This window comes from Haemaphysalis longicornis, unplaced genomic scaffold, assembly GCF_048455015.1.
Source record: "Haemaphysalis longicornis isolate Haplotype H1 unplaced genomic scaffold, Haemaphysalis longicornis Haplotype H1 scaffold_106, whole genome shotgun sequence".
Classification (NCBI taxonomy): Eukaryota; Metazoa; Arthropoda; class Arachnida; order Ixodida; family Ixodidae; genus Haemaphysalis; species Haemaphysalis longicornis.
Window position 1 is genome coordinate 93569 of NW_027526211.1, and position 72089 is coordinate 165657.

The following is a 72089-nucleotide window of genomic DNA, read 5'->3' on the forward strand; positions in this document are numbered from 1 at the left end:
CCATGTTTTTATTCCGGAGGTGTGTCAGCAAAAGTAAAAATTTCGTATTGGCTTATTCCCGTATATACAAAACGTTTCACGAGGATGCCTCCCAGAGTACACGTAAAGATTTCGAATTCTCAACGAATAAAGTCTACTCATCATAATCACCACCATCATCATCACGATCATCATTTCGAGCAAGGAGTAGCAAAGAGGAGCTGTGTTAGTTATAGTACCTCAGCGAAATCTAAGAAACATTCTAGGAACACCAAAGGAAAACTTGTCTTGCTTTTTAAACCATTTCTGAGTGCGTCAAGTATTTACAGCCGGGCCACACAACGACTGACAGATTACAAATTAAGATGTACGATTTCCTGACACCTGTCATCGCTTTCTTCAACGTGGGTACTTGCACAGACTTCCAAGACGTTTTGTTTCAGCCGAAAAATTGTTTTCGTCCCTATGCAGAGCAGAAGAGACGCTCTAAGTTAGTTCTTTTCGCGTTATATAATTGTGCATGAATTAAAAACAAGTATTCATAGCGCTGAAAAATTGTATTGCGATAAACCTACTGGGTTTGTATAGTATATCAGTCTCCTGAACTTAGAGAGTTTCTTCGCCCATCAGGATACATAATATCAAAACAAATTATGACCACAACGTCATTTCTTGTAACTTGACTTTTTAAAGACGACCGTTTTCCTTAAGTCTCGTAAACTCTTAAATTTTGATCTGCCTGTCACTTCACTCAATCGCCTGGCAAAAAATGCTTGAAAGAAAAAGGCATACAGGGTGTCCCAGCAATCATGCAACAACGCTATAAAAAACAGCAATGGCGTTACTCGAACAAAACCTAGCGCATAATGTTTCCACTGGAGTAGCGGCCAGTAATTGTTTCGTTAAAGAGATATAATTTATTAATTAGAATTAATTTTCTAACTCGCAAAGTACAGCCTTAATCATTGCAGTGTCAATGAGACACTTGTAGATGCCCACGAGAGGAATCTAACTGCAATATTTTCAGCGATGAACTAATTGCGTGCTGATAATAATCTGATTGGTAAAGAAACCCCGTGAAATGCGAAAAACACCACGTAACGGCGCTCTCACGCACATCAAAAGAAAAGGCAAAATTTAGGGATAGTTAGCAAGAATGTTGCAATTCTGAACTTTTTTTTTTTTTTTTTTTTTGAAGGCGAAAAACCTTGTTTCCATCTAGTGCATTATGCATTTTTGCACGCCCGCACTGCTGCAGACTGAACCAAAAGCGAGTGCCGGCTGTACGCATTTTCGGTGATTTTACAAATTGCGGACGCTCGAGTGTACCGCTGCAAATTAATATTCAAATTGTGTTAACATGGCCGGAATTATTTTTTTTTTGTAAACATTCATCTCCGGTAATACAAATCGTCAAACTTTTTGTGCGGTATTGCGGCTTCGATAGGTGTGATGTGATTTAGATTCTGAACAACGTAGGTGTGCGTTTGTATGTATGCGTTTGAATAAGGCAGTTGACATTAAACAGTTTGTTCGATTCATATATAAAAGCGAAGCTTTTATCTAATAATATTCATATAAAAGCGAAGCGAAGCTTCTCACTCATGCCATTGTAAGCCAATACGCCCTGCAGTAGAGCCAACTTTCTGTGATGATGATGATTAATCATCGTGGGTGAAGTGAAAGAAAAATATAAAGCCGCTCTACTCAACGTCAAAGCTGCCGGAAGTGCAGAGCAGTGATTCGCCATAAGGGGCTATGGCGCCGTTACCCACTCACTGTTACCACCCATCACGCTTTTCGCCTCCCTGTCTCACTCCTCTCTCGAAGAATTGAGAGAAGTTTGTCCAATGCAATTCAAATTTCCCGCCTTCTCAGCGTTCGCGCGCTTCCTGAATGGAACAGCGCGAGGGGGACTTCTGTTTTTTTAAGGCTTGCTTTCTTGTCGCACGTTTCGGCACCTTACTGCGCAGTTTGGAATGCGTAGTTCTTGGCAGCCACTTTTTTCGCTAACTATTGTAAGAACCAACCCAACGGGCATTCCTAACTAAACGACGCGGGGGCTGCCGATTATTTACACAGCTTTTGCATCAAATGTACAGAGGGCAACACCCTTGTCTATAAAACAGGCTTCGTACTTATAGCCCTATCTTGCCTCGCCAGAAAAACATTTGAAGAAAACTATTGTGTCATTCTGAAGTCTTGACCATATATTTTGACCTAAACGTTTTTTGTGACAAGTTTGAGTGCAGTTTTGAGAGGTAACCAGTTCAAGTTGAACTCAGTGTTATAGACAAGGGTGTTGCGCACTGTACATGCAGTTTTCTGTGTGCTAACGAACGCGCAGATGTAAGTGCCAGCGGTCCAGGAGTTTCGAATGACCATGACTATATAAACCGCTCGTTTTTCGAAGCCCCTGGTTACGCCGTTATACGGTACGAGTCGCTGCACCGCCTGATTACGGAATTTCCTTGACATCGAACTGCGTGACATCGAACGAGCCACGACGACAAGACCAGCCCCTAAAATGCTCTCCACTTAAGAAGACCACAACTCCCGCTCGCTCTGTTCCAGGATGGGGGCTCGTAAGCACTGTGAAATCGTGAAATTGTAATTGCATTGGACAAGCCTCTGTTCAATTCACCAAGAGAGGATAGAGACAGCGAGGTAAAGAGCGTGATGTGTGGTAGCAGTGAGAGGATAATGGCGCCACAGCCCATAATGGCGAATCACTGCTATGCACATGCGAAAGTTTTCGCGTTGAGGAGAAAGGCTTTTATTTTTTTTCTTTATAACCGTTTGTCTCAAACGAAAAGCCAGGTGACAATCATTTTATAGGGATAGAAAGTTCGCCACATTTGCGACGACAGAAGTTTGAAATCTCTTCATCTGAACAAGGTCATCAAGCATTGACGATTATTCAGGTGGTTCGCTTAGCGCGCTGTATACCTTATGTATGTTGACCATACTCTCAATAACACACTCTCTGGAGGGCCCTGCACCGAGATTGGCATGCCTGTCAGGCATCCTTGTGCGCCAAAAGCTGTGCATGCTGATCAGTATAAACATATCGAATCGCACGCCTCCTGTATCACCAACAGAAAGAAAACGGGTACGGAAAGGGTGTGCGGGCATGTCCTTTTTAACAGTATGCTTTAGGATGTCCCAGTGAAATTTTGGCATTTGAGAATTTCAGAAAAATGTGGTCACTGGTTTCCGGCTTTTAGCATATACGACAATTATTGTTCAAAGGCATGCCTAATTCTTTCTCTTGGAGCCATGGCTTTACAGGTAGCGCGCCAGTGTGGAGGTGAAAAAAGCAGCCTTTAATGGACGCCCGCACAAGCATTCTCTTTACCGTTTTAAGCACATCCCCTTCCTTCCCCACGACATACATAGACTTCTATAGGGGAATGGATAACATAACATCAACGAGGTTCTTATACAACTTTGTGCGTGTTACATTCCTGAAGTACTATGTCGGAAAGCGCACTCAATAATTCAAACGCCCGTATAATTTCGTGCGTAAAACCACACAGACTCGTTCGCTCACCACCATAAGAGGACAATAAAAATTAGGCATTTAATCACGAAGGCGTACTTGAACGGCAGTCCGTAGAAAGGAATTGTTTTGTACCCTTAAGAAAGAAAACGGTGGCACAATCTATTAAGAAATAGGTGGTAGAGCCTAAGCCTCCTGTTCGAACCGGGCGGAAAATGGTCTAGCAGCTGGTCCGCTCTCGCGTTGATCCCCAAACAAGAAAATCAAACACTCTGTGTTGCTTCTGAACAGAAACTCAGGTCATCAAACACACCTGAAGGACATAGAAAACCTTGGCTACACCACATAAATTCCACAAAGTATCCCGCGCCAACATCAACAAGTCCCTCCCACCCCACCTAGCTGTCTGCACTTTTGCGTGCTCTGTTTCTACTGCGTAAAATTCAGTAGGCTGCCTATAGTTCTTGAGTGGCCGGCCCAAGTATTTGGGCGGAGTTACCATCCACTGCTTATTTTCAAACACCTCAGGGGTGTCTTCGCACTCCCCGTTCAATAAACCTATACTTTGTCTAGCTTGTACCACTACCCTTATGTTTACAAAGCTTTCCACCTTCTTTTACTGCCTCTCGAACGCTTTCTTCGTCGTTGCAGATTATGGTTGCTCTATTTCGACATGGTCGAAGCAAATACCAAGCAGCAGGTACCGATTCGCGCCGTACACCCCAAACCCAAACGTTAGGCCTACGGAGTGCACAACCGATGGTTGCTGTGGGTATTCTAGAAAAGTGGTGCGTACCTCCAGGGTAAAGCATCCTCGCAGTGTGCGATTGGTCGACCAAATAATCCATGACGAGAAAGTTTCGCGCTCAAACATCGTCGTCGTGAGACGGACGGGTGCATGATCTTTCTCATTTCCATCTCATCATTTTTTAATGAATTATTTCAACTTCAAGCACAATTGACACCAAGCTTTAGCACATCCACCACATGGGTGTACCATAGAGTTTCTTAGTAAGTATACTTGAGAGGAAACTGCGCCTTGTAAGCCATGTCATCATGGGGGTTCATGGCAAGACCCCCTTTTTGGCTTGGGCTTGGCATGACAATTGGATTCTTAAGCGGTTTTGGGGATTTGCTTTCTTCACTATGCATTAACACGTTTACGAGCTACAAGGAAGCTGAAATCCTCCCTGTTCTGTGGTAGCCGTGTTTGGTGAAACAGCTGGCAGTGCGTGATCGCACCTGACGTTGCTCATGCCGCAGTCGAAGGATGCATGACTGAGCGGGTAATATGCCGCCGCGAAAGTTGTAGCCTACGAAGGGAAGAAACAAAACGTACTTCGACGCAGACACGATACGACCACGGGGATACGACAGATACGGGCGCTTGTATGCGTCCTATCTTGTCATCGTGTACGACTCTTTATAGCCACGTTTTCTTTTTTCTTGTTAAACTAGTCGGCGGTTGGTGCACCGGTTCACCATGAAGGCAACGGGCACGCTCAAAAAACTTTCCAAACTCTTCAAGCAACTTATTATTTGAAATAATGGTAAAATTAATAAAATCAGAGTCTCTAATGAGTCCCCCCCCCCCTTAAATATTAACCTTGTTCGTAACTACAACCTTGGCCGGCGGAATAGCAGGCACAACCGTTCCAGAAAAATACGCTTTACTTCCTTTTTCCTTAGTTTTAAAACAGCCTGTTTTTATTTTACACTTGTATAATTGCACACTATTCTTCGCGTTTTTGTGGCACTTTGCTTAACTTTGCGGTCACTAAAACGTTTCAATCCAAGCCAATGATGAAACTAAGGCGAGCGCGATGTATAATGGCGGTCCATGACGACACAGACGGCTTTGATGTGAGCCGCATAGACGCTAGCGCCAGATTCCTCTCTAGTGTATATTGTAAGAAACTCTATGGGGTGTACAAATAAAAGCCACATCATCGTTATAATCCCAACAATCATCATCCTCATCATCACCGTCGTCGTCGTCGTCGTCGTATCATTATTACCCGCCATAGTCGTCATTACAATCATCGTAATCAACCATAGATGACGAAGAAGTTGACTCGTTGTGAATCGCAAAGGTAACCACGGCCGACGCGGTGCCTGAGTTCCTGGAATATTTCGTCAACCTTGCGGATATGTGAGTCCTCCCGGCAAAAAACCACTTTACTTTGTTATTTGGGCTCAATAGACCACATTCATTGTTATGGGGTGGTAGCGACCGGACAAGTTAATTATGACTACTACATTCCATGCCGCGGAAAGGCCATCCCTTTAGGGTTGCATGTATGGTACCGAGGAGAGAGAGAGAATAAACGCTTTATCTATAGTGACAAAAGGCATCCGGAGGTGTGCTCATTATAGCCCTTCCGAAGAGGCGTAGCTGATTTATGAGGTCGGAGCTGGTCAGGTCTTTTTATCGCCCAAAGCTGGGAAGGTGGAGGCCGAAGTGCCATTTAGAGATAATTTGCGGCGACCGCCGCGTTAAACTTTCTTGGGTCCACCACTTCAAATGGCCAAGCGGTTAAAATTTCGTAGAGTTAGAGGTACATTCCGGCGGGTTGAGGGAAGGAATAAATCCGCAGGGTGCGGAATATGCTTGCTTGGTCGCTGGGTAGCGATCTATGGACGGTATGATCTGTTCTGCGGGAGAGGTTAAGGTGATTATCCAACGGGAGAGCCAAGTAGTTTTCTCTACCAGGTCCTGAAAAGTGATTGATTTGATTGATTGATTGTGGGGTTTAACGCGCCGACGCAACGCAGGCGATGAGGCGCGCCGTAGTGGAGGGCTCCGGATTAATTTTGACCACCTGGGGATCTTTATCGTGCGCCGAAATCTCGTACACACGGGCGTTTTTGCTTTTCGCCTCCATCAGAAAAGCGGCCGCCGCGGCCGGGAATCGAACCCGCGACCTCGTACTCAGCAGCGCAACGCCTTAGCCACTGAGCCACCGCGGCGGGTTCCTGAAAAGTGCCGATAATTAGGAAAATGCCGTGGTGGCCAGTAGGGGTACCCGTATTCTGCAGCAACGCTGCACGTGTAGGCACAGTGGCTAGTGTGTGATGGCATTTTCTCAATTTTTGTGACTATTATATAACATTTAGTAGTGATTGAATGTCCATTTTTGAGAAATAATTTAAGAAATAATAATTTATGTTATACTTAATATCAAATATTAATAATAATTAATTTGTGGTACTTAGCAGGCACATAGAAAAACATTGAGCACGTCGCTTGTCGCGCCACGACAGATGTGCCTTCCTTCCGTTCGGAATGCTGTCAGAACAGCGGCACTTTACGGTATATATTGGAGGTGTCTGCGAACCTCGCAATGGTAGCTTCTCGATGTAGAAATGGGGATTTCGGCCTTTTCGGTGAGGTGGACTATGAGCTATCTTTACGGAACAAAACGGCGCAAAGTGAGTACACGCACCGACTTTCCCGTCGACATTTGTTTCGCGAGAGCGAGCAGTTAGTCGCGCATTGTGAAACATAAATCGTGTTTATGGCATACGGGGAAAGTAGCGCCATGAAATTACCGCATCGGAACGACGTGGAAGATGCGAGAGGAGCGGTTCTTCCGCCACAAAAAGAAGCAGCCATTTCAAGTAGGCGGTTGGAAGGCGATGAAATCTGTGCTGCAAACACTGATGCCTGCTTCAGCATCTGCAAAAAAATTTAGCCGATTTTAACGAATTTTGTTCTTAAATGGGCAGAAATGTTGAGATACTCCCTGAGCCTACTTTTTAACACGTCGAATCAAATGTTAAGGCAGCCACAAGTACAGCTGAGCGCCACGTAAAGCGAGGAATTCTCGGTTTTCTATTAGCATTATACAGCGAATCAATGATCGGGCAGACGTATTAGAAGAAACCGAGCCTGTCGCAGACGCTTCACGAGGTGGTGAACAGGTTTCCCCGAAGGCTTTGTTTTGTAATTGACGGTCCTTAGCCAGGCGCACTGAAATAATTTAAACCCTTAAAGGGAACTATTCACTGTCTATACCTTCACCCTTACGCCCTAGAAAAACATGACAAAACATCCTTGCTTTTCTTGTGAGCAAAACAATTCCTTACCGAAACCTTCATTACGCAATTCATTACCGCAATTCGAGTTAGAAAGGAAGTTACATACAACAAAACCCTTGTTTTTGTTGTAACACACTTCGTAACCGAAATGTGCGGTGCACTTCGAGTTAGAAAGGATGTTACATACTAGAAAACACCCTTTAAATTGTTATTTCCTAATATTTTGCTGTGGTGTAATTTTGCTAGTTATGAGCACTGAATATTTCAGTTAACGCTCTAAATCATCTTGCAGCGAAGGAGTTCGCAGCCGGTAGGGCCACTCGATCCTGGTCGATGATAACTGGAAACTGCTACAGGACGGCGTTTTATATTTGCGGCGTCCGGTCTTCTCTTCTTCGGCCTATGTTGTTCGCTCTTGTGTGCCGCTCTTCTATGCCGTTCGCCCACGTATCTTCCGTTCTTCTATGGCAAAGTGAGGGACATGCGTCTTGGCACTGTAATGAAGTCGGCCAGCAACAGCGTGCTTACGTTTGCTTTTCTAAGTCTTAGTTTGCTTGAGCAGCGTCTTCGCGCTCGGAATTGTGGCCGAAGTGAAGCTCCTATGATACTTGAGGCCGATTTAAGCTGTTGAAGTGAATTCACTTATTCCACCACACCTGTCCTTTCCCTCCGCCATCTTCTGGTTAAAACACCAACTGCACCTCACATTCCTCATTCCCCTCTTTCCCTCAAAAGTCCCTCCCACCACCGTCTTCAACGTGAGGGTAAAAATGTGTGTTTCGAGACTCCTTCCTTGTCTGGATCGCGAAAACGATTAGAAACACCATTATACTGGGGTCGATTTGTGAAGAATCCCCCGCAAAATTACTGCGTTTGGAGCGAGCAATCACGCTTTTACGTGGGTTTCTCTGGCCCACCCGCCGCGGTGGCTCAGTGGCTAAGGCGCTGTGCAACTGAGCACGAGGACGCGGGTTCGATTCCCGGCCACGGCGTCCGCTTTTCCGATTTAGGCGAAAACAAAACGCCCATGTGTACGAGATTTCGGTAAACGTTAAAGATTCTCAGGTGGTTAAAATTAATCCAGACCCCTCCACTACGGCTCGCCTCATCGCCTGCGTTGCGTCGGCGCGTTATACCCTACAATCAATCAATAAATCCATAAAGTAATAAACAAATAAACGAATCTATCAATAAATGAGTGATTCAATCAATCAATCATTTTTTCTCTGACCCACCAACATGCTTGCTGCATGATAGCGGGTCACTCGCGCCTTCCCACCACGTCATCAACGGAGTCCTCGTTCTACAGGCGGTCGCTTCTTGTATCATCATCATCATCATCATCATCATCATCACCACCACCACCACCACCACCACCAACCTTATCTACGCCCACAGCATGGAAAAGGCGTCTCCAATTAATATCCGATAATCCCTGTCCTGCGCTAACTGCGACCAATTTATCCCCTCAAACTTCTTGATCTCATCTGTCCATCAAGCTTTCTGCCGCCCCCTGCCACGCTTGCCTTCTCTAGGAATCCACTCTTGTACCCTTAATCACCAACAATTACCTTGCCTTCACATGACATGCCCCGCCTACGTGCATTTCTTCTTCTTAATTTCTATTAATATGTCCTTAACACGCGTTTGTTCCCTGACCCACTCCGCTTTTTCTTGTTCCCTAATGTTACACCTATTATCTTCCGTTCCGTTGCTCGCTGAGTCATCCTCAATATAAGTTGAAGGCTCTTAGTGAGCCTCCAAGTTTCTGCCCCGTAGGTGAGTACCCGTAAGATGCAGCTGTCATACACTTTCTCCTTCACGGACAATGATTGATTGATTGATTCTGGGTTTTAATGCGCCGACGCAACGCAGGCGATGAGGCGCGCCGTAGGGGAGGGCTCCGGATTAATTTTGACCACCTGGGGATCTTTATCGTGGGCCGAAATCTCGTACACACGGGCGTTTTTGCTTATCGCCTCCATCAGAAAAGCGGCCGCCGCGGCCGGGAATCGAACCCGCGACCTCGTGCTCAGCAGCGCAACGCCTTAGCCACTGAGCCACCGCGGCGGGTTCTTCACGGTCAATGGTAGGCTGCCATTCATTATCTGAGAATGCCTGCCGAATGCACTTCACCCCACTCTTATTTCTGAACGGTTTGGATCCGGGGTCGCAACATCCAGCATGCCTCAAATCAGCCAATGGGAGCGTAACCATGAGGGAAATTGTTTCATGGGTCGGTTGGCATCAAGTTTTACTCAACGGAGCTGATGACATGACTTAAGTACATAAACGATCTTCAGGGCAGGTTTGTGGTGGGTGTAGCAAGTGAGAACGCATGCGCCCTAGTCGTGCTGTCATTGCATCCTCCGATCATTTCATTTCCCGGCTTGCTACGTGTGTACAATTCTTTTGTAGCGTGAGCTACACTGGACGAGGTTGAGCACTTCCGCGTGGGCCGTGAAGGGCCATTGTGTGCATGCGCGTGTAGCATTGGATTGGTTTGGATCGGATCAGATTCGATTGGCTTGGCTTGGCTTGGCTTGGCTTGGCTTGTATTGGATTGGATTAAATTGGATTTTTCACTTCTCTCAGCTCAACTGCGGTGTTGTAACATATATTTTTTCGTGTCCTTTTTGCAGTAATAACCAGCCATGTGCATATGTGAGACGACCTTTGAGCTGACAATGCTTGGTCTAAGCTGTCTGGTAAGATTGTCTATCAACTTTATAGAGATTTGACTACAGCCTTAGAAATATTGGTGTACTGAAGCTAAAGGAGCCGTCGTTCAATCAGCCAGAAAAAATTACTACCCGATAAAAAAGGAGAAAGAATAAAAAAATATTCCGAGTCGAAAAAACACGATTTTTTTTTTAGTTTTGAAATTCCTTAGTTTTTGTTACCGCCCTGCTAGTCTGAGCTGAGCCCATCACGCTTATTCTTCAATTGCCTACGCGCTCGAACGTTGTCCGTTTGCTGAAATCCACAGCTAGCTTAGGAATTTCTCGCATGGGTATGACAGCCAAACGTTTCATTTGAAAACTTTGCTCGTGTACATTACATAATTAATATTACCTACTTTATTATCTTAGTCAAAGAGTAGGATAAAAAGAAAACTCGAGATAATATGCATGAATGTATATATGTGTGTAAGTACGCACGCACGTATGTATGTATGTATGTATGTATGTATGTATGTATGTATGTATGTATGTATGTATGTATGTATGTATGTATGTATGTATGTATGTATGTATGTATGTATGTATGTATGTATGTATGTATGTATGTATGTATGTGTGTGTGTATGTATGTATGTATGTATGTATGTATGTATGTATGTATGTATGTATACATGCATGCATGCATGTATGTATGTATGTATGTATGTATGTATGTATTGAAAGGGGGTTTATTGGTAGCGAAGCGCAGTCACAGAAACGGGCAGTCCAGGCTATGTCGGGCAGACTAGTCTTCTGCTTCTTCTGTCTCGCGGCCGCTGCTGGCGATCATTCGTGAACCAGCCATACGGGCGGGTTGGCCAGTGGTTGCACCAATTTCTCATTACAATTACCCCCCCGGAGAAGAGAGGGCCATCCTGGCTGTTGCGTCATGGCGCCGAAGAAACGATCGGTTCGTGGTAAGGCTTCAAACGCTGCACGTGCACGGTTTCACGACCACGCCTTCGGAGGTCCGCAGAAGGGGTCGTAGGCTCTACAACGTAATTGACTGGGGAAACGCGTTCAATGACGCGGTAAGGCCCGTGATATTTCGACAGTAGCTTGCTGGATAGTCCCGGTATAGTAGAGGGCACCCAAAGCCACACCAGGGAGCCAGGTAAATAGGTGGGGTCTGCAGCAACGTTATCATGACGATATTTTTGCCTCCACTGTTCTTCGGCAGTGAAACGTCGCGCCAGTTGTCGGCAGTCTTCCGCGCGTTTCGTGGCATCACAAAGGCGCGTACCCTCTGAAGGATCGGGTCGGTAGGGTAGGATGGTGTCCAGAGTGCACGAGGGCTCACGTCCGTAGAGCAGAAAATAGGGAGAGAAACCCGTTGTAGCTTGGGTGGCGGTATTATATGCGTAGGTGACATAGGGTAGTACGAGGTCCCAGTTCTGGTGATCGTCGGCGACGTACTTGGCGAGCATATCCCCTAGTGTGCGATTGAAGCGTTCTGTCAAGCCGTTTGTTTGTGGGTGATAGGCAGTAGTTGTGCGATGCACGACGCGGCATGCCTTGAGCAGTGCTTCAACAACTTGGGACAAGAACACGCGTCCGCGATCACTAAGGAGCTCGCGAGGCGCTCCATGTCGCAAAATGAAGTGACTGAGAATAAAAGAAGCGACGTCTCCTGCTGCAGCCGTTGGCAATGCAGCAGTCTCGGCATAGCGCGTCAGGTGGTCGATACCGACAATAATCCACCGGTTACCAGCGGGCGTACAGGGCAGAGGTCCATAGAGGTCAATGCCAACACGGTCGAAGGGTTTCGCTGGACATGGTAACGGTTGTAAGGGACCGACTGAAGTAGCGGGAGGAGACTTGCGGCGCTGGCACGTGGCACATGACTGGACGTACTTCCTAACGAAGTTGTACATGCCACGCCAGTAATAGCGCAAACGGACCCGATGGTACGTCTTCAAGACACCCGCGTGACCGCAGGTTGGGTCGGCGTGAAGGGAAGCACAAATGTCGGCACGGCGATGGCGCGGTATAACAAGAAGCCATTTGCGTCCTTCATCGAGGTAGTTACGGCGGTAAAGAAGGCCGTCGCGCAGTGCGAAGTGGGAAGCTTGTCTGCGAAGGGCACGGGATCCTTGGTGTGGGAACGGTCCAGAGAGGACGGAAATAATGGAAGAGATCCATGGATCCTTGCGTTGCTCAGTGCATAAATCTTCCAAGGAAAGAGCAGAAAGAATGCTGTCCTCAGGCCCGTACTCGTAAACGCTGTTCTGCTTGAAGCTTGCGCACTTCGGGTCGCCCGAAAGCTTTCATAAACCTTTCCTTGAACTCGGCCCAGGTACTCATCTCTCGACGATGGTTATTGAACCAAAGTTCGGCGAGATGCGTAAAAGAGAAGCCCACGTTGTTTAATTTCATGGCGTCGTCCCACTTGTTGTGCGTGCTGATGCGCTCAAAGGTAGAAAGCCAGTCTTCCACGTCACGATCGTCTAGCCCGCTGAACGAAGCGGGGTCCCGCGGGCGTATGGTTCCAGGGCAGACAATCGGTGGCACCTGGCCCGCCGGAGTAGGCTGATGGACTGGTTCGTGGGACATTGTGGTGGGCAGCCGCCGGTTGCGAAGCTCCAGGTTTTACGATGGACCCGCACACTCCACCAATTGAAAGGGGGTTTATTGGTAGCGAAGCGCAGTCACAGAAACGGGCAGTCCAGGCTATGTCGGGCAGACTAGTCTTCTGCTTCTTCTGTCTCGCGGCCGCTGCTGGCGATCATTCGTGAACCAGCCATACGGGCGGGTTGGCCAGTGGTTGCACCAATTTCTCATTACAGTATGTATACATGCATGCATGTATGTATGTATATATGTATGTATGTGCATGCATGTGTGTATGTATGTATGTATGTATGTATGTATGTATGTATGCATGCATACATGTATGTATGTATGCATGTATGCATGTATGCATGTATGCATGTATGTATGTATGTATGTATGTATGTATGTATGTATGTATGTATGTATGTATGTATGTATGTGCATGCATGTCTGTATGTATGTGTACAGAAAAATAAGGGTGGACAGTGAAGAAAGCCAAGGAAAGCACAGGGGATGATTTGGTAGGTCATTTTATGATAATCGAAACAGATAAATTTTGGAAAGAAAGAAAGCGGAGAAAAACATGCCCCTAAACAAGCTTCTGAAAGCTGGCACCCCTTTCACGTGGTCTCATACGCGCAGAGAGGCGTTTGGACGTCTCAAAGCCCCAAGCACTCCCGAACCATTTCACACTCATCTCGACGAGCGGAAACATTGCATTCTGCATTCTGCATACCGACATTAGTGGGCACGGGACATGTAGGTGCTGGGTTGGGGAAACCCGACGATCCACGTTGAGAGGAACTTGTTGCGGATTCCATTCGCTCCATGAATTCTGCTGAGAAAAAAATATTCTATCGCTGAGCAGGAGTGCCCTGCCGTTACTTGTTCTATACAGAAATTTCGCCCGTACCTATACTGCCCGCCTTTCAGCGGGAGTAGCAGATTACACGGCGAGGAGATGCTTCTCGAAAGCGTGATTTCTACCGCTATTAATTTATGTACAAACAAAATGGTGCAACATGTTTTTCAGCAGTATTGTTCACGCTCTTGAGGGGTCTCTTTTGCCCAATTTCGAAAAAAATCGAGACATTTTTTTGTTTTGAGTTTTAAAGTTATGCATTTTTAGAAAAAGCACAGAGGTCAACTCTTTTTCTGTATATTTACGTTTTTTCTAGAACAGGGATATTTATGGGATATGTTTACCAATATCTCGTTGACATCACTTTTCGCTGAGAAGTTGGACACAATTAAGTACAGATACGAAGAAAGGGGGTGTCAAAGTTACCAACAAGCTCGCGCAAGGCAGATACGGAGAAAGGGGGTGTCAAATTACCAACAAGCTCGCGCAAGGCACCATTTCACAATTTTTTCTTGTGTTTTTGTTCACTGCAAGACGCAAAGTTTGTTTTGACATGTTTTCATTTTGGTGTAGTGTTTGTTACAAAGCAAATTTTACTCAGAACGGTCAAACCTTGATGTAGGCAAAGCCCCAAAGTAGGAATAAACTGCAGCCGGCGGGAATGGCGCGTCAGAAGCGCGACATGTGCTATTTTTTGCCGCGAAGTACAAGCGCTAGACGAAAGCGGATTGAAGTTTTAAACTATTCTCTGGCTTGCGCATAATATAGGGAAAACAAAACATGCCCGTGTACGCGCATATTCGGTCTCTTTTAATCACCCACGAGGGGTTGCGACAAGGCAATACTTTCGAACAACCTCCAGCGCTGTTGATGATGATGTTTAGAGTTTAATGGCGCAAGGCCGACTAAGGGCAAAGAGCGCCAAACAAAAGTGATTACATGAAAGTGACATGGAAGTAAAAGAACACTTTAGTAAAATAAACAAAGTAAAACACAACATAATGAAGATGACTGGTGTAAAGGGCCAGGTTGTCAACATGCATGATAAGAAATGAGATGTAAAAATTTTACGTCGGTGAGAAACTCGAAAACGCGTTGGATTGAAAACAGGGCTTCGTCTCCTAAGAAGTGTGACGGGTGTGGTGGAATATGTCGTGTGTGTAGTTGAGGGAAGTGTTTGCGTCGTGTAGTGTCGAGTGCCTTACATTGTACGAGGATGTGCATCACGGATAGGGCCTCTCCGCACCTACTGCACAGAGGTCTTGGAGACCCAGTGAGAAGGTGCGAGTGTGTTGCATGAGTATGCCCTATCCGTAATCTGGCCAAGGCGACTTCAGTGTATCTATTGCGTGTGTCGGTGGTGTATGGTCCCAAGTGTGGTTTTATTACGTGTAACTTGTTGTCTGTCTGTTCACTCCAGTGTGTTTGCCATGTTTTGCGAAGTTGTTGTCTGATGTGTGGTTTCACGTCAGTGTAGGGTAATGTGGTTATGTCTACTGCATTCGAGAGTGTAGCAGCAGCAGCCATTCGATCCGCTGCTTCGTTCCCGGCTATACCACTGTGGCCAGGGACCCAGCAAAGGACTAGTTCAAATTTGTGGACATACACCGACATAATATCCTTGATGATCAGATTGATAACGTGGTTTTTCGAAGGCACTGTTGACGACAGTGCCCGCACAACACTGAGGGAATCTGTATAGATAATGGATTGTGGGATGTGGCTTTGAAGTATATGATTGACAACAAGAAGTACACCGTAAGCCTCTGCCGTAAAGATACTAGTATGACTATTCAGAGTTCTAGTGACACTAAGGCCGGGCCCATGCGCCGCGCAGGACACAGAGGTGGAAGTCTTAGAGGCATCGGTATAAAATTCAGAATAATGATACTTCTCCTGCAAATACAAGAAGTGCTGCTGAATTGCACATGTGGGAGCTCGGTTTTTATCAACATGTGTGAAAGATGTGTCGCATGACACAGGGCGGAGATGCCATGGTGCTATGAAATCTGTTACAGAACTTTGGATGGTGTCTAAAAAGGAGACAGCAAGCTCTGACGCTTCCTCTCTAACTCTGTAAGAGAAGGGCGCAGAGAACGATGGTCGATTTAAAAGGAGTACAGTCATGGATGTATCATGAAAAACTGATTTAAAAGGATGGTGTGGCATGGATGAAATTTTAAAGGCATAAAGGAGGTCTGTGTATGCTCGTTGACGTTGAAGGTTCCATGTGTTGCACTCTACATACAGGCTTTCGACCGGACTAGTTCGGAAGGCGCCACACGCCAAGCGGAGCCCTAGATGAAGGACAGGGTCCAGCATTCTGAGGGATGTTTTAGTGGCTGACCCATAGACAACGCTACCATAGTCCAGTCGTGAACCTATTAGGCTGGTAAAAACACGTAAAAGAAGTTGTTTGTCAGCACCAAAAGAGATGTGCGACAGAACCTTCAGGATATTCATTGTTTTTAAGCATTTATGTTTTAGTTGTTTTATGTGTGGGATGAATGTGAGCTTTTCGTCAAAGATTATACCTAAAAACTTGTGTTCCTTTTTGACAGGAATAGAGGCACCGTGGAGTCGAATGTCTGGATCCGGCCGCATGCCACGCCTCTTAGAAAACAGAACACAAGTGCACTTTCCTGGATTAAATTTAAAACCGTTGCGATCTGCCCAGACGGCTAGCTTGTTCACACCAAGCTGCACTTGGCGCTCGCAGATAGACAATTTACACGATTTGAAGGACAGTTGAATATCGTCTACATAGATTGAACAGGAGATCGATGGTGGCAGTGCCTTCTGAAGAGAATTCATTTTTACAATAAACAAAGTCAAACTCAAAACACCACCCTGCGGCACGCCGTTTTCCTGCACATGAACCCTAGAGAGTGCAGCTCCAACTCGCACGCGAAACGTTCTTTCAGACAGGTAACTAACAAGCGTATTCATCATGTTACCCGACATGCCAAAGGACTTCAAATCGCTGAGGATGCCGTACCGCCAAGCAGTGTCGTACGCCTTTTCTAGATCAAAGAATACTGTCATACAGTACTGCTTATGCAGGAAAGCATCTTTAATATACGACTCTAACGCAACGAGTTGATCGTTCGTAGATCGCCCCACCCTAAAGCCCGCCTGGCAGCTCTCGAGAAGACCGTTTTACTCGAGTCTCCTGTTTATCATCTTCTCGAGGAGCTTGCACAGGCAGCTTGTGAGGGCGATGGGCCGGTAGCTAGCGGGAGAGGAAGGGTCCTTTCCTTCCTTCAGGAAAGCCACTACTATGGCCTCCCTCCAAGAGCGAGGAATGTGCCCCGAAAGGCATATGTTGTTGTATAGATGTAGGAGTGTTTCAAGAGTGTCTGGGTGTAGGTGTTGTATCATGGTGTATGTGATTTTGTCTGCACCTGGAGCTGAAGGCTTACATGTGCTCAGAGCAACCTTTAGCTCATGAAGTGAAAAAGGAGAATTGTAAGAAGTGTGCGACTTGTTGTTATCACGCAGGGACTTCTTTTCTACAGATGTTTTGTGTTTCATGAAAGTGTTTGTGTAGTGTGCTGAACTGGACACGTGTTCGAAGTGTTGTGCAAGTGTGTTAGCCTGGTCTTCCAGTGTGTCCCCTGTTGTACTAACCAGGGGCAGGCTGTGTGTTTGTTGTCCTTTTAGTTTTCGTATTCGTGTCCAGACTTTATGTGTGTCAGTGTATGAGTTGATGGAAGTGAGGAAGGTGCGCCAACTCTCCCTTTTCGCCTCACGACGCACTCGCTTTCCAAAAGCCTTTGCCCGTTTAAAAGAAATGAGGTTATCTGACGTGGGGTACCGGCGAAGGACACCCCACGCCTTGTTCTGGGCCTCTCGCGCCCGCCTGCAGTCCTCGTTCCACCACGGCCTCCTTGGGCTGCGGGACCCACTGGAGGCCTGGGGAATGGACTTTTCGGCGGCGTCGAGGATGTGCGCCGTGACGAGTTGGGCGGCTTCCTCCACGTGTAGGTGTTTTATGGTTGTGTGGTGTAGTTTAGATGTTTCTGTGAATGTACTCCAGTTTGCTTTGGATTCATTAAACCTGTTATGGGAAGATGGACTGCTCGGGCCTATACCTATATACGTTAATGAAGTGGGGAAATGGTCACTACCATATGGGTCCGTGCCCACACCCCACTCAAGACATGGAAAGAGAACTGCGGAACCAATAGCCAAGTCAAGATGAGAGTATGTATTGTGTCCTAAGTTATGATATGTAGGCTGTTTTTTGTTGAAAAGGCATGCTCCGGAGGATGTAAGAAACTTCTCCAACAGGCGACCTCGGGCATCCGTTCTGGAGGAGCCCCAAAGAGAGTTGTGCGCGTTAAGGTCGCCTGTTAGTATGTATGGTTCGGGCAGCTGGTCAACCAGTGCCTCGAAATCAGAGCTCAGAAGTGCAAAATCAGGAGGAATTTAAATGGAGCATACCGTTATCAACCTATTAAATATTATCGTACGGATTGCTACAGCCTCGAGGACAGTGTTCAGAGTGACAGGGTGGCAGGCTAAGGATTTCCGGGCAATTATGGCCACACCGCCAGAAGAGTGTGTGCAGCCATCCCTGTCCTTTCTGAAGACCATGTAACTATTCAAGAAATTTGTGTGCTTGAAATTCAAATGTGTTTCCTGAACACACATTACACTTGGCTGATTAGCATGCAGTAGTTCGTATACATCGTCAAGATTTTTAAGAAGACCTCTACAGTTCCATTGAATTATGTTTTCTCTTCCCATTATTTAGTGTGAGAGCTACTGGAGTGTGTGTGTTTGTTTGTTTATGTGTCGTCTTTCGGGGCTGTGACTCTCGCCTTTTTTGGCTTGTCGGGAGGCTTTGGCGTCGGGACGCGTTCCTTGCGCTGCGTTGCAGGCAGGAACGGCCCGACATCCATGTCGTCGTCGGATGTCCGAGGGGTGCCCGACGGACCGGGCCCCCCGGACTTGGCCCCCCCTCGGGAGCCCTTCGTTTGAGCCGCCACCGCCGAGGGCGTCCGGGGCGCCAGAGGTGGCACGGGCGGTGCGGTGGCGGTGGGAACCGGTGCGGGGCCCATGGTGTCCATCACCTCGGTACCCTCCAACGCACTGGAGGACGGGGAGACAGAGGCGGGAGCGGCACCGGTTCCGACGGAAGAGGTTGCCACCACAACCGCTGCTGCCTCAGCAAGCGGCGTGGTGGCGGGTTGGGCTGCCAGAGGCAACCCAGAGGGGGGCGGCGGAGGGACCAGGTCAGACTCGCTGAACTGGGTCCCTGTGGAAACCAGACGCCGCTCCGCCCCCCGGCGAGCTGCGTCGGCGTACCTCCCCAGAGGGAAAGAGGCGAACCTCTTCCGCGCCTCTGGGAAGGTGATGTTCTCAGTTACCTTCACATTAATGATCGCCTTCTCCTGCTTAAACTTCTCGCACGTTCGAGAGTAGGCGGCATGGGGTCCCTGGCAGTTGGCGCAGGTGAGGGTTGACGATGGACAATTATCAGAAGGATGATCATGCTGAGCGCACTTTGCGCAGGTCAGACGACCACGGCAGGAGTTGGTTCCGTGCCCGAACCGCTGGCACTTAAAGCAGCGGCGCGGGTTTGGAATGTAAGGACGAATGGAGCATCGGATGAACCCTGCGTTGATATGGTCAGGAAGTGAGGAGCAGTTGAAGGTCAGGATAATATGTTTCGTGGGGATTATCTTATTATCTCTACGCATCGTGATGCGGCGCACGGCTGTGACACCCTGATCCTTTAGACCTTCAAGAATGTCGGCATCTGTCTCGTTAAGAAGATCTGCCTCAGAGATCACACCCTGCGAGCTATTCAGGCTGCGGTGGGGTGTGACCCTGATGTCCAGATCGACCATTTTCGTCTGACCAAGAAGTGTGGTTGCCTGCTGTTGGTTTTTTACTTCAACAAGGACTTCACCTGTGCGTTGTTTTTTGGCATTGTAGGTTTTGCCAATTATTCCATCAAGGTATTTTGTAATCAAAAATACTGATTGTGAAGCAAGAGGGCGGGCTGAGTCAAGAGATTCGATAACAAGGAAACGAGAGTATTTGTCTGGCTTTGGGAAGCTACTGCTTGAAAGTGGAGGGAAAGATACTTCGGTGCGGCCCCTTTTCAGGGACCGATCACGTTTGGAGGGGGGTTTTGAATTTTCCATACAGCATAGAAAAAAGCAGGGGACGGGGGTACTTTCTTCTCAAACCTTACCCTGATAGCCTGAGAGGTCCCGGAGCTCCCTGCCTGGTAAACAGACAGGGAGCCCATCCGCCGGAGCTTGACCTGGGCTCCGACGGCCACCGTTTGAGGCTTCTACCATTCACCTTTAAACACATCACCACGGTAGGTTACAGTTTATGTTGGGGGCTCGGGGTCCGCGGTGTCGCCAACACCGTCACCATGAATACTCAAGGTGCCCCGTGCGGGGACATCCAGCGGTGTTGTCACGCCTATACTAACATCTACGGGTCGGTGCAGAGCATCGCGCTATCCAGGTGCTCTGAATTGAATCCAGGTGCTCTGAATCGCTAGAAACGAGGGGGGGGGGGTCCTGGGGGCAGCCTTATCAAACGTGGGCATAATTTACTCCTTCGGTGTTACATCAGCAGCTTTCTGGTGGGAAAGCTTCTGGATAGAACAATGATTTTTTTTGTGCGGAGGTTAGGATGTATTAGTCCGGAGCTTTCTCCAGGTGACTCGTTGAATTTTCATGAATAATCTGTGGAGTAGAGACTCTTTCAGTCTCCAAAGGCAACACTGCATAGTGATCTCATGCTACGTTTTTATGCGCTCCCTCGCATATATGAGTTAGGAGTCATTCACTACACGGTTGACGATAAAACCCGTGTAGTAAACAAAAATGTGGATGGTCAGGTGGGCCACCAGATTTCTGCACAACACAACAGCGATCCACACCATAAAGTAGCGAACTGTTGCAGTAGATAATTCGTGGAGTGCAGAGGGATACTATGTGCAATCATACTGTGACATAAAGGTACTCGCATTACTCTTGGTAAAGTATCTCTGCACCGATTCATTTCTCTGTAGCGGTCAAGCCGACTATCTAGAGTCTCGTGACATAAGAAAGCGGTTGGAAAGAATGTTTACGCATTAGTAGGCAACTGTCAGGATTTTTTAGGGCGCAGCTCCTTGGCGGCCGTCTCTGGGCTGAGCCGCGTTGTCGAGTGAACAAACATCGCATTGGGGGTATCGTAATCGCAAGGTAGTTTTTTTTTTTTTTTCAACCACATTTCTGTAGGTTGTTAGTGGTATAAAAAGCAGATAGAATACTTTTTTTTCTGATCGTGAAAGGCAGTTCTATATCGAAGTCACCTAAGTTCGTGGGCGGCGCTATTCCCCTGTTGCGTCCCACTACTCCCTCAGCACGGGACGTCTAAGCAACAATGAAAGCAAAATAAACTGCGATATTGTTTTATTTCAAGGAAACAGCACTTGTCCACTCACTCTGCGTTATTCCGGCACCGCGGGACGTTGTTCTCACCAAAAAAGACGTATTGTGGAAAACGTGTTTTATAAATGCGTTAATTGCATGTTAGAAATGAAGAGGTACGGTGAAACAAAACTGGAGGCACCACTAAATCTCACAGACTTGATTTGTAGTGGCGGCTCTTGTCGATGGCTCTCAATCACATAAATGGGTCCCGGTGACGTCATAAGGGCTGATGAAAATGTGCCTGGTGAATAGCACCAATTTGATTAATTTACCATATTATCTAACCGTATCGTTTAAACCTTTCACTAAGATCTACATCTTTGCTATTGGTACATCTTTTTGAATAAACCGAACTTGCGCTTCTTGGTTAAGGTACGTTTTAAGTACACAGTAAAATTTTTCTCAGTTCGTAATTGTTCCGAACTGGCTCGAGAACTGATTCAGGTTTGCAAGCCGTTTCGCGAACCTGTACGGTGTATAATTTCATCAAACGGGAACTGAACTGGAACAAAATGATTTTACCTGAACTAACTGGAACAGTAACCGAACGGGAATTTTTTTCGATTCGACACACTGATATATATATATATATATATATATATATATATATAGTAAGGCGAAAGCAGACTGGCACAAGATAACGATAACTCCAAGACACGCCTCTTTACTCGGCTGGCAGAAAACTCGGTGACTCCGCAGAATTAGCCCCGAAGACGATGCAATAATGCACAAATGATGATTATAAAGGGTATGCACAGGTGAGAGAGTGGTCTCACAAGCGAATAGTAATTATTTCAATGCATGAGTCCTCTGATGTAACCAACACATCCATAAGCACGCACATAATATATATGCGTGCTTGCGTGTGTGCATGCGATAACGCCCTACTAGGTGTAAAGACTTCCCTGGACTCAAGAGTACCACCCTCAAGGATGAGAATATTCAGGCTTAATAACAAGATTTCTGCAACCGCTACTATTCAAAATGAAGTGAACACGTGTTCTACTCATGCGCAGCCGGGCTTTCCTTGGACTCGCTTGACGCAAGCGCCGCGGGATTTAGTGTAACTTGTTACGCCGCTGGCAAGAGGCTGAATTTGCCTGGTGGAAACTCAGTGGGCTCCTTCTCGAGTTCCAGTTTGAGCTCCCATGCGAATAAAAAAATTGCTGCGGCTTGGCTCAGCTAACCTTGGATAAGCAAAGCAAAAACTTGGCCTAGTCTCCTTGAGTCTTGGTTTCCCTTGGTTAACCTTTGATGTAGCTGTATTGCCGACCACGGCTGAAAGCCGTTCGGTCCCGTGCAACGCTCCCAGTAGGAGGCCCGGCGAACGCGGCGTTCGCTGGAGCGGACGTGCCATGCGTTCACTGCGAACGCGGAGTTCCTCTTCGCCGGGCGCGAGACCAGCGACGTAAACCGAAACGACCCAGCGACGCACGCGGGGGAGGCTTCGGGGTTGGTCGGATGCCGACCAGCTGATCGGCCCCAACCGCGGTGACCGCCGCCGCTCATGCTAAGCAGAACGGCTGAAAACGGGGCCTTGTGCGCAGCGCAGAAAGCGGGCCTGGCGAATCACGTGATGCGCTTCGAGGAGTTTCTCGCAGGGGGTGTGTCTCCGGTCAAAAGGTGAACTTGCGCATCCACCGCAAAACCGCTGGATGATATTAGTAGAGTTTTGCTTAAAAATCATATTTTGCTATTCACAGCCATCGCCTGTTTCTGTTCTAGACAGCAACACAGATTGTTTTCGTCTTAATAAGGGAGGCGGATCTTTCATCGGTAGCGCAGCCCCGAAACACTTTTAAGTGCGAATGCACTTTATCAGCGACCCCAAACCATCCACCGCCGGCGTCGGCGGCGGCGGCGGCGTCGGCGTCCGCAGTGCTCCTCTATATTTAAAAAGCAACAGCATCCGGCGCCAGGTTTCGATCGGAGGACTTTGCGGCCGCAGCGCGACGCTCTACCGACCAAGCCACGGACGCGACGGTGATATCAGTGTTAGTGACGCGCTTTATATCTTTAACGCATTCAAACTACGTCGTCAGCGGCGTGCGTTGGCGACTCAGCGGCGTTATAGCGGCTTGATAACTGCGTGGTGTACACGTGATACTACAAACCCGATGGAAGAGATGGAAGAGAAGGCGGCGAGGCGGTGGGCTGCGGGGGCCGAGCGCAAGCGCCGCAAGCGGGCCGACAACCGTGCATTCGCACTTTCACATTCTCCCCCTCGGGGAAATGCGGGGGAATTTTTCTTTCTTCCAGACATTCGAGCTGTTTGGTTTCTGCATCTCCGCTCTGGTGACGGTGCAAGGCATAATTGACGGTGAGTGCTACATCTAACTTTTACACACCAGCAGGAAATTACTGATGACAGTTAGAGATAGTGACAAACAAGCTCACACTATTTTCTGCACCAACGTGACCTTTTTGTGTATGAAACAATGATGCGACATTTATGCATCTTAATGCCCAGAAAGGCGGTGGAGTAACACATATTTCTGTGCAACGTACATGAGATAATATACGAATGTCAGATGCCAAAACCGATTTGATTCAGGGATAGTTTGTGGACCACCGTTGTCGCGCAACCGGTATTATTGGAATATTTTGCCCCTTTATTGTCAAACGCTTCTTCATGGGCCAGGTGTCTACGCTTTATGTTGCAGGTAACTACTGTTACACCAAGCAGCATTGCAGTCCTTCATCTGATGTAGTGGTTTGACCATCAAGCGTGTAACCAGAATAGTTGATAGGGCGAACACTGTGAACGCGTTTGCTGTAAATTTTTGGATTGACATTAAAGTTGCTTAAAAGTACGACAGCTCCCTTATTCCTCTTTAATTACACCAGCTACAGCCGAACAAGCTTGCGTAGAACTCGAAGATCTAGAAATTGTTTGTTTCGCGCAGCTTGGACATCCCTTCGAAACGGTCTAAAAGTGTTTTCTTTATTCTATGCATGGATCGACTTATTGAGGAAATCGGTCTGTTTTTCAAAACACTTGGATTAAGCTAGCTTATAATTCAAGCATGCGAATTTACGCTACGCTACCATTACAACAGATGCATATGGTTTCAACGTTCGAGACTTCTGCTTTATGTTTAGCCTATAAAGACAACTGTGTTGCCGGAGATATGAGTAATTTCACCCCGAATTACACCATTGCGCTGCTAGAATTTCAAAAGAATTCATATGAGTTTTCATTTCTTTTTCTCTTGCAAGGAAACGTCTATCTTGTTGCTCTCACCGACGCCGTTTACTACCTAGGCGGTACAATTCTAGCTGCACTTTTGCTATGGAGTGTACATAAGGTAAGAGCCTATGAGCCTAATGTGTTATTCATTCGGTATTTTGCCAAACTGCTCATATGGAAAATTGGAAGTGTTTCAAAGTGATTTGAAGATAGACGCCTTTTCAGGCGTCGTTCTTTGTAGTCGTTGAATGTTTTCTGTGAGTGAGCCTTTGACAGATTGTTCGGCTCATCCGCTCAAAACGTTTGCTTCATAAAGGGAGGTTTTGGAATTCAAATATCTAGAATAGTTTCAGTGGTCGTTGCAGTGGAAGCCCAACTAAGCGCGCAGAAGAGTTAGATAAAAAGCTCATCATGGCTTGGTTGTCCTGACGTGGGTTTCGACAGCCGGTGTTACCTAATTGTAGTGGCAACAAAACTTGCTTGCCATAAAGCAAAACAAAACCTATTGCTGAGGTAGATGGTTCACGATTTGAAGAAAAAATTGGTCGCGTAGCTCCTTGCTTCACTGGAATTTTGGAGAAAGACGACAGTCGTCTTCCTTCCCTTGCATGTAACTCCTTTTCCACTCAGCGCTTGCATCCCTCGCCGTCCTCCGGGAAGAAATGTATTGCTCGGTTTTTAAATGCAATTCCATTTTCCCGCCTTCGCATCGCTCACGCGCAATCTGTTGGGACAGCGAGCAACTTTTTCTTTTTTCTTAACTCGTTGTTTCTTGTTGCGCCTGGAACAGCGCGAGCGGGAGAGCTGTTCCTCTAGTGCTCTCTTTCATTTTGCACTTGCTGGATCCTTTTTGCGCCATTTTTAACACCTGCATTTTCCTTTTCCATTGTAAAAACGACCCCCACTTGTATACTTAACTAAAAGAGGAGTGTATTTACCGGTTAAGTAATCACATTGCACCTCAAACATTCGTGTTTTCTTTGCGCATAATAATACGGACATGTACAAGCAATGCCAGGAGTGAATGGAGTTTCGAAATGATCTGCGTATATATACTTCATGTTGGCGGGTTGTTTGAACTTGCCGTCGCAAGGCCGAATCGAGAAACATAAACACAGACAGACAGACAGACAGACAGACAGACAGACAGACAGACAGACAGACAGACAGACAGACAGACAGACAGACAGACAGACAGACAGACAGACAGACAGACAGACAGACAGACAGACAGACAGACAGACAGACAGACAGACAGCGACAGAATGAGCGAAATAAAAACATACTAAAATTTCCGCGTTTTAGTAGCGCAAAAAGGATGGTCGTCTTTAAGACGATGCGGTGTTAAACAGACCGAGGCGAGGAAAGCCAAAGAACAACACGCGCATTTGAAGCCCCGTATGTATTTGCGGTTTCGTTTTTTTCGTACACCTCGTCTGTTTAGCGCCGCAGGTTCCTCTTTTGTACACGATACTTTTGGTGGTAACACGGAACTCCTGAAATGAGGCCCTCAGTACGTTTGCGAGCCTCTCCACTGCGCTGTATAAACAGAAAAATTATTCTGGAGCATTGCTATTCAGTCGGGCGCCAATCAGCGGCGAAACAAAATGAAGGAACATTTCACCGCGAATTATATGGAGGCAGAACGGTTACAAACTGCTAAAACGGGTGGTATAGGGCATACATGTGCACAATACCGCATGGGAAACCGCAAGCCCGTTAGATGCGAACGCATATAGTAGCCGCGTTATGTTCTTATGGATAAACGATGGGTGGTTTTTTCGGCAAAAAAAAACAACGCGTTAAAAATGGCACAGTCAGGGAGATAGAAGCACATACAAAATTGACAGGGCTTGAGGCCATGCTGTTCCACACAGAACGACAAACAAAAGATAAACAAGGAGATGCGCGCTGTACCACCAGATGGAGGGTGAGAAGTGCGGATGCAGGATTCTATGTTAGGAGCATCTATTCAATTCTTCCTGGTAGGGGTAAGGTGGGAGGATGACAGACTGGCGGATGAGAGCAGTGAGTGGAGAACGAGATGCGTGGAGTGATGGCGGAGGACTACGGCCTTTCAACGACGTTCGCAGTGAGAAATGCAGTTACGTGGCAACATTTTCATACAGAAAATGCGTGCCAAAGAACTGGTAGCACCACGGAAAAAAAACTAGGGTGATGATGCTCTGCAGTTTTAGGTTGAAGTGGGTAATTTTTGCCATGCAACTACTGAGAGAAGTTTCAGTTATTATGAAGAATGAAGTCGGATCATTACTTTCGGAAGACAGTTCAGAAATTAGCTCGATGTTTGCAGTTAGAGACTAGAAAACTCTAATTGTGCGCAGGATAACCGGTTCTGAAGCGAAGTTTTTGTGAACCGTCACCGAAGTGAAAAGAGTTTTGAGACTGTGCTTCGCAGATTAATTTTGTTTTAGGTTAGATGGAGAAATATTCTGAGCGGAAGTTTACACAATCACCAATCGCCAACAAATGAGTTCCAGTGAAGTGAGGTCGCAACAAACGTAACTCTCTTGACCGCGGCTTGTGTTAGTAGTGACAAGAGTTCCGAAAAAGTACCTCTTTTTAGAGTTACATGTTCGACGAATGACGAGGGTGGGCAGCAAAAGTAACTCTTGTTGCAGCGACATCTTTGACGAGTGACGCGATGTGGAAACAGAAGTAATTAGGTCTTTCTAAAGCGACATGCTGAGGAGTGATGCAAAGTAGAACACAGGCAACCACTTTTCCATGTACAGCTAACTGGTGAGAAAAGAAAAGCTTCCCGTGGTCTGGATCACACCTGGGGCGGTATTCCCGTGTTTTGTCCCTTTTGTGTCTCTTTCAAAAGTGTCCCTTTTGAGCGAGCCCTGATTGGCTAAAAGCGTACACCCGGATGTGACGCCATGCAAGCACGGCGGAGCTATGAGCCGTGGCTACTCGGAGCAGACGATTTGGAGCAGACGATTTTTCGTCGCCTTATTGTTGGCTGGCTCGCGGAACAATGAACACATAAAAGATACTCTGATACGGTTTCAGTTCTTTAAAATGCGTTTGCAAGAACAGTTACGGTATTTGAATCGAAGGCCCACTGCTTAACCGGAAGTACGTCACGATGAAGGGGACGCAAAAGGGACGTTTTCAAAAGGGACAGTTACGAGAATACCACCCCTGGGTCCATCGTTGTTGTCCGGCGTCGACCCGATTCCGCTATCATCGTATTCGGAGAGCACACCATTTCCTATGGGTTCGGAGCGCTTACGTTGGCTTTGAACTTCGGCTGAGTTGCAGTGGAATTCAGCAGTGGGCTTCAGCTTTAAAGTTCATACGGACGTCTTATGCCCTAGTTACACGGGCACACTTAACTGTGGGTAAACAAACCACGATTAGGCAAAAGCGCAGTTTGCTGCGTCACGCGACAGACAAAACTGCGGTTATCCTGATAACCATGGTTTACACAAACGGACCTTGGTATATCCAGTTCGGTCACGCTAACCGCAGTCACCCGAGCTGCAGTGTTCAAAATTTCGCAGTCAGATCGAACGCAAGTGGCGGTGCATCAGCGGAGGCGAAAAAAAAAAAAAAAAGAAATCACCTGGCGTGCGGAGGATTTGAAGGCCCTAACAGAGCCGGAATAACGGCCTCCCCAAAGCTGGCCGCAACAGGAGTTTGCGTTCTTTGCGTCACTCTTGCAGTCAGCGCGACTCCGCGTGACCATGACTGAAGCAAAAGCTGCGGCTTGTTTCCCGAACAACCCGCTCAACTACGCCAATTGCTGAGCTAAATTTGTAAATTCCGCGTGTCGTTCGCAAGAAATATTAACGCTGGAAATCATGAAGCGTTTTAAGCACTCGGAAATGATCCGAGCGCATGTCGGTCCTAGCTAAACACGCCTGCGCGCCTGCCCGCATGGCCCACGAAGCATACAGACCACGGCAGCAACAACTTGTCGCCGCTCTTCGAAATCAATATGATCGTCGAAAAGAAGTCCCACATGCCAGAAAGTGGATGTGAGTGTCCTGAAAAATTGTGCGGTGGATTGTAATTCTCTGTTGCAGAGATACCAGCGTTGAAATATCCACCGCGATGCTAAGTCTAACGTTGCCAGCACCGAGCCGACTCGAGAAACGCAAGCCGGTGCGAGCTCTGGGACAGCGCTCGTGCGAGCTCCGGTGCCAGCGCTCGTGTTTGTCACCTCCTTTCTTCTTGTGTCTTGTCTGAGTTTGCGCTGTTACCCTTTTATAATCTGGGGAAGCCCCTCTCCTATAACTCGCCAAGCGCGCGTGAGTTGCGTTTGGGTTTGATGCCGCTGTGTTAACGATACTTCTTTTTGTTTACACTACTGCTTTTTGTTTTTTTCACCGTGAGGTTACAAATTATTAATTTAATTTTGTTATCTCCGGGCAGCCAAGGGCCAGGCTTCCCGGACTAAGGTGGCCTCCCACAACAGAACTCATACAACTAAATAAATATTTACTCCTCCTCCCCCTTACTTCACAACCACGTGACTGCTGTCGCCAGCACCTGGAATTTCGAATGTAAGAGCCAAAATTCCAGTCTGCGATAACCCAGGAAAATGTTTAGTAACCACGGTTAAACGTAAGTGCGGTTCCTTCCACCATGTATTTATAGGGTACCGGTGGTTCAATACCACTGACCCTTAGGAATGACGGGCATGAGTCATTCTGTGCTGTTCTTCCGCCGGACGCGCAGCTCCCACCAGCTCTCTCCATGACAATTCCAATCGGGATGTCTGGTACACGAACAGTGCCTCCCGTTCCACATGCAGTGGCCAGCTTACACAACCTGAGGCGTCGTTGCAGACGCAAATGCAGCCCATGGCATGCAGGTGCTAATTCCAAACTAGACTGTGTTTATTGAGCAGATGCTAGCGTTCCGCTGCGTTAGGCGATTTTAGATGCTGGCCTTAAATACCCCCTGGTAGGTATGTCGTGCCTTTTGTGCTGTTTTCCTTTTTTGGAATGGGGGAAGAGACCGGGGGGTAGTGTCACACGCATCTTTTAGATGATGGCTCGTTATTGAATTCAGAGTGCAAAACCGAATAGCTGTTTGCCATATCTCGTCCGAACACTGCCATAGATTATTGGTAATTTTTGCCTTCGAAAGTTGATATGCTTTACGCTATAAGGGAAACAATCTTAATCCACTCGAGCTTATCGTTCGCATTACACAGCCTGCCCGATTACCCAGTACCCCCGAAAGAAGGCCATTTCAAAGCACGTAACCACTCTTCTTTAAAGTGTACTTAAATGATACGGTGCGTCTGTCCTTCCAGCAACACAGGGACGCACTGGAATGGTGCATCTGTGGGGCAAAGGCCAAAGTGATCGCAAACTTTTTCGTCAGTGCATTCCACGTGTATCTGGTGAGTCCGCATGTTTGCCTTACTGGGACAGAAGGGATTTAAGCTGTTTATGTAAAGGCCCCCCCAAAAAATGTCAACTAGCGCCCGATAAATTGTTTGGCAGAAATTTTCGAACTCCTGCGAAGCCAATGGGAGACTAGGCATCAGTTTTTTTTTAAATAGGTGTAATGTTATTGGAGGCATAGGCTTGTGACTGCCTATTGTGGCAGGAACTTGTATAAAATGGAAACTTCCTCAGTTCACGAACGTAACAGTTGTTCATAAGAGGCAGATGCAGGATTCTAGTTAATTATAACTAGGCGAACAAGATAACATTGCCAGGTGCAAAATCAGCATCCTTTAGTTTTACGTGGCGAGCTGACTGCGTGTGCTGGCAAGCGTAAAGCACCCTATCTTGGTACGATCACAATGTCGTGCACCACCACTTGCCGATGAGGGTGATATGTTCATGCTTGCCGCTTTCCCGAAGACGGACAGTTAAAACTTTTGAAATTAACGTTGGAAATCCTCTGCGCGTTTTTTTCTGGCCCATCTTCGTCGTCCGAGCAAAGGCGATAAGAAACAGCAACTTCACGCCTTGACGGCCTCCTCGGGCCCAAAAAATCTCGGAAGAATGTGTAAAAATGCGTTAGGACTTTGTCGGAACACCTATAAAGTACACAGTGCGTGAAGGAATGTGCACGCTGTGCAGTGAACTGTGCACTACCCCTTCTTCACCCCCGTCAGTGCACACTGTGGCAAAAGAAATTGTCCTTTTTCGGCTGAAACCTAATTCTGCAGACTATTATTATTTCTTTGTTCGGTTTAAAACGAAAACCCTTATCTCTTCCTTTGAAACGGTACACAGTGTTACTGCAGAAATGCCTGTCGTCTGTCCTCGTGGTTCCCAACCTCTGGCCCTAACAAAAGTAACATTGGGAACCGCGACTGATGGTATATGCAACAGTTAAATAATTGAAATAATATGGAGTACGCCAGGTTCCCGCGCGGTTCTTAACCTCTCACCCATTAGGGCTAGAGGTTGGGACCGCGACTGATGGTATATGCTACAGTTCAATATTTGAATTGCTTTGGAGTACGTAAGGTTAAGATAACACGTGAATACTTTAAGGTGTTTAAATACGAGCCTATTTGGTTGGACTGGGAACATTGGGAGAGGAACAAGCAGGGAGTTGCGATCCGGATTCACACAAAGATGGCAGTATATGCAGAAGATTCGGGACCAGTTGGTTAAAATAGGTTTACAAATAGACAGTTCTCGTCATCACGCTGGAGTTGTGTTGTAACTCTTAAGAACCTGTACGGATTCTGCAGTACTTGCTTGAGTGTGCCCGATGTAAATAGCTAGACAAGAACATACATGCTGCAGTGTGCCATTCTGAGTGCCAAGTTCTAGCTACTACGATGAAGCTGTAGACAGTTTGTAGGAGGACGCTTAGCCCATTCAGCAGTGAATGGTCCAAGCACAAGGAAAACAAGAGTGTGTGGACGCTTTATGCTAATCATTGCAGAGGTGGGCCAGAGAGCGCGCAGGATATTCGCTAATAGGTAGTCGCATGAGCCTAAACTACGCACTCACTGAGTTCTAAAAGGGCAATACTTATTCAGATAATATATGCCTTCGCAAAATAGGAAAAATCGGAAATCATGTGCAGTTTATTGAATCGAATTTATTGTATATCAAAAACTGCACACAAAGAAGTGAACACTTCAGGGACATTAACAGTCCCAACATAGAACAATGTAGCATTACTCATAAAAAAGACGAACACCGAAATTGAGCCCACTCTATGCGCCGATCGAAGTGCCAATCCGAGGCTCAAAAAGGGAAACCGCGTCTCATTCGCTGCTCACATTATTAATGTAGTAGGGAAAAAGTGTGGTTGTTGTGGGATACTCCAGACCCCTGTCTATCATTCCCTATGCACTTACGAATTGTTTTGAAATATGAATTAATTATTAGGTCGCTTTTCGGACTTAGAACGAAGGAATATTATTTGACACATTTCTTTGCAGGTATCAGCCGAGGCGAGGGAGAAGGATCCCAAAAGCAGCAAGAGGGCTTTTCAAGTAAGGATTTCTACTCAACCCTTCCCTTCGAGCAGTAGCCGTGTCCGAAATTCGGAAGGTTGTTTTTAAACAGGTTAAACGTTAGTGCGAGCAGCTTTTATGTGCGGCTGTGCAAAATGCTTCTGAGAATAGGGTCTATTTGAAAGGGTCTATGGAAAAAAAAATCTGACAATTTTCGACTTGAAGGAATCAGAATGGTAACTCCGTAATACAGGCACGAGGTACAGTAGACGACCGTAATATAGTACTCGAAAATTTGGAGTTCCTGGATGTTTTTGTATAATTCGAACAACGGATATTTCGGACAAAAGAAAGCAAAAAGTTCAAATTTCCAGACAAACCTATTCGCGTCAGAGTCACGTTGCGACTCCAGGAAAACGCCATTTCATTTCCTAAGCGACCTTGCTAGCTTCGGATTGAATGGGGATTGGCTTGACTCCAGCCGGGGTAACAAACTTTGATCTTGGAGGCAGTAATTTGTATTTATTATGTGGTAGAAGCAATATGGAAAGTCAGAAAAGGGTCTTACATTGCCAGTTTTTCCTGGCGCCAGTTTTTTCAGTTGTTTTTTCTACTAGTGTCCGCGTTTTTTCTTGCGCCTTTAAAAACCCTGTGATCATGTCGAACCAACTGGCCCACATCAAGCTGTTGCCAGTTTTTGTTAAACGCAACTTTCTTTAGGCACCAGGTGACGGTGACTTGTAAGCAACATCATCATCAGGTTCGTCCTTAACCTTTTGCGCCTGGTGCAGTCCTATTTAAATAAAATAAAGTTGTTTTTGTGGCTAGCGGATTTTTCGGACTGCTCTTTTATTCGGACTGTTTTTCGTTCCCCTCCAGTTAGGAAAAATCTGTCGGCTACTGTATATCTTTCACACGAAAAGAAACGCAAGAAATGTTATTAAGGTTCTAAGTTCACCTAAAGTGACTTATAACGCTTTATGAGCTAGGACTAAAACAGAATAATGTGTGCTATCTGCATGTTCCAATTCAAGTGACACCGTAAAAACAAGTGAGAAGCCGTAGCCCAGTCATGATCCTTGCTGGTGTATTAAAGTGACTTATAATGTTCTATGATGTAGCACTAAAAACGGAATAATGTGTGCTTACTGCAGGTTCCAATTCAAGTGACACCGTAAAAACAAATGAGGGGCCGTAGCCCAGTCATGATTCGCGGTGGTGTATTCAGTCGGTGGCCGCAAAGCGGAAAAAAGATTCTGTGACGACCTGTAGACACCACCGGAAAATCGCTGGACACTTGCCACTGCTTTAGATGTTTGTTTAACAGCTTGGTTAGTTGTTTGAAGTTTGAGATAAAACTGATACCCTTCTAAATAAGGTAAAACAGTTGTTAAGGGAAACAAACTTGTATTTTGTTCCTAAGTTCCCTTGAAAGTGCTCGCCGGAACAGAAATGGGATTGCTGTGTGCTCTGAGTGGCGCCCTTGCGGCGCACTCTGTCGGTGGCAGTGCGATGCGCTGACAAAAAATTATGAAACAGCGCCGGAGCGAGTCTTTTTGTAAACTCATTGATTGATTAGTTGATTGCGGTGTTTAACGCCCCGAAGGTATGTTTACGTTACGAGGCGCGCCGTTGTGGGGGGCTCCGGATTAGTTTTGTCCATCGATCTTCAACGTGCGGCGAAATCTCAGCGCACCGGCGTTTTCGCTTGTCGCCTTCGTCAGAAAAGCACCCACTGTGGCCGCGATCCAACGCGCGTCTTTGCGCTCAGCCGTACCGCAGCTTAGACACTGCGCCACCGCGGCGGTCAGTCGGATGTAAATGGGAGCCTACAGTAGGCAAGAAGACAGCCAGCGGGAAGACGTTGGTGAGCACAATGGTAGAAATGGCACCGCGCCACTGTAGCAACCATGGCGTAAGTTCGAGAGGCCGAGTCGCCAGCGGTAGTGAGATGGGCCGATGAAGGAGAAAGCAGGGCCCGCGGGTGGCACTTATAATTTTCTTCTAAGAGTGTCTCGTGAGAATTTACTTGGGCGAGGGATTTGAAAGTTATGCATTCGTTAGTCAGATTGCTGCGGACGTGCATCATCACTTACTAAAAATTGTTTTACCCGGTTGTCACTTGAATACACGGATTGTTTCTCTTTCTAGCTCGCCGAAGCGGCTTTTCGGATATTGCACAATACCGATGGTCTGAGTAGCCTTAGCCCCGAGGTAAGTTAGTTTTTTGCCCCCTTCAGTTAACACGTTACTGAAAGCTAACAATGGGAAATGTGCCAGTGCAAATTTTTGTCTCTGCCCATTTATTTCTCAACGGCAGCTTCACTAAGTGCTATAGTTGGTCGGGAGAATTTTTTTCATAGAGCTCAAATTATCCGCATTAGGAGCTTGCAAACTTTGACAGCAAAAAAAAAAAACAAACAATGGCACCGGTCTTGTCAAAGAATCCTATGAAGTACATCTGGCTCCAGCGGGAAGATTTACTTCCATACTTGTGGGAGTTACGATTAAAAATAATTAACCCTTTGATGCCCAAAGCTTTAATATGCTGCTTAGGCGGGTGAAAACTTTTTTATGATCGAAGAGGACTTCCGACATCACTAACATGAAGTCAGAAAAAAAACTGGTTTATTAGGATGGACACTAGGATACACTGGGCACTGGCTGCACATCTCTCAGTTGAACAAGAAAGCTACGTCGATCAACAGGATTTATGGTTCAAGTGAAGGCACTAACGTAAAGTTTGTATTGCTATCCTCTGAAATAACAACAAAATTGCTCAATTTCGCTTACCTGTCACTCGTCAATTGAGTCCCCACGACTCGATGTGAGTTGACGCGCGTAAACAATACGTTTTTTAGCGCACGCAAGTACGTGCTGCCCTATGTTTTTAAAATTTTTGAAGGTCCGGGAAAATTTGTCTGTTGATAGATGGCGTTGAATGTTGAAAATACCACAAAGTGCACGAGAAAAAAAAATATTGTTTGAGTTGTTGCTCCTGAGCAACATTGGGTATCAAAGGGTTAAGGACGGCGGTTGAGTTATGCCGCTGTTAAAACGTCTCCGAAACCTCGCTTTTACGATGAGCATGTACAGTGAGCCTTCGTTATATTGTAGCCCTCCAGCCAGGAAACTGTGGTACTTCGTTGTGATACTTCGTTAAATGGGGAATGCTTTACGATCCATGCACTGCAGCGACAACCACAAACAAGTCTTGTAAAGTGAGTGTTCACATAAAGCGATTTCGTTGTAACGGGAGCGTACAGTGCTTTACTGAGCGCAGAAATAAACATTTATTGACAAAGTCGACAGTACGGGGTGTGTTCAATTTGCTGGGAATAATGATTTTTTTCCCCAATCAAAAAGAATTTTTTTCCGGCCACTACAGGTCACGTATCTCAAGATAAGGTTACACAGTATACGGGCTCTTTTCTCCTATTGTTCTCTGCCGCGGCCGTGATCATCGGTCAGTCAGCATCACGTGACATTTGTTTCCACTGCGACGGGTAATGGGCACCGCCATTTTGTTGCTTACGCGTTTTCCTTTGGTCAACTGCGGTAGTCTCGGCTGGCCTGCCTGCTCTGCGGCTGCGCGCGACTGGCGCCGCTCCGAACGCGAATAAAAGATAACGCGCTACGAAGCATGCCAACCACAGAAGCGTGTCCGAAGATGTTTTGTTGCTGCGTCTTGGGCAGTGCTGTTTACGAATGACCTCTTCAAAGTTAGTGGTGATGCCGCAGGAGTGGTAATCTGGCAAATTTTTAAACACCAAAATGGCCGCCGTTGCTCACTTGCGTTCCTCAGTGACAATACTCTCTATCTTATCTAGTGACATTGGGTGACCGTAGTTGTCTTCACGACCTCATTTGCGCTAATCCGGGGAGAGGTGAGCGTCTCCTCACAAGGCGGCGCTATTTTAAACGGGGCAGAGGTCAGGCTTATGAAAGTGGTCATCCATGGCTCCCTAATGTGAGCGAGAAATGAGTGGAGGGAGAGAAATCATGCCGCTCATAGTGAACAGTGGTGGGCGCATAAGTAGTAAAGTGACGATTGATTGGTTGTGTTGTGGAGGACGATGGTGATCTCTGCTAACAGATGAGCGAAGCTGTGGTGGAGGGGCGGCGTAAAGATTGCTTTTGCGAAAGGAACAATGACCGGGTTACCTTTCGTCACTAACCTTCGGACAGCATTGATTAATTGATAGATTAGGTTGTACCCATCGTATTCGATCACATGACATTGCATTACGCTGCTTCTGATATTATTACATTGCGTTATATTACACTTCTTAAAGTCATATTGGATTTAAATACATTGCATTTCATTACATTAACTAAAATTGATTTGATTACGCCACGTTGGATTAGATTAGAGGGATGGATCCGGAATGCTGAAGGTTTTTACTGAAAGGCGATAGTAGTTTTGTTGCAATGTGGTCGATTCCAGGGACTTTTTTTTTTACATTTGAAGTGAGCATTTGCGTACATAGCATTGCAGCCCCAGGTGGTAGCTTTTGCTGACAAAAATTAAGGCCTATTTATCTAAAGGACCTTTTTCAATGCAAAGCATTCTGTGGCTTAGCAGAATTACTCTTCATTACATTAGAGGCGTTTAGAGATAAGGATACCTACATTATTACAATGAATAAATCATGTAGTGGAAGTAATGGTGGTGTCCCTAGTGGAGTATTGAAATTATGTTCCGAATTAATGCTAACGTGTGCTTCACCACAAAATTACCATTCTGCCGTGGTGCACTTATTACAGACGCATTGCTTCTGTGTCTGCCAAGAAATCTAGCTGTCGTTATATAAAGCCAACCAGAGTGGAAATTATGGTAACCATGTAAAAATTGTAACATAATCACTGCAATTATTTTTTAAACTTGGGTAAACGGAAGATAGGGCGAAAACTTTCCACTGCTTGACCATTCTTGCCCCAGCTGATGTATGTACTCGCATCAATTCGCAGAAAAAAGTGACCGGTGTCGTCATCAGGATGATCGCCTCGGCGGCAATTGAGGTACGCATTAAACGTCGGTCTGCCCATTGACTATCCTGAAGTTTGTGCTCGATGTTGTTGTACACCCCACAACCGTCTGGTGTTGTTGTGATGCGGGTCCCCTTTTTTTTATTCGCATTTTCAGTTCACCAGTTTTTACGTGTCTAGTTCATTCATTTTTAATCCGCAGTTTTACTTCACGCCACTATTTTTTTTATTTTTTGTCATCGCACGACCTGTTGGTCAGTCGAGCGATTGTTGTGAAGATGCTGAGCCACAGTATTACATTAGAGTGCATACACACAGGCTTCACTAGACTAGAGATAAAGTCAGTTAACCATATCGGTCAGACTGAGCCCGATGTGCAAACGACGCCAAACGCAGAGATGGGGGCGTGATTCCAGTTTTCCCTCGAGGCTCCCTGTTTAGGCCCGTGTTATTTTTACTTAACAGCAAAGACGTCATGCACATTCATGCAGCGCAATGTTACTCATCATGCTTTTGCAGTATTACGAACTGCCGAATCACAATGATCACGTCGTATCGCAAGCTGCCTTAAGGATAACCGCGGTTGGATGCTGGAATAAGCAAAGATGAAATTGGGAAAACTTTCTACAGGACACTAAGAACGATTATGAGTACCGTGGACAGAACATGCAACTCTCTCGAAGTTTGTTCAGGTGGAAATATTTCTCCTATTACTGCAAGATTGGTGATTGAAAGGGCGCATAAGAAAAAAAAAAGACCTTTCCCGTCATGATGTCGTGTGAAAACTGCTTTTCAACGTTCCCGGGGGGAAAAATGCTATGTGAGCACCCATAAACAAAGCCTTTAGTTAACGGGGTTCGGCATCGTTATAAGCAATTTGTGTAAAAAATATCCTGTATTAAAATAGAGGATACTGATTGTAGAAGTGCGGACTATTTTAATTTTTTAATCTAGGATAGTAAATTGAAGAAATTATGTACTACCGGAAGCCAACGTTTCTGACTTTCAACTGTATGTTAAAAGGCCTGCGTGCGATCAAGTTACAAAAAGCAATAAAGCTCTTGTTTTAGTGAACTGGTGCAGATTTTCACCGATGAAAAAGCGCTGCATAGAAACAAGGGACAGACAATTACAAAATTTCAAAAGCAACCACAAAAGGAGTATATCACTCTTAAAGCTTAACCCCTTGTCACCTCGTTTATTATGCGTAACTGTAGATTTATTGCCACACGCAAATGGGAGAAATAAATGGAAAGTGATTCGAATAGATACGTGCGAAGCGCCCGCTTTATCCCTAGTAATGAAACACTACGATGTGTGCATCGTGTACAAGTTTTCAGTGGTTTTCTCAAGCAAAGGAAGGAAATCAGCGGCATTGGTAATGGGCAGGCGTGGATTCAGAAGGCACTAGGAAGGATAGGCGTCGGCAGGATTTTGTCTTGAGGGGCGCAAACCCATTGAATTGCAAGGGAAGAGGGAGAGGGCAAGGGGGCGGAGCAATTGGGCTGGGGTAGCTTGGGGTGGGGGGGGGGGGTTCAAGTGCCTTTTTTGCACCCCCTTGCCGGCGCCCATGCTAGGAAGTAATGGACAGTGTGGTACTTTTACCAGTAAAAAGAAATCTACAAGCAGCGCGGGCTCCCGGTGACAACTGCGGATCACAAACTTTCTGGAAGACTTAGCGCCGCAAAAAATGAAAAAGGTCGTCCCAACGAGTAATGGATCGAGCAGTGCCGCGAGTAACTGTTAGTGCTAGAAAACGAGCTGTGTCGAATGAGGGAGCGAATTTGGGTGTAAGGAATCACGTTTGGGGAATTAGGGGAAAAATAAATATGGACTGTGCACGTAATGCGGAGAGCTTACAACCGTTCGACCACCGATGTAACGTAACAAAGTGGCTGCCGAGAGATGGACTAGATGTAGAGAAATACAGGCAACAAAAGTTGATGGAGGGATGAGATTGGAAAGTTCCGCGATAAAAAAGAATTCGCCCGCTACAGCTACAGCAGCAGCTGGGGATGGTGGTGGGGGTGGTGAGGATGATTCTTCTGTTTCTGTTTGTAGGGTTGTAACGCGCCGACGCAACGCAGGCGATGCGGCGCGCCGTAGAGGAGGGCTCCGGATCCATTTTGACCACCTGGGAATCTTTAACGTTTGCCGAAATCGCGTACACACGCGCGTTTTTGTTTTCGCCTAAATCGGAGAGAGAGAGAGACAAAACTTTATTAAACTGAACTTGTCTTTAGCGTGGAGGCGGCCCTTGCGATCAGGGAGGTCTGTAACCCCCTGTCGTGGGATGCCAGTGCTTCTCTCCACTGCTCAGCTGTGGTGATTCGGGGATAGGGGTTTTGGGGGCAGGCCCACAGAATGTGGGGTACGGTGGCTGGGGCTGTGCAGAGGGTGCAGTTCGGCGATGGGACTTGTGTTGGGTGGATTAGGTTCGCCTAAATCGGAAAAGCGGTCGCCGCGGCCGGGAATCGAACCCGCGTCCTCGTGCTCAGCTGCACAGCGCCTTAGCCACTGATCCACCGCGGCGGGTCGATTGTTCTGCTGGTGATCATGATGCAGCGGCTGCTGGTGATGATGACGATGGTGCTAATTATGCTCCTGCTGATGATACTGGTGATGCCGATGCTGCGAATTATTATGGCGACGACGATGACATTATTGACTATGAAGACGCTGATGATGATAACGAGTGCAAATGTCGCAATTTTTAGAAGCAGCCGTTTTTTTTTCTTTTGCTTATAGGCCCAAGGAGGAGTGGAAAGATAAATACACAGTATAACAGGCAAATATAGTTATACAATTTCGATCTTAGAAACACTAACAAAAAATGACAGACGAAAAATTTCTACATGCGATATAGCTGACCAATTGATGCATGCATATTTGGCGAATAAACACAGCGCAGGCAGACTGTTCCAGTCAGATATTGTTCGAGGGAAAAATGAATGTGAGTGTTTGTGCGGGCGAAGAAGGGGGTAAATTTAAATGGGTGGTATTGATTAGTAGGCCGGGAATAAAGAGAGGCCAGATATATTGATGGGTCAATGCGAGGTTTGCGGTCCCAAACATGGGCAAGGAATTTTAATCCGTTTCTTCTTCTTCGGGTCTGCAGCATTGGAATTCCTTTGGTCTCCTTGAGCGGTGTAGGAGAATTGTATAAATACACTAAACAGCTTGCCTCAATTCGCACCCCACAGCATAGCAACAGCAGCTACTGATGATGTTAGTGGTGGTTATCATGATTCTGCTGCTTCTGAGGATGATGATGACGGCGAATATGACATGGATGATGACGACGACGATGATGATAGCCAGTGCAAATGTTCCAATTTGTAGAGGCAGCTGCCGTTGCTTTGCTGGTAGGCCCAAGCAGAAATGGAAAGATGAATACGTAGTATATCAGGCAACTGCAAAAATACAATTGCTATCTTAGAAACGGCAACAAAAAGACAGACAAAAATTTCTACACATGAAATGGCTGACCAATTGATGCATGCAGATATGGCAAAGTAAGCATAATGACAGGCAGACAGTTCCACTCACATATTGTTCGAGGGAAAAATTAATATTTATGAGTGTTTGTGCGGGCGAACAAGGGGGTAAATTTATAGGGATTGTATTGCGTAGCAGGACGGGAAGAAAAAGAGGTCAGATATATTGATGGGTCAATGCGAGGTTTGCGGTTCTAAAGATGGACAAGAAATTTAAATCGGTTGCTTCTTCTTTGGGTTCATTGCGTTAAAATTCCTTTGTTCTCCATGAGTGTCGTATAAACCGAACAGCTTTTTTTTGAATTTGTTCGAGCTTGCCAATATCTATTTTTGCTTTCGGGTCCCAAACAACAAAAGCGTACTCAAGGCGCGATCGGATTTACGCGTTGTAACTCAGCAGTTTGATGTTGGGGGGCGAGTGTTTAAATTTTAGGAGCCCCAGTTTCCTTGTAGCCGAAGTGCAAATACTATCAACATGAGGCGACCAGGATAGGTTTCCAGCAATTGTCGCCCCAATGTATTTGAAGGTATATTTGTTAAACTTACGGGGGCGTTGTTAATTGTGGACTGATATTCAAGAGGGTTCTTTTTGTTGGCTATGCACATGATCCCTTTTATCTGGTTTTAGCGCCATGCCTAACGAGTTGCTCCATGTGAGCAGACACCGAAAGTTCCGTTTGGGGAACACTGATCGTTGCCATTTATAATATTTTTGAACAGCAAGCAGTCATTTGAAAATAGCCGAATAGTTACGTCCCGGTTTATACAAGTTGTTACACCCGATCGATCGATTGATTGATTGATTGATTGATTGATTGATTGATTGATTGATTGATTGATTGATTGATTGATTGATTGATTGATTGATTGATTGATGGATGGATGGATGGATGGATGGGTGGATGGATGGATGGATGGATGGATGGATGGATGATCGATCAATCAATCAATCAATCAATCAATCAATCGATCCATCGATCCATCGATCGATCGATCGATGGATCGATGGATCGATGGATCGATGGATCGATTGATCGATTAATAGATTAATAGATTAATAGATTAATAGATTAATAGATTAATAGATTAATCGATTAATCGATCAATCGATTAATTGATCGATCGATCGATCGATCGATCGATCGATCGATCGATTGATTGATTGATTGATTGATTGATTGATTGATTGATTGATTGATTGATTGATTGATTGATTGATTGATGGATCGATGGATCGATGGATGAATGGATGGATCGATCGATCGATCGATCGATTGATTGATTGATTGATTGATTGATTGATTGATTGATTGATTGATTGATTGATTGATTGATTGATTGATTGATTGATTGATGGATGGATGGATGGATGGATGGATGGATGGATGGATAAATGGATGGATCGGTCGATCGATAATCGATTGATTGATTGATTGATTGATTGATTGATTGATTGATTGATTGATTGATTGATTGATTGATTGATGGATGGATGGCTGGATGGATGGATGGATGGATGGATAAATGGATGGATCGATCGATCGATAATCGATTGATCGATTGATTGATCGATTGATCGATTGATTGATTGATTGATTGATTGATTGATTGATTGATTGATTGATTGATTGATTGATTGATTGATTGATTGATTGATTGATTGATTGATTGATTGATTGATTGATTGTAGGGTTTAACGCGCCGACGCAGCGCAGGCGATGAGACACGCCGTAGCGGAGGGCTCGAGATTAAGTTTCACCATCTGGGGATCTTTAACATGCCCAGAAATCTCGTACACACGGGCGTTTTGGTTTTCGTCTCCGTCAGAAAAGCCGCCGCCGTGGCCTGGAATCGAACCCGCGCCCTCGTGCTCAGCAGCGCGAAGTTGTTATACCGGGAATATAAATGAGGAAAACTAGCAGCTGGAGTGCACTTCCTTGGGGGATTCCGAAAATAACGGGGAGGGTGCCAGAGAGAGTCATTTACATCAACGAATTGTCCGACAACAAGCAGTTGTAACGAATAACAGTGCAGTTGTGGGTAGGGAATTGGTTTAATGAGAATCGCACGTATGCCTTCTGTTCAGTGGTTTTAGTTTAGGGTCCCAGGAGCGTCAGGGCGTGATGACTTCCCCTACGCAGATGAAGATCTGATCCCAGCATGCTAAAAAACACCGGTGAACGCTGGGGCATTTAATAACCTTCTCGGTTCTCTCTCATCTTGGCTTTTGCTATGCTGTATAGTAACGGGAATGATTCGAGTTTTTTCCGCTTGGCAGGGCCCACAGAATGATGGTGCAGATCGGTGTCTGCAAGCTTTATGTGCACGCTGAATGATATATTACCTTCCCACATCATATTTGCATCGAAATATGAAAATCACAAGCGGTTTCCCTTGAAGAGGGGAATCGGTTGCTTTCTGCGGTTATTTAGAGGTGTAATGACGTCAGCCGAATATCTTTATGTAAGGAATGAAATGATGTTGTACCATTGCAGTATTATCTCCAATGTTACATGCTGTTTTACTATAGAAGCGCGTGTTTTGTTGCGAGAAACAAAACAATTCAGTGGATTATCAAGAGTAACGGAAGTGCCTGATCTTTCTCTTGTCTACAGTGTTTCGTCATCTGGAGAATTCAAGTTTACAGCGACAACATGTTGGGGAAGAATTACATCTTCGTCCCGCGCTAAAGAACGGTCAAGCGAAGCAAGGCCACCTGTTTTAAAAAACTGCGTAGCTTTTTTTGAGAATAAAACCAGGTGTGCAAGTAAATGTACGAGTACTGAATATCTGGCGAGAATTCAGCGGGCGTTTATGGTTTTGCGACGACCGGTTCCATGTTCACCAACATTTCTGAACATTTGTAAGTCCTCGATCCTCACTTGAAGTTGATTTAATTGATTACAAGGTTTAACGTTCCGACGCTACACAGGCGATGAGGCGCGCCGTAGTGGAGGGCTCCGGATTAGTTTGGACCACCTCAGTCGAAATGGACCACTTGGTTTAACGTGCACCGGAATCTCGAACACCCGGGTGAATTGCGCTTTTCGCGTCCATGAGAAAAGCGGCCGCCGCGCCCGGGAACCGAATTCGTGCCCTTGAGCTCATCAGAACAGCGCCTTAGAAACTGAGCCACCGCGGCGGGTCCTCACTGGAAGCTCCGGAGCGAGCGTTGCAAAGCCGCTGGAGGTTATGCAAGGCGGCTCTGAAACTAGTCGCAATGTGAATTCTCTCAAGTTCTTTTCGTTCTGATTCCGATTGCAGCGTTTCGTTTATTGCTTAATTTATATGTTTATTTATTTATTTATTTATTTTTAATTTTTATTCATTAATTTTTTTATTTTTTTATTTTCAGAACTACCACTTTCAACTTGAGATCTTCGCATAAACAATGCATTGATATGCCACAAAAGTTACAAGCAACGAATAAAAGAATGTGATACATAAAACAAACATTCGTCACTTGGTGACCATGACTTACAACTAGGGTGACCTGACCTCCCGTTTTGGCCAGGACATTTCCGTTTTTGAGGTCCGCTTTTGCCGTCCCCTTTTTGCCCCATTAAGCAATCATGCCCCGTTTTCGCAGGACTGCATAGTTGTTTCAAAAAAGCGACCATGAAAGTTGATCAAACCGAAAGTGTGCTGACTCGCAACAAGTGTAGATATTACAAATATGAGCTTGAATACTTCAAACTACTTAGCAAGACAGTAAAAGTTACATCTATTCTTACTGAAGAACGCTTTGAAATTTTTTTGCCCAAGACAACTTTGCAGAGGCATTTTTTTCAGCAATTAAAAGCATTGAAAAGAAACTAGAAGATTGGAACTCTTCAGGTAGTTCGGTCCCTGAGAGATGGGTGGAAGTCTTCAAAGAGATGACAACAGGTAATGTACTCAGTGCTGAGATTTCTTGCGTTGCGCAACTTACCCTGTGTTTTGCTGGAACCACGTCTCTAGTGGAGCGCGTTTTAGGGTCGAAGCCCCTAGGGGGTTGGGCTGTCGGCGTCTCTTGTCGTAGTTGTCGTTTCATGTACTCACAGTACGAAAATACCGGGACACTCGTTTTCCAACACGTTGCACTAGAACGCTCCATGCTTCAGAACACAATACTTTTACAGCAAAGCTGTACACCTCTACTCTCCAACGGCTTCATCTCCGTGGGCAAAAACGCCATTGCGCCAAGAATACACTTATACACTGCATTCTCCGCCCCTCCCCGGGTTTCACGTTAGTGCAGACTCCCCGGTTTTCTAATGATAGTCTTTCTTGGGCTACTTAAATGCAGAAATTTTGCTCTGTCTGTCTGACTCGATTCAGCCACCCGGCCAAAGTGAAACGAAAGCTGCGCAATAGTCTTATATACTCACAGCCAAATCTAAACGTCTAATTCCCGTGTCAATGTTCATACTTGTCAACATTGTTGAACAAGAACAAGACATTACGGAAATATAAGGCAGAAAATCAATACATAAGGGATATTTGCATTATTCCATTATTAAAAATTAACGGGTGTTAGGTATTTGCGATAGCAAAGGAAATACTACATCAACTGCGAAAGCTGTCGCCTGCTGTTGCCAGCGCTACCTGCTGGCGGCATTTAAGAAATCATACAGCAGTAGCAACGAACGGTTCCACTAAAGGGGATTTACATTCCACTTGGAACGCTCGTGGAGTACGGCAACCTGGTTCTATAAACGTTGTAGTAGGGTGCCTCAATTCAGGCGAGTCTCCGCCGTACGGCAGCGCTGGCATCGAGACACCCCAGTTGGAGCAGTGGAACGCGGTAATTTTAAATTGACTTGAGCAAACCTCTAGCCTGTTATCTTGGGAGGAACGAGACGGGAGAGGATCAGCATGAGAGTTGAGCGGGAAAGAGAAGGGAGGCATTTACTTGGCAGGGGTACCCGTCGACTATCGTCTTTCGGCGACATTTCCAACGCAAATTTGAGCAGATACGCGGCCATTTTTTTGCATTGAGAACTCCACGTCGACATCAACCGGCTGTCAATATAGCGTGCAATATTACTTGTCCCATCAGGCTCTTCGCCTCCCTGTCTCACTCCTCTCTTGACGAATAGAACGGAGCTCTGTCCAATGTTCTTCAAATTTCCCGCCTTCGCTGTGCTAGCGCGCCACTTGCCTGGAACTGGAGTTCCGTGAGAGTTCTCAAACCCAAATGTTAGGTATACGGAGTGTACACCCGATGTTGCCGGTATTGTTCCAGAGAAGTGGTGCATACCTCCAGAATACCACGTACTCGAAGTGTGGGATTGGCCAACCAAAGAATCCACCACGAGAAAGCTTCGCGTTAAACCGTCGTCGTCGTTAGGCTTAGGGTGCATCATCATTCCCATTTCCATGGCATCATTCTTTAATGCATTAAATCAACTTCTAACACAACTGATACCAAGCTTCGGCCCATCCACTAAAGGGGTGTAAAAAGAAAACTACATCATCATCATAATCCCAACCATCATCACCTTCGTCATCACATCATTATTACCCGCCATCGTCGCCATTATCATCATCGTCATCAACCATAGAGGGCGAAGAAGTTGACTGCTCGTGAATCGCAAAGGTGCGCACTCCTGACGCGGCGCATGAGTTCCTGGAATTTTTCGTCAACCTTGGGAATATGTGAGTCCTGCCACGACACGCCTTGTGGCGCCACGACAGAATTGCGTTCCTAACCTTCGGAATGCTGTCAGAACAGCGGCAATTTACGGTATATATTGGAGGTGGCTCAGAATCTCACAATGGTAGCTTCTGGGTGTAGAAATGGGGATTTCGGCCTTTTCGGTGAGCTGGACTATGCGCTATCTTTACCGATGAAAACGGCGCTAAGCGAGTACACGCAGCGACTTTCCTGTCGACGTTTGTTTCGGGAGAGCGAGCTGAATTAGTCGCACATTGTGAAGCATAAATCGTGTTTATGGCATACCGGAGAGGCAGTGCCGTCAAATTATCGTTTTGGAACGACGTGGAAGATGCGAGAGGAGCCGCTCTTCTACCACAAAGGGGCGCAGCCATTTTAAGTAGGCGGTTAGAAGGCAATGAAATCTGTGCTGCAAACACTGATGCCTGCTTCAGCATCTGCAAGAAAATTTATCCAATTGCAACGAATTTTGCTTCTAAATTGGCAGAAATGTTGAGATACTCCCTTAGCCTACTTCTAGCACATCGAAATAAATATTAAGGCAGCCCAAAGTACAGCTCAGCGCCACGTTAAGCCAGGTATTCTTGGTTTACTATTAGCAATATACTGCGAATCAATGATCGGGCAGACGTCTTAGAAGAAACCGAGCCTGTCGCAGACGCTTCACGAGGCCGTCAACAGGTTTCCCCGAAGTCTTTGTTTTGTAATTGGCGGTCCATGGCTAGGCGCTCTGAAATAATTTAAACCCTCAACGGGTACTATTCACTTTCTATAACTACACCGTTACGCCCTAGAAAAACATTCCAAAACATCCTTGTTTTTCTTGTGTGTAACACACTTCATAACAGAAATGTGCGGTGCAATTCGAGTTAGAAAGGATGTTATAGTACAAAACACCCTTTAAAAGGTTGTTTCCTAGTATTTTGCTGTGGTGTAAGGGTGCTAGTTATCAGCACTGAAAATTTGCCCTAACGTTCTAGAGTTTTACAGGGTAGGCGTACACAACCGCTAGGGCCACTCGCCCCTAGTCGATGACAACTGTACACTGCTCTAGGACAACGTTTTATACTCGCGGCGTTCGGGCTTTTCTTCTTCGGCCTATCTCGTTCGCTCTGTGTGCCGCTCTTCTATGTCGTTCGCCCACGTATGTTTCATCGTTCGCCCAGGTATCTTAGAAGCGCAAACAGCGTGCTTACATTTGCGTTACTAAGTCTCAGTTTGCTTGAGCAGCGTCTTCGAGCTCGGAATTGTGGCCGAAGTTTGATTGATTGATTGTGGGGTTTAACGCGCCGACGCAACGCAGGCGATGAGGCGCGCCGTAGTGGAGGGCTCCGGATTAATTTTGACCACCTGGGGATCTTTATCGTGCGCCGAAATCTCGTACACACGGGCGTTTTTGCTTTTCGCCTCCATCAGAAAAGCGGCCGCCGCGGCCGGGAATCGAACCCGCGACCTCGTGCTCAGCAGCGCAACGCCTTAGCCACTGAGCCACCGCGGCGGGTTTTGTGGCCGAAGTGAAGCTCCTATAGATACTTGAGGCCGATTTGAGTTGTTGAAGCGAATTCACTTATTTAATAATTTATTTATTAATTTATTAATTTCACTTATTAATTCACTCTTTTCCCTGCCTCGTCTTTTGGTTAAAAGACGATTCGCCCCTCACACCCCCCTTCCCCCCTTTCCCTCAACAATCCCTGCAACTACCATCGGTAAAAATGCGTGTTTCGAGAATTCTTTCGTTGTCCGGATCGCGAAACACGTTTTGGAAACACTTGGAAACACGTCTCCACTGATCGTATTGTGCCCACACCGGTTGACGGTCGACTGTTGGCGGACGATGGTGCGGTCGCCACCAGCGCTTCTGTAGAAGCTGCCCGTCGCGTAAAACCGCAGCGCACACTACGCTTGCTCTTCGACGGTCATGGAGCGAAAGCTTCCTCTAAGTCGTCGCAAGCCGGGGTCTGTCGCCAGCCGACATCACAACCAATGCACAGCGCTTTTCCAGAGCTAAAAACGAGCTCGAGATTCCTCCTACGTTTAAAAGACCTGTCAGGGTAGAAATACGCCTGCTACGGCGACCATAAAAATAAACCACGCCGCAGCAGCGGGCACCACGGACGTCCAGAGTTTACATCGGCCGTGCAAAACCATGCCCGAGTTTCCTCCGAGTTCTGATGTCAGTCAAACACACCCAGCCCATTCGTGGGCGCGGCGTAACAACACTGTAAAAAATTTTTGCTCGAAAAAACAGAAATTTTCTGGCAGCTGTCCTGCCAGAAATTTTCTGTAAAGTTATGTTTTCTGTTTTTCATGTTTCTGTTATTTTACAAGCATTTTCTGTTTCTTACTACAGAGAATTTATGTCAATTCCCTGTTTTCGGTTTTTCATGGTTCTGTTATTTTACAAGCATTTTCTGCTTCTCACTACAGAAAATTTGTCAATTCCCTGTTTTCGGTTTTTAGTTTTCTGCTTTTTTAATAAAAATTTTCTGTTTTTTAAGGTTGTGTTTTCCTCCAGAAAATCTGTGAACCTTCTGTTTTTCACTGGCAGCTTTTTTACAGACTATTTGTGTTGTGCATACATCGTTTTTTTACCAAAATTATGATAATGTACTGTTTCACGTTCCTGGTTAAATTGTTTTGCTCACTTAACAAGTAAGGTTAAATTGTTTTGCTCTGACTTATTTTGACATCAATCTCTGCTAAAATAAGTCAAAGCAAAAGTATTCAGCGCCGTGACACAATTTCGGTTATGGTCCTTTATAAAATACATGTCCTGTTACTTTTGCACATCTTGAAAGTACTGCAGTTGAATTCGCGGCTTTATGCTTCATGGGTGACAATAATCATGCCTTGAAAATAAAACATCACCCTGTATCATATTGTTTGAAACTACCCACACAATTACTGGTGTGCAGTACATAGCATAAAGTGAGCACTCAGGCACGCAAGAAAGCAGGGTGAAAGTATCAGTAACATTATTTATTTTTCTGCCAAACTTAAGGCTGTTGCTACCAAGAATTAACTTAGTTACGAACAACGTATGAACAATCTCAAATATGAGGATCTGAGTATGAAAACAAAATCACAATTCATGATATTGTGGCACAGTGAACAAAAGGAGACTTCAGTGACAGATGTTTTGTTAGACTAGGAAGATCACCTTTTTTCCAACTTTCAGAAATTCCCACAAACACGCCACTGAGGCAAAACAAACTATTTACAAAACGTAACCAGTGACGTTAAACTAAGAACACTTTTTCTACAGTGACATTAATCTACAAAATGTTCACATCTCATATTACTACAGTACAATACTACTACGGTGAGAGCTCCGATAGGACTAGGAACACATTTTTTTTCTACTTCCAATAAAAAAGACTATCAATAAAATAACATCCCAGATTTTTCCTGCTTTCTGGAAGCAGAAAGATGCAACATAACGCAAATACCACGGTAATGAAAAATGAGGGAGTAAGTGTTGTGAAACTAGGAACATAACATCTTTTCCACATTAATGAAATCACAAAAAAGCAGAGAACATTTAAATGTCAATTCATACAATAGCAAAGTAACCAAGAATGCGGCACATTTGGTGCAAGGCGCTTCCATCACAGACATTTTCATTGCTGCTCAGGGAAGTTGTAGTGGGGGGCCTAGTAGATTTCATGGTCTTCCGCCAGTGATCAGGGATGCGACATTTGGAAACAGGAAATGCTGCTTTTGCTTTGACTTCTTCACCTTTGCTCCATGTCAGGGTTGATGGCTGCAATACCCCTGCAACAACAATAGCATACGTTCCGCATATAAAATACATGTGCACCAACAAAACAACATCGTTTGCGGGGTTTTATGTATGGTATCATGCTGTAATAATAGCTGCCAGTTGTTTGAAATCAAGTGTTAAGCTAGCCTCAGGGGTTTTATAACTACATTCCGTTTTCTTGTGCTACTGAGGCGATCCAGACGTACCACCTGAGCAAAGGCAAGAAATATATATGGCAGACTACCAACATTGCAAGGGGGTGAATAAATACAGTTCACTGCATTTCTTCACTACCCGCTTCACAGTGCACAGCGGGAGCAGTCAACCTCGATTTTTTCCCAAACGACCAAACTGCTCCCGCTCACTGAGTAGCCAGTCAGTGTTAATTATTGATCACTATTAATATTTGCAGATTATCCCACGTAGCTCTATCAATGGCTACATCAGCCTTGGCTTCAGCCTAAGCGGCAGCGGTTTGGCCGGTTGAATAAAAATTAAGACCGACCTTCCTCGCGGAGTGACCTTTGGAATGAATGGACCTTTGTCCAGTACCGGCCCTCCAGGCGCCCGCCACGGCGAATCAAACTGGCTGTAAGGCACGTCCCCAAAAATGTTTGGCTTTCGGGGAACCTGTGCGCGAAATATCCTGGTCCTGCAATCCCTCCCGCACCCAGCTGTCACCCGTGCCTCCCAAATTAATGCCACGATAGCAGGCGCACGCCCGCATGACTAACCTGCAGTGGCCGAAGCACCCCCTTTTCTTTACTTTTTTTCCATTTTCCTTGCTCCCTCACAGGTAGCCAAGTGCTCACAGCGCGCAGCGTCAAACATGTTTGGCCCTTTCTTTGAAAGCCTTTTTTGTGTGCATGTACGAACTCACTGCGAACTTCCCGGAAAGAGAAAATAAAAACGTGCAGCCCTAAGAAGCGTAGCCGCTCCCCAAGCAGCAAGCTGAGGGGGCGCGCTTTTGTTTATTTCACCCGAGGCAACTGCCAATTACGGTGGACCGGCAGCCCGCGCATGTGCAGGTCGCCACTGGAAAAAGGCCCAATGGAACTTTTTCCAGTAGCGATCTGTTCATACGGGGCGTGAAGTATAGCTACAGCTGTTACAAAAGGCAAGCCACGGCCACAAAAAGAAAAAAAAGAAAGAGGAAAGCTTGGGGAGACTCGAACCCGTAATTATAACATCCGTAAGCAGAGACGTAACCTTTACACTATACTCCACGACGGAAAACGACATCTGAAAAGGAGAGCACGGCGGCTGCGTCGTGCGTATAACATTCATCAAAAGAAAAAAAAAACGCATATTAAGGCGAGCGTCACTACATAGGCACGGCACAACGCTCTTGTCCCACGAGGCGACGTATCGTTACACTACGGGGCGAGCACTTCATAACAATCTATTTTCACCCAACAGGCCAACAAACAACAGTGCAGGCACGAAAAAGAGAGGCATAAACAGGAACTAGGCGCAGCCTCCACACGACATAGTTCAAATTTAGTACTCACCCTGGGAAGATGAAAAATTGAAGAAAGAAGCCCGCCGCTGTATCGTTGTGCTGGAGTGCTGGTACTACAGTGAACTAGAATGTCTTGATCCAGTGGCGCGAACGGGAGCGCCACAGAACAGGGAGGATGAAGCAAAGCGCGTCTACCGCCGCCAGGGGCGCCACTGCGCCTTCTCCGAAAACGGTACCGCGTTTGAACGGGCAGTTGCTTGGGGCGCTCGCCAGCTATTGCCGCTGCCGTTTTTTAGTGTAGTACAGTAATTAACTTTTATGGAAGAAAGATGCTCACTTTTGTTGTCCCTGTACCTTTCTACGAACGTTTTGTTGCTTATCCGACCCGTTTGAGCCATCGGGCAACGGCTACAAACATTTGGGTCTATTCGTTTCACCTGCACCGCGTGAACCAGTTCAGGCGGTGCCGCACTTCGCCGTTCGTTTCAGCGGTGCAGCTCGCGGCACCTGAACCGCGCCGTTCGATTCACCGGTGGTGCCGACTGGTGCAGGACGGGTTCACGGCTTTGCCTGCACTCCCTGCCGAGGAGGTGCAGAAGCAGACGAAAAAAGTGCAGGGCTGGTTCCGCCGTTGGCGGAACCCACTTTGCACCGCTGTGAACTGGTTCAAGAGGTGCAGGCTGAATCGAATAGACCCAAAGTAGCGCTGTGTCGTCTGCTAGCGGCGCAGACGATACGAGCGGATGTGCGATGCGTTGGCGGCGCGCGTTCGGACAGACTCTCCCCGTCTGTAATTTATGGTCGAGCCCGGCCTTTCATTTTCTGAGTGTTTTACGTTTCCGTGATGTTCTCCTACAGAAGCAATTGAGGTATGCAATCGTCACGAAAATAGTTATTGCGAGTGCTGTCGAATAGAGGTTGGACAGGCCGGGTAGCCGCGATGTCAAAACGAAGGACGGACACCTATTGCTCTGCTCCGGGTTGTCACAGTGGTTACCCAGGTGCTCCCAAGGCGTCTTTGTTCGCCGCTCCCCTGGACGATGAACTGTGCAAAAAGTGGGAACAAAATTTGGGAAGACTGGACAAACTCTTGACCATATCTTCAGCCGTCGGTGAGCGCCACTTTGAGCCCGAGTGCTTATTGCGGGATTACATCCACGTAATAAACCGCTGTGAAGTGCGACTTGCACGCGGGAAGCTGTCACTGGCTCCAGGTGCTGTGCCTACCATCCTGCCTGACTGTGCGTCGAATTCTGTACGGAGCATGCACGCGAAAGCCGCAAAGTAAAAGGCGGGCAACAACAAGAGTTTCAGTTTCGGCAGCCAGCAAGAAGCCTCGACAAAGCTGAAGAGCCGAAAAAGATGATCGAGGTGCGCCAGCCACACCACGAGGCTTCTCTCTCTCCGCAGGGCTCATCATATGAAGTCGCAATTTCTGTTGAATGGGATATGCTTTCACATTGAGCCATCTTCAAGAAGTCAAGCTTCCTTCAAAGCTCTGGTGCCGGCTAAATTGTGCCGACGATCGAAACGTTCTTTTCGCTACGACATCGATACGAAGAGAAAAAAAAAGCTAGACATTTTTCACGAGAAATCTGTGCTCTTCTATCCACATGACGGCAAAGTGTCGTCGCAAACATTTTTTTCGCGATGTGTTATGCGGAAGCGGTGAAATATATTCCCTAGCTATTGCGAACAGTGTGCTGCAAGAAGCTGACAGCAGTTCGGCTGGTTCGGCTTGCAAAGGGGCCATGACGGCTACGAGGTTTAGTGATGCTAACACCGGAGCTGCGATCTCAAACGACACATTTGGAGACGCTGCCTTCAGCCCTAAGTGCCTGGGGAAAGTTTCCTCTGAAGGTAATTTGTTCATTGCAAACTTTACTGCTGAGAAAATCAGCCGGGTGCTACTGGACGCGTGAATACTGGGTATAATTTGCTTTTGTAGAGTGAAATTCACAAGTATGTTCATGCCGGGACTTTATTACGGTAAATATAAAAAAGTAAATCCATTCGTAAAGAATTAAACATAGCAGTTGTCCGCCGGCAGCACATCGAACGCGTACGCTCGCATCGATCGTCTGCGCAGGTAGAAGACAACAAACAACTCGATTTATAGCCGTTTCCCTACCGCTCAAACGGGCAGATTTGCAACAAAACGTTCCTAGCAAGGTACGGGGATGCCAGACGCGAGTAGCCTTTTTATATTTTTTTTTGTAAAGGTTAATTACTACCCAACATCGGAACAGCGACAGCCATAACCATTGCCAATCGCCTGAAGTACAGCGACTGCCGCGGCGGCGCCTTTCGAAGAGGGCGCAGCAGCGCCACCTGGGGTTTTCTACACAGAAGAGCACGCCCCTTCCTCGCCGTTCGCGCCACTAGATCATTCTAGTTCACTATAGCTGGTACCTACAGGGCGGCCATTTGCAAAGGGCCGCATTTCAGAATTGCAGGAGCGCAACAAAATGACGTCGGCCGGGCGCTGTTCGACGGTTAAGTAAATACTTGTTAAACATTTAAAAAATTATTCATATTTTATTCTATTTTAGGCAAATTAATAGTACAATATTTTCACAATTTTACGCCTGTTATTGGTCAAGACGAGGAAATAACAGAAAATGTGTGTTTTTTCTGTTAACAGGTTTCTGTTTACCAACCTTCACAGAAAACTTCTGTAGGGCAACAGACATTGTATGTAAAAACTCTGTAAATTTACAGAAATTTTTTACAGTGAACCGAAGCCGCACCCACCTATGGCGTCCACCTTGTGTGGGCGGAGCGTCGGAGCACCGAAGTCGTCATTTCATGCCCGCTAACAGCGACAAGAACTTAGCCCAAAACAAAAATTAAGTCCCCAGGCCACCGCCAGCCAATGGCGCCACAATCGCGGGGGTGTTCGGTCCGAACTGGATTCATATACGTACCAGCCGATAAGAGAGGCCAGGACGACACGATTTTACCACGGGAGCCTTCTTCATACACCGTGAAAACATAGTCGATGACAAATGACACAACTTCAATGTCTGAAGCGCACTCGCCAATGCTCAAACACGCTCTTGACACGGGGTGATTTCTGATAAGCGTCCGCCAGGCACACTCAAGCAAGCCGTAAACAAAAGCCATATTTGATGGTCGGTAGCAGGGCGCGCTCCGTTCGCTACAGTTAACGCCTTTGATTACTTGGTTTGTGCTTGCGAAGAGCTGCACTGGGACTACCCTCAAGCTAAGTAGCAAATATAATTCAATGGAAGAACAGAACCCGAGGAAAACGGACCGCCCCGCGCCGGGCGTGGCCAACAGCCAGGCTGGGGATTTCAAAGTAGCAGTGCGGTTATCCAGTTTATGCTAGGGAATAAGTATCGCAGATCGATTTCAGGTGGTGCTGCATGCGGAAGATACCACAAGCCACACTTTATCAACGTAAGCGGCCCCAATACAGTGCGCTGAATATGCCAGGGGTCCTGCGCGCGATTCCGGCGGTTTGGCTCGAGGTGTATCAAATGCTCCAGTATCTCTACATTCATAACCCAAGCAGAAGGAGACTCGGCAGTAGGCGGAACTGGGACCATCTGGAATAGCGCCCCAGGGCAGTTTTGTGGTGCGTGAGGCAAGTGAGACCGCATGTGGCCAAGTCGCGCCTGTGCTTTCATCATCCGATCATTTTATTTTCCTGCGGACTACGTTTGTAGAATTTTAACCTCGCTCAGCGCAAATGCAGTGTTGTGACTGATATTCATGCCGTATTTGCAGTACTAACCAGCCATGTGCATTATCGAGACAACCTTTCATCTGACATCGCTTGGGCTAAGCTGTCTGGTAAGATCGGCTTTCAATTATGCACGGATTTGACTACAGCCTTACAATACGAGTGGGTAAAGCTAAAGGAGTCGGAATTCAATCAGTGAGAAAAAAATACTACCCAATAAAAAGGAGGAGAAAGAATAACAAATAGAGTTGGCGAAAACACTTTTTTTTGGTAGTTTAAAACTTGCTTACTTTGAGTTACCGCCCTACTAGTCTGAGTTAAGCCGGAGGCGCTTTGTCTACAATTGCCTATAGGCTTCACCGTAGTCAATTTGTTGAAATGCGCACGTTGATTACGAAGTAGTCTCATAGGTATGGAAACCAAACTGTTCTGTGTTTGATTAATTTGAAAATGTCGCTGGCGTATATTCCACTATTTTATTACCTTTTTTATTCTTTGAGTGAAGGAGTAAGGCATGCAACAAGAAAATCCGCGATATGTATGTATGTATGTATGTATGTATGTATGTATGTATGTATGTATGTATGTATGTATGTATGTATGTATGTATGTATGCATGCATGCATGCATGCATACATGCATACATGTATATACATGCATGCATACATGTATGTATGTATGCATGTATGTATGTATGTATGTATGTATGCATGCATGCATGCATGCATGCATGTATGTATGCATGCATGCATGCATGCATGTATGTATGTATGTATGTATGTATGTATGTATGTATGTATGTATGTATGTATGTATGTATGTATGTATGCATGCATGCATGCATGCATGCATGCATGCATACATGTATATACATGCATGCATGCATGTATGTATGTATGTATGTATGTATGTATGCATGCATGCATGCATGTATGCATGTATGTATGTATGTATGTATGCATGCATGCATGCATGTATGCATGTATGTATGCATGTATGTATGTATGCATGCATGCATGCATGCATGTATGTATGCATGCATGCATACATACATGCATACATGCCTACATGTATGTATGTATGTATGTATGTATGTATGTATGTATGTATGTATGCATGTATGTATGCATGCATACATACATACATGCATACATACATATACATGCATGCATACATGTATGTATGTATGTATGTATGTATGTATGTATGTATGTATGTATGTATGTATGTATGTATGCATGCATGCATGCATGCATGCATGCATGCATGTATGCATGTATGTATGTATGCATGTATGTATGTATGTATGTATGTATGTATGTATGTGTGTATGTATGTATGTATGTATGTATGTATGTATGTATGTATGTATGTAGAAATAAGGGTAGGCTCGAGGAAGCCAAATAAAGCAAAGGGCAAAACAATGCAGGTCATTTATTCTTGAAACATATGTAGTTTTTTTATACAATGAAAACGATGAAAGAAAGCAAACGAGGAGAGTGTCACGAAATTGGGAGGGGACGACGGTTCGCCGTGGGGCCGCAAGCCAGCGCTCTCGGAAAGTGCGCGGTGGGGGACGGGAGGGGGCAGTTTGCTGTGCCATCGCGAGGCGCTCGACGGCGCGACCCTTGGCGAAAACGTGAGGGGGGCGTGACTATGGTGTGCGTTCGCTGCGCCAAAGCAGCTGCTCATCATCGCTGCCGTCGAGATAACCCGCGAGTGAGTGCCGCCTCAGCGCACTGCTGCTGCGCCAAATATCGCATTAAGGGATATCGTAATCGCCGGCCAGGTTTTTTTTTCCCACCACATTTTTGTACGTTGTTAGTTGTATAAAAAATCAGATAGAATCCTCTTTTTGCGATCGGGACGGGAAATTCTATGCCGAAGTCACCTAAGTTCGTGGTCAGCGCTGTTCCCTTGTTGCGTCGCCATACACCCTCAGCATGGGACGTCTAAGCAACCATGAAACCAAAATAAACTGCAATATTGTTTTATCTCAAAGAAACAAAACTTGGCCACTCGCTCTGCGCTATGCCGGAACCGCGGGGCGTTGTTTTCACCAAGAAAGACGTAATGTGGAAAAACTGCCTTATCAATGCGTTAACTGCATGTTAGGAATGAAGAGGTACGGTGAAAGAAAACTGGAGACACCACTAAATCTCACAGACTTGATTTGTAGTGGCGGCTCTGGTCGATGTCTGTCAATCACATAAATGTGTCCCTGTGACGTCATAGTGACGTCGTAAGGGCTGGCAAAAAAATGTGCCGGGTCAAGGGTACCAATTCCATAAATTTACCAGATTATCTAGCCACATCGTTTGAAGATGTCATTAAGATCGACATCTTTCCTATTGGTATAAAGCCAGCTTTTTGAATAAACCAAACTTGTGCTTCTTGGTTAAAGGGACACTGAAGTGAATTTGTCAAGCTCCCGGTTTTGCTTGAACCGTGTAGACTGGCTCAAATTACCACACTTTTTATCGTTTATCCGGTTCATAAGTCGTTAATTATTTTATACAACGGTAAAGAAGAAAAACTACCATGCGCGGTCCGTGGCGGCCGCGCCAACTAAAGGCTGCGACGTCGGGCGAAGGTGGCACCGTGATTGGACGATGTCCAATTTTAGCATTCAAACAAGTTTCGGTTTCGGTTCTGTAAAACAACATGCTTGACATCCGACGGCATCGTTGGATGGGCATTCTCAATATATCAATAATCGTCGTACCGCGCTTCTGACATGTTTTCGGCTGTAAAATGCCTAAGATAAGCCTCCCTGGACGGCTTGGAATCGTAGAAATCACTAGCCGAGGCCTACGCAGTGGATGAACGCCCTCCGCGTCACCGCAGACGCTCAAATGCCATGCGCTTTTCCCGCATATTCGGAGCTTGCCTCACTCATGCCTGTATCGTAAAAATCGTGCTCGCACCAGGCCAAGGGTGTGCTGATTTAGGCCTGTGCCCACTGACCGCAAGGAGTCGGTGCTTGTGGCAACAGCACGCCAACGAGAACTGGATAGCGCGTCAGTGTCAGTCAGCGCGCGTTCTGCGAACTCGCTCGTGGAGCAGTGAACGTTACGGCCCAAAAATGGAAAACTCAGTTTAGAAAACATCGGCCGCAAACCAAAAAATCGACTTACAAAAAAAAAAAAAAAAGCATGCACCCTAGGGGATTCCAACTTGCGACTTGCAAAACAATAAAACTAGCGCATTAGTCCACTCGGCCACGAGCCAGCGCTGCGAAAGTTGGGTATATAAGGTATATAATTTAGAACCACTTTACTCTTTTATTTAGTTTTAGCATTTCAAGTACTTTGGGTGACTATTTGTTGTATAGCGCTCGTGCAGTAAGCGTCGCGCAAATTTGCACAAAATCTCACGTCTAGCAATTGCATTTCTGAGACGGAAAAGCGTTCGCAGATGTGTTGTCGTGCTGCTGACCGCTGTGCTTGTTCACCCAGCACAAAAAGTGCTTCTTGCTCCCTAGTTTTGCGCTTTACGGTAAACGCTTCAGTTTATTTTATTTCCTTAGTACCTATATTGACTTAGCTGACTCTTCTCCGGCCTTCAAGTGGCCTTAGATTTTCCTATAGTAGCGTAGAGTCAGCGAAGCGTCGCATGTGCACTTGCGCAGCGCTTGTGTGGAGCGACCCGGACTCGGAGCTTGATACAGTGTACAAACTAACAAAGTAAAGAAAGACAGATTCTTTCCTTAACAACCCTGTTGTGGCTTAGTTTCAACTGAGCGAGCGAATTGCGACGACCCGTCGGCGGCCGGCGGACTAAACGCTGCAGGGCCGACTGACTCGGTCGGAAAGTCGGCGAGCCGTGCAGTAGCGCAGCCAATTGCCAGCTCATCTCCTGACGTCACACGAAAACGCCACAGAAAATCGGCGAGGGTGCAGAGAGGAGGACAGCAGTTTCGAATTGATGTTTCTACTAAATAAATTCGCGTAAACGCGCTCAGAATGTTCGAAACATGGCCTATGGTCTCCGGACTACAATTTGCACTAGTAATCTCGCAAAGTTTACTAACCACTTCATCGTCCCTTTAAGGCACCTTTGAACTAAACAGTAAAATTTGTCCTCACTTAGTAATACTTAATCTTTCCGAACCTGTTCGCGAATAAGCTCAGGCTTGCAAACCGGTTCGGTGCATAATTTAATCAAACCGGAATAGAAACGGAATGAAATATTTTACCCAAACCCGAACCGTAACCGAACCGCCATTTCGTTCGGTTCGATACACTGATTTATATATATTGTAAGGCGAACGCAGACAGGCCCAAGGTAGTTGTAGCTCCAAACACGCCTGTTTACTCGGCTTGCAGGGAAGTCGGTGACACCGGAGAATGAGCCCCGACGATGATGTTAATGTAAAAATCATGATTACAATTAAAAATGTACAGATGAGAAATCGGTCCTACCAGCGAATCGCAATTAACTCAGTCCACGAGTCCTCTGATGCAACCAAAACACCCATTAGCACTCACAACATATATACACACATAATATGTATGCCTTCTTGCGTGCATGCATGCGATAACGCCCTGCTACTACACTCCAAGAATAAAGACTTCCCTGGGCTCAAGAGAACCACCCTGTAAAATATGAATACTCAGGCTTAATAACAAGGTTTGTACTGTCGCTACTATTCCGCAGGCGGTGAGCACCTTCTCAACTCATGCGGGGTCGGGCTAGGACGCGGTATGTTGACGCAAGCTGAGCGGAATTGAGGGCCACTGTTGTTACAGCGCTGGCAAGGGGCTGAACTAGCCTGGTGGAAATTCACTGGGCTCCTTCTGGAGATCGTTTCAGTTCCCGTGCCAGTAAAAAAATTTCTCCCACCTCCCCCCGCGGGAACCCCTGTGTAGATGCGACGCATAGGGGGTTCCGTTGTTGTTTCCGTTAGGTTGATTCTCCCATCGCGTGAAACGTGCCGTGAACTCCCTGCCGCGGCTATGACGCAACGTGGCGCGGCTATGACGCAACACAATCCAACACAATCCACTTTAATCCAACCCAAGCCAAGCCAAGCCAAGCCAATCCAATCGAATCCAATCCAATGCCCCTCGCGAGAGAGTGTTCGCTATCGGAGAGAGAGAGAGAGAAAATGACATTTATTTGTGTCCGGCGTGCAGGGGCGGGTCAGGCCACGCAGGGCTTCAGAGAGGAGAGGGGGTGAGCGGCGGAGAGCGCAGCTCGCGCGGCGAGGAGAACGGGGGAGGGGTGTGGACGGAGAACAACAACGCCGTATGGAGGGACAAGGCGAGTGAATGAGATGCAGTCGCATCTAAAATTACTGCGGCTTAACTCAGCTAACCTTGGATAGGCGCAGCAAAGGCTTGGCCCAGTCTGCTTGAGACTTGGTTTCGCTTGGTTAAGCTTTGATGTAGCTGTATTGCCGACGACGGCTCAAAGTCGTTCGGCCCCGTGCAACACTCACAGAAGGAGGCCCGGCGAACGCGTCGTTCGTTCCCGGCGAAACCGGCGTTCCTCTTCGCCGGGCGCGAAACGAGCCACGTAACCCGAAACGACCCAGCGTCGCATGCGTGGGAGGCGTCGGGGTTGGTAGGCTGCTGACGAGCTGATCGGCCGCAACCGCGGCGACGACCGCCGCTCATGCTGAGCAGAACGACTGAGAACGGGGCCTCATGCGCTGCGCTGAAAGAGGGCCCGGCGAATCACGTGATGCGCTTGGAGCGGTTTGTCGCTGGGGCTGCGTCTCGACAAAAAGGTGAATTTGCGCATGCGCGGTGGAAGCGCTAGACGAAAGTAGTAAAGCTTTGCTTTAAAATCTATTTTTCGCTTTTTACACCCACCGCCATTTTCTGTTCTAGACAACAACGCCGTCAACATTTTCGCCTTAATAAGTGAGGTGCATCTTTCTTGGGTAGCGCAGCACCAAAACTGTTTTTCTTTCTTCCAGGCATTCGAGCTGTTTCGTTTCTGGATCTCCACTTCGCTGACGGTGGGGGGCATAATTCACGGTGAGTGCTACATCTATCTTTTAAACACCAGCAACCACTTACTGATGCGAGTTAGTGATAGTAATGAACCAGCTCAAACTATTTTCTGCACCAACGTGACTTCTTTGTCTATGAAACAATGATGTGACGTTTATACGTTTTAAGGTCCAGAAAAGCGGCGGAGCAACACATATTTCTGTGCAACGTACATGAGAACTTATAGATGATATTCGTTCAAAAGTTTAGCGGTCAATTTCTTCGCTTGGCAACACTGGAAACGGCCACATACATGGCCGATGCGCCACGGTCACGGCGCAGCCTGGGCCACTGCGGCCGCACGCCGAAGAACAAAAAGACACCGGCGTGCGTCATCTGCTCCGTTCCAATCCGATTATAAAGTGTGGCGCCAACAGAGATGTTATTAATCGCACTCACAGGGCACTCGACGCAATACTTTGTGTTCGGCGAAGAGTTCGTAACGTGAAACACAGTCATGTGTTTCACAGTCGTGCTTAGCACGGACAAGTGCCGCCATCCCGCGGAGCCCGACGTAAGGAGTGACGGCGCACCGTGGCCTTCGCGATCGGCTGCCAGCGGCGCGCCGCCGGCAGCAAATCGCGGAGGCTACGGACGCACTCACACGGTTGCATGGAGGAGAAGAGGGGTGTCTGATCTGCGGGCCGTGCGCGCAACGTCGCCTAGCAACAGACGCTTGGCCACAGATATGGCGGCGCACACTTGGTTGCCTGCATACATTCCACGCCATTGAATACCGAGGATACAAATGTCAGATCTATTATTCAAATAAAAAATTTGATTCAGCGATAGATTGTGGAACACTGTTGCCACATTAGCGCCATTTTTGAAATACTTCCCTGCTTTATACTGAAGTGCTTCTTTATGGCTCGGGTGTCAACGCTTTGCGACTCAAGTAAAACCTGTTATATCAAGCCAGCCTTCCAGTATTTAATCGGATGTAGCGGTTTGACCATCAAGACTCTAATCGGAATAGTTGACACGAAGTATCACGAACCCCGTGAATGAGCTTGCTGTAAACTTTTGGACTGACACTAAACATGCTAAAAAAGTACCGTAGCTCCCTTATCTCTCTTTCAATACACTAGCAACCGCCGAGCCCGCTTGCATGGGACTCGAACATCTATAGTTCATACCACAAGCTGCATGGAGCACTGTGGAGGCTACATTGTTGTCAATAGAACGTCCATTAAAGGAGCACTGACACGAAAATTTTATGTTACACTTTTATTGCTTTTACCGATGCTTAATGGCCTGGCGAACCTGAAGCAGCACTTCAAATACTTCAGCGCACGATAATTAGTTGCATTGAGCGGCCTGAAAATCGTTTGTTTCAAATTCCCTTTCATTCCGAACGGCGCATATGACAGACTGCCTGCCTGACCTCACCGCTTTGTGCGGACGTCACCGGCGCCCGCTTGAGAGGGTGTTGCACCCGCTCGCCGCTCGTGGGGCCGCACGCATGAAGTGACGTCACGAGCTTTTGACGAGCGCTGCCACGTCACTTCTTTTGGCTCTCCCTGGATGGTGTCACGCTGATGTCCTTTTGCTGAGTGCCGCTCCGCGCGCTGCTCCGTCGGCGCAAAAAATGAGATCCAATTAAACTATGTTCTTCGCGTCGCAGGACGCTCATATTTCACCCAGGGTATTCTGTTGAGTGAAGGAAGCGAACTGTGCAATAATATTAACGCCGAAAATTGGTGTCAGTGCTCCTTTAAGGGCGCCTAACTCACCGTGATGGGGTTTGAAAGGACCTTTCAGTTTCCCCTCTGGGCAGGTGGAACCGCGAGGCCCGGGCGCCTATTCTTGCTTTCCTTCGCGGTGAGTTAGGCCCCCTCAATGGGCGCTCCATTAGCAACAATGTAGCCTACACAGTGCTGCATACACCTTGTGGTATGAACTATAGAATCTTTATATCAACCAGCTTCGACATCCCTTCGAAATGGTCTTGAAATGTTTTCTATATTTTATGCATCGATCGACTTATTGATTCCATCGGTCTATTTTTCAAAACCCTCGGATTGAGATAGCTTATGATTAAAGCATGCGAATTTACACTATCCCAGGATTCCAACAGACGTACATGCTTTTAACGTTCCAGACGACTGCTTTACGTTTAGCCCATAAAGGCAATTGTGTTGCCGGAGATGCGAGTAATTTCCCCCAAAACTGCCCCATTGCACTGCTAGAATGTCAAATGAATTTGTATGATTTTTCATTTCTCTTTCTCTTGCATAAGGAGACGTCCATCTTGTTTATCTCACCGACGCCGTTTACTACGCAGGCGGTACATTTCTAGCTGGACTTTTGCTATGGAGTGTATATAAGGTAAGAGCCTCAGAGCCTAATGCGTTATTCATTCCGTATTTTGCCAGTCTGTTCATAAGGACACCTAAAAATGCTTCAACCTGATTGAAGATAGTCGCCTTTTCAGACGTCGTTATTTGTAGTCGTTGAATGTTTTCTGTGAGTGCGTCTTTGAAAGATTGTTCCGGCTCATCCGCTCAAAACTTTTGCTTCATAAAGGGAGTTTTTGGAATTCAAATATCTAGAATAGTTTCAGTGGTCGTTGCAGTGGAAGCCCAACAAAGCGCGCAAAACAGTTAGATAAAAACAGCTCATCATGGCTTGGTTGTCCTGACGTGGTTTTCGTCAGCTGGCGTTGCCTAAATTGTTGTGACAACGAAACTTCTTTACCACAGAACAAAAAAAAAAACTTATTAAAGGGGATGGTCTTTCTTGGGATACGTACACTTAGAAATTTTGGTCAGTCTGTATGGCTGTCTGTGACTCGATTCAGCCACCCGGCCAAAGTAAAACGAGGCCTACGCAATATTCTTATATAGTCACAGCTAAATCTACCCGTCTACGTCCGGTGTAATGTTCACACTTGTCAACATTGTTGAATAAGAACAAGACATTACGCGAATATAAGAGAACAAATTAATGCAGAAGCGATATTTGCAGTATTCCTTTATAAAAAATCATACATGCTTGATTTTTGCGAAATAAAATACTTCATGAACTGCAGAAAAAAAATTCACTCCGCCGTCGCCTGCTGTCACCAGCGCAGCTTTTGCTTCTGGCGCCATTTTAAGAAAGCAACCCGCAAAAGTTACAAAAGATTTAACTAGATAGGTTCCACGTTATGCTTGTAACGCACGCGGAGATATAGGGCAATGTGGTTCTATCGACTTTGAAGTAGGGCGCCCCGATTCACGCCCGATTCATGCCAGGAGTGTCAGGTGTTTCGAACGGTTCTGTTTACAGACACTTCGTCTTGGCGGATTGTTTGAACGTCTGGCCGCAAGGCTGAATCGAGAAACATGCACACATACAGACAGAAAGACAGCAACACAGAGATAGAGAAAAACATACTAAAATTTCCGCGTTTGAGTAACGCAACAAGGATTGTCGTCTTTAAGAACCTGCGGTGTTAAACAGACCGGGGCGAGGAAAGACACAGAACGACGCCCGCGTTTGACGCCCCGTATATATCTGTCGTCTCGTTTTTTTCTTACACGTCGTCTGTTTAGGCCCTTACGCTTCTTTTTTGTATACCATACTTTTGGTGGTAACACGGAACTCATGAAATAAGGCCCTCAGCACGTTCGCGGTCCTCTCCACTGCGCTATATAAATAAAAAAAAATATCCTGGAGCCTTGCTATTTAGTCGGGTGCTAATTTTAAATACATTAGTGTCCTCGGTGCTACGGAAACGTGCAAATCTTCTCTGCTTCTCACTTGATTCAGGCGCGAAACAAAAATGATGGAACACTTCTCCATAAATTCTGTGGAGGCAGAACGGTCCCAAACTGCTAAAAACGGGTGGCATAGGTCAGACATGTGCGCATTAGCGCATGGGAAACGGCAAGCCCATTTGAAGCAGAAACAAAGAGCATCCACGTTCTTTCATTGCGGATAAACGTTCGGTTTGTTTTATCGGCAAAAAAAAAAACAACGTGTTAAAAATGGCAGAGTGAGGGAGAAAGAAGCACATAAAAAACTGAGAGGGCTTGAGGTCGCGCTTTTTAACACAGAACCACAAACAAAAGTTAACAAGAAGCTGCGCGCCGTCCGATGAGATAGCGTGTGGGAATTGCGGATGCCTATGTTAGGAACGACTATTTAATTCATCCTGATAGTAGCAAGGCGGGAGGAGGACAGCCTGGCGGATGAGAGCAGTGAGCGGAGAACGAGATACGTGGCCTGATGGCGGAGGACTACGGTCTTTCAACGGCGTTTGCAGTGAAACAAGCGGTTACGTGTCAAAATTATTTATGCATAAAAGGGGTGCCAGAGAACTGGTAACAGCGTGAAAAAAAAACTGGTGTGATGGCACTCCTCAGTTTTACGTCAGATGGGGGTCATTTTTGCCATACAACTACTCAGAGCAGTTTCAGTTATTTTAAAGAACGCAGTAGGATAATCCCTTCCGGAAGACAGTGGACGATTTTGGACTTTAGAAAGGGGCGGCATTGTAGTCTTTCATAGAACTCGGTTTTCATGAAGATAGCTTCGATTTTTAACCATCTTTCTCCTAATAAATCTGCCAACCTAAGGAAAGCCAAAGTAAAGCTAGTAAAGACAAACAGCTCCGCTGTCACCTCAGCCTTCGCATCTCAAATGCGAAGGTGGCCGGACTTACTGTGCGTTGGTCCCTCCAACTGTTTTGACCATTTGTATAGACGGACGTCTTATATACTAGTTACACGGGCACACTTAACCATGGTTAATTAAACCGCGGTTAGACAAAACCGCACTTTGCTGCGTCACACGAAAGACGAAACTGCTGTTATCCAGATAGCCATAGTAGACAAAAACCGAGCTTGCCACACTCAGTTCGGTCACGCTAGCAGTCGCCGAAGCCTCAATGTTCAAAATCGCGCACACAGTCGGGACGCAAGCGGCAGCGTTTCAGCGAAGGCGAAAAAAGAAGAAATCGCCTATTATTTGGAAGAGGCGAAGGCCCTCACAGAGCCGAAATATCGGGCGCCCCAAAGCTGGTCCCTAGAGGAGCTTGCGTTCTTTGCGTTACTCTTGCAGTCAGCGCGACTGCGGGCGACCACGACCGAAGCGAAAGCTGTGGCTCGTTTCCCGAAACACCCGATCAATTACACCAATAGCTGAGCTAAATTTGTAAATTCCGCGCCGTTCGCAAGATATGGATAAAGCAGGAAATCATGAAGCGCTTTAGGCACTCGGAAACGATCCGCGCGCAAGCCACCCGTGCCTGAAAACACACCTGCGCGCCTGCCCGCACTGCGCACGAAACGGCTCAAACCGGCCAAGACCACGGCAGCAACAGCTTGCCGCTGCCTTTCGAAATAAATATGACTGCGGAAAAGAAGTTCCACATGCGACAAAATGGTTGTTCGTTTGGTGAAAAATTGTGCTATGGATTGTAATTCGCTGTTGTAGAGACAGTCTTGGTCAAATATCCACCACAATGCTAAGCCTAAAGATGCCAACACCGAGCCGACTCGAGAAACGCAAACCGTTTGAGAGCTGTGGGGAAGCCTCTCCTAAAACTCCCCGCGCGCGGGTGTGTTGCGCTTGCGTTTGAAGCAACTGTTTTAACGATGTTTCTTTTTGTCTACACTGCTTCTTTTTTGTTTTTTCATTGTGAGGTTGAAAATTGTTAATTTAATTTTATTACTCTCACAACCACGTGACTGCTGCCGCCAACAGCTGGAATTTCGAATGTAACAGCCAAAACCGCACTTTGCGATAACCGAGGGAAAAGTTTAGTAGCCACGGTTAAACGTAAGTGCGGTTCCTTCCGCCGTGTATCTAGGGTATCAGTGGTTCAATACCACTGACCCCTAGGAATGCCGGGCCTGAGTCGTTCTCCAGCTCTCTCCATGGCAATTCCAATCGGGATGTCTGGTACACGAACAGCACCTCCCGTTCCACATGCAGTGGCCAGCTTACAGAACCTGAGGCGTCATTACAGACGCAAATGCAGCCCATGGAATTCAGGTGCTACTTCCAGGCGAGATGTGTTTATTGAGCAGATGATAGCATTCCGCTGTGTAAGGCAACGTTGGTGTAAGGCGAGTTTAGGTGACCCCATCGTAATACCTGACCTTAAAGAGCATCCGGTAGGTGCGTCGCACCTTCTGTGTTGTTTTCGTTTTTAGAATGGGGAAAGAGATTGGGGGGAGGGGACGTCACACGCATCTTTTAGATGATAGCTTATTATTAAATTCAGGATGCAAAACCGAATAGCTGTAAACCGTATCTCATCCAAAAGCTGACATAAATTATTGGTAATTTTTGCCTTCGAAAGTTGATATGCGTGGCGCTATGAGGGAAACAATCTTTCTCAACCCGATGTTATCGTTATCATTACACACTTTCCTCGAGTACACACTATTCCCGACATAAGGCCTTTTCAAACCACGTAACCACTGTTCTTTGAAGTGTACCTAAATGATGCAGTGCGTCCGTCCTTCCAGCAACACAGGGACGCACTGGAATGGTTCATCTGTGGGGCAAAGGCCAAAGTGATCGCAAACTTTTTCTTCAGTGCATTCCACGTGTATCTGGTGAGTCCGCATGTCTGCCTTACTGGGACCCAAGGGATTTAAGCTGTTTAGCTAAAGGCCCCTCCAAAAAATGTCAACCAGCACCGGATAAATTGTTCGGCAGAAATTTACAAACTCCTCCGGAGCCGACTGGTAGACTGGGCATCAGTTTTTTTAAATCGCTTTAACGTGATTGGAGGCATAGGCATAGGTTTGTGACCGCTTATTTGTGGAAGGAGCTTGTATAAAATAGAAACGCCCTCAATTCAGGAACGTTACCATTGTTCGTAAGAGGTAGATGCAGGTTCCTAGTTAAATATGACTAGGTGAATAAAATAACATTGCCAGGTGCAAAATCAGCATCTTTTAGTTTTACGTGGCGAGCTGTCTGTGCGAGTGCTGGCAAGCGTAAAGCACCCTATCTTGCTACGATAACAATGTCGTGCACCACCACTTGCCGATGAGGGTAATATGTTAATATCTGCCACTTCCCAAAAAGGGACACTTAAAACTTTTGAAATTAACGTTCGAAATCCTCTGCGCGCTTTTTTTCTCGCCCATCTTCGTCGTCCGAGCACAGGCGATAAGAAACAGCAACTACTCACCTTGACGGCGTCCTCAGTCCGCAAAAATTTTGCAATAATCGAAGAATGGGTATAAAGGCGTTTGGAATTTGTGGGATGCCCCATGGAGTACAGAGTGTGCGAAGGCATGTCTACGCTGCGCAGTGAACTGTGCACTACCCCTCCTCCCCCAACCCCGTGCACACTGCGGCTGAAGAAATTGTCCTTTTTCGGGTGAAACCTAATTCGGCAGACTATTAATACTTCTTTATTTGGTTTAAAACGAAAGCTCCTATCTGTTCTCTTTATCTGGTACACAGTGTAACTGCTCAAATGCCTATCGCCTCTCCGCGTAGTTCCCAACGTCTGCTCCTAACGGGCCAGAGGCCCGTTAAGGCGAGAGGTTGGAAACCGCGCTGAGAGCGATAGGCATTTCAGCAGTAACATTTGGAACCACGACTGATGATATATGGAACTGTTAAATACTTGAAAAATACTATCGAGTATGGCAGGTTCCCGCGCGCGGTTCCCAAGGGCCAGAGGTTGGGAACTGCGACTGATGGTATATGCTACAGTTCCAAACCTGAATAATATGGAGTACCCAAGATTAAGAGAACAGGTGAATACTTTAAGGTGTTTAAATACGAGCCTATTTGGTTGGACTGGGGACATTGGGAGAGGAACAATCCGGGAGTTGCAATCTGGATTCGCCCAAAGATGGCAGTATATGCAGAAGATTCGGGACAGTTGGTTAAAATAGGTTTACAAATAGCGCCAACGGTGGGACAAGCGGTGACAACACCCAGCAACATCTTTTGACAGTTCTTGTCATGACGCTGGAGTTGTATTTCAACTCTTGGGAATCAACTGATTCTGCAGTACTGGCTCGAGTTTGCCCGCTGTAATACATCTAAATAAGCAACCTACATATACGCTGGAGTGTGGCAATTCTGAGTGCCAATTTCTAGCTAAGACGATGACGCTGTAGACAGAATGTCGAGACACTTTACCCTAATCATTGCCGAGAAGTGGGCCAAAGAGCCTGCAGGATATTTGCTAATAGGTAGTCGCATGAGCCTAAACTACGCACTCGCTGAGTTCTAAGAGCGTAACAACTTTTTCAGGTGATGAATAATTTTGCAACAAAGGGAAGCATCGGTAATCATGCGCAGGTTATCGAATCTAATTTATTGTATATCAATAAGTGCTCCTAAACAAGTGAACACTGCAGTGACATTAAGAGTCCCAACATGGACCAAAGTAGCACTACCCATAAAAAAATATGAACAGTGAAACTGAGCCCACTCTACGCGCCAATCGAAGTGCCAATCCGACGATCAAACAGGGAAACCGCGTTTCATTCGCTTTTCGCAATAATAATGTAGCAGGGAAAGTGTGTGAGTGTCGTGGGATACTCCAGACGCCCGTCAATCATACCCTATACGCTTACGAAATGTTTTTATATAGGCCTTAACAGTTAAGTTGTTTTTTGGGCTTAGAACGAAGGAATTATAAGTGACACATTTCTTTGCAGATATCAGCCGAGGCCAGAGAGAAGGGTCCCCAAAGCAGAAAGAGGGCTTTCCAAGTAAGGATTTTTACACAACTCGCACCTTCGAGTAGTAGTCGTGTTCAAAATTCGGAAGGTTGTTTTTAAAGAGATTAAACAGTGCGAGCAGGTTTTATGTGCGGCTGTGCAAAATGCTTCTGAGAATAGAACAAGCGCGCAGCTCATCACAACAGAGATGCTAACGATCTACTTCGTTCTCTTGGCTTGTTGCGGGCGGACAAAACGCCGGGTCACGTGACCCCTAATGTTACCGGTTGCTGTGGGTAAGGCGAGAAGAATGAGGGTGGCGTTGCGACCGTTTGAAAAACTCAATGCAGAAAAACCTAACAGCTTTCAATTTCAGGGAATTGTAATGGTAACTCAGTAATACAGGCTAGAGGTACAGAAGCTGACCATTTTATCAGACTGCAACATTCGGACTTTTGCTATTCCCGCCTTTCCCGAAGAACCATCAGTTGCCTCATAGGAGTAATGTGTACGAACAACAGATATTTCGGACAAAATAAAGCAAAAAGTTCAATTTTCCGGAGAAAATGTACCGCGTTAGAGCCACGGTGCGACTTCAGGACGACGCTATTTTGAATCCTGAGCTACCTAGCTGGTTAGCATCGGATTGAATGGGGATGTGCTTGAATCCCGCCGGGGTAAAAAACTTTGATCTTGGAGGCCATAATTTTGGATTTATTCTGTGATATAAGCAATATGGAAAGCAAGAAACGGGTCATACGTGGCCAGTTTTCTTTTTAGATGCCACATTTTTTAGCCACCAGAGGTGACGCTGATTTATAAGCAACATCATCTTCAGGTTTGTCCTAAACCATTAGCGGCTGATTAAGTACTATTTAAATGAAATAAAGTTCGTTTTTGCGGCTAACAGATTTTCCTGGCTGCTCTTTTATTCTGACTGCTTTTCGTCCCGTCCCCCACCCCCAGGACCAAAAAATCGGTCGGCTCTTGTATATGCACGAAAAAAAAAACGGAAGAAATGTTCATATTATTTTTAATTTTATACTAAAGTGACGTATGACGTAATTGAGCTAGCACTAAAAATAGAACAATGTGGGCTAAACTGGACATTCCAATTCAAGTGATACCATAAAAACGAATGGGAGGCCCCGTTTGAGCGGCCCAGTCATGATTCTTGGCGGTGTATTGAGTCGGTAGCCGCAAAGCGTACAAACAACATTCTGTGACGACCTGGAAACACCACCGGAAAGTGGCTGGGTAGTTTCTACTGCTTTATATGTTTGTTTAACATCTTCATTATTTGTTTGAAGCCGTAGATAAAACTGATACCGTTTTAAATGGGATGAAACATTTTTTTCAACGAAGCAAAGTTTTATTTTGTCTCTATGGTTCCTTTGAAAGTGCTAACCGGAACAGGAATGTGGTTGCTGCGTGCTGTGACTGGCGCCCTTCCCGCGCACTCTGTCTAGGGCCGTGCGATGCGCTTACGAAAGGTTATGACAGAGCGCCAGAGCGAGTTGGGTGTAAATTGATTGATTGGTTAATTTATTGTGGCGTTTAAAGCCCCGAAGGTACGTTGCAGTTAAAAGGCGCGCCGTGGTAGTGGGCTCCGGATTTGTTTTGACCACCAGAGGATCTTTACCGTGCAGTGCCGAAATCTCAGCACGCCAGCGTTTTCACTTTTGCATACATCAGAAAGCAGCCACTGTGGCCACGATCCAACCCACGTCTTTGCGCTCGGCAGGGCAGATCTTATCCACTGCGCCACCGTTGCGGGTGAGTCGAATGTAAAGGGGAGTGTAAAGTAGGCGAGAAGACAGCCATCGGGAAGACGTAGGTCACCACGGTGATAAAAAATTAGTAGTGGCTTAGCTCTGCTATGCCAGGATATACGTAGCGTGAGCTAAGGTTCAGCAATCCAGTCCAATCCAGTCCAATCCAATCCAGTCCAATCCAGTCCAGTCCAGTCCAGTCCAGTCCAGTCCAGTATAATCCAGCCCAGTCCAGTCCTGCCCAGTCACTGCTCCTCGCTCATACTCAGCGCAGCTCTTCCCGAGCCAGGCGAAACGGCTATCAAGCGGCTCCAGTGGAGCGTCAGACTTAACTACTGCGCAATTGAGGCGCCCACCTGGGCACGCACCGCGCTAGTGCGTCTGCCGCGGCTATGACGCAACACAATCCAACACAATCCACTTTAATCCAATCCACTCTAATGCAAAGCTAATCCAAGCCAATCGAAGCCAATCCAAGCCAATCCAATTCAGTCCAATGCCCCTCGCGCTTGCGCAGAACGGCCCTTCACTGCACACGCGAAACTGCTCAACCTCGGCCAGTGTAGCTTACGCTACAAAATGCACCGTGCCACCGCAGCAACCACGATCGAACTTCGAGAGGGGGCGGCGCAAGCGGGAATGAAAGAGCTCGCTGCGGAAGAAAAGAGTTTGCACTGAGCGAACCAATAATTTTGTTGTGCGAGTGTCTGTTAGTATTTCTTCGGGCGGATGATGTGAAAGTTAAGTATTCGTTAGTCAGATTGCTGCAAACGTGCATCACCGCTTACTCATAACTTTTGTTTGCCTGGTTGTGACTTGAAAGCATGGATTGTTTCTCTTTCTAGCTCGCAGAGGTGGCTTCTCGGATATTGCGCGATATGGATGATG

General features: G+C 46.3%; 1 protein-coding gene across 1 annotated transcript; it reads left to right on the forward strand.

The window, feature by feature from the left end:
- Window positions 1-23370: 23370 nt before the first annotated feature.
- LOC144160567 (uncharacterized) lies at window positions 23371-42939 on the forward strand (the record flags this gene model as incomplete). The annotated part of the gene is made up of 7 exons (XM_077691828.1): window positions 23371-23431; window positions 24331-24419; window positions 29595-29684; window positions 31701-31754; window positions 33867-33929; window positions 36687-36737; window positions 42817-42939. Coding segments are annotated over 7 exons (483 nt in total), but the record flags the coding sequence as incomplete, so codon positions are not given.
- Window positions 42940-72089: the final 29150 nt, after the last annotated feature.